Source organism: Aquarana catesbeiana, linkage group LG06, assembly GCF_042186555.1.
Source record: "Aquarana catesbeiana isolate 2022-GZ linkage group LG06, ASM4218655v1, whole genome shotgun sequence".
In the NCBI taxonomy this organism is placed as follows: Eukaryota; Metazoa; Chordata; class Amphibia; order Anura; family Ranidae; genus Aquarana; species Aquarana catesbeiana.
Window position 1 is genome coordinate 232,563,945 of NC_133329.1, and position 72,089 is coordinate 232,636,033.

The window sequence follows — 72,089 nt, forward strand, 5'->3', positions numbered from 1 at the left end:
TAAACGCATTTGCCGCTTATCTGCATTTTTTTTCTCACGCTGTCACAGCATGAGAAGAGGAGCGAGCCAGTAACTGGCCAGTGTGAAAGGGGACATCTACACTGATAATCAGGGCACAGATCATCAGTGTCCTGATGATCAGTGCTGCCCCACAGTGTCATCAGTGCTGCCAATCTGTGCCAATCAGCGTTTCCAATTAGTGCCCATCAGTGATGCCAATCAGTATCCATCAGTGCTGCCAATCAGCGCCTCCTCACCAGTGCTGCATATCAGTGCCCATCAGTGCCGCCTATTAGTGCCATCAGTGCCGCCTATCACTGCCACCTATTAGTGCCCATCAGCGCTGCATATAAGTGCAGCTTCATCAGTGCCTCCTCATCAGTGCCCACCAGTGCCGCTTTATCCTCTGCCCTGCTGACCCCGCCCTATGTCCCACTAACCCCATGCTCTGCCCCATTGACCACATACGTAGCACTTGGACTAATCATTTCTCAGGGTCTGATGAGGAAGCCACAGCTGTTCACTGTGAATGGCTGCAGCTTCCTCAATGGACCCTGAGACAAGAACGGTATACCGTGGCTGGGGTGGGACAAATTTAGATGGGGAGGGGCACACGATTTTAGTCTTGTCTAGGGCAGCACAAAACCAAAATACACCACTGATTACTATTAGGAAATCAAAATGAATAACTGATCATCAATTGATTGAAAACTCTTTTATGTTTATTTCTTATGTAAAGTAGTCTTATTTCTTTCCAACAGTTCCAACATGTTAAGCTATATTACAGTTTTTTGAAAAATGTTATGACGTCCACAATATGGTTCATAAGTGACAGCAAGTAGCAGACATTTCCATAGGCCATTCTATCCTCCATTAGATATCCAATAGATAGCACTTTATTCAAGAAATATATTCAAAATACAATTATATAAAATATAATAATCATACACTCTCACACACTAAGGCCTCTTTCACACGGGGCAGATCAGTCATGATCCGCCCCGTGAACATCCGCTTGCTCAGCGGGGATCGCTCCGCCGATCCCCGCTGAGCAGGAAGATGACAGGTGCATCGCTGCACGCTGTGCAGCGACGGACCTGTCAGAGCGCCGCTCTCCCCTATGGGGGGATCGGATGATGACGGTCCGTAGTGTCCGTCGTCATCCGATCCGATCCGAAAACGGAGGGAAAAGTAGGTTTTTCCTCCGTTACACTTTTCGGATCGGAGCGGGTCGGATGTCAGCGGACATGTCACCGCTGACATCCGACGCTCCATAGGGATGAATGTATGTCCGTTTTTCATCCGAAAACGGAAGGATGAAAAACGGACATACGGATCCCTCGTGTGAAAGAGGCCTAACTGATTTTCTGGGTTTTAGGGTGCTTAAAGGACTTCAACAAAGAAGCACAGTAACATACATATTGGCACTGTCCCACCAAAACATTGTCATGGATTAAACATTTTATCTGCTGCTTTTCCCTTCTTCTGAGTGTTTGGAATCTCTGCTACTAATCTTTCATCTCTGAGGGCACCAAGGCACTGCCACTGTGGTAAGTGAAGTACCAGACACACTTTCTTCATACAAATATGCATTTCTACTATAAATATTGAATATGTAATTTAATTCCAATCTAGGTTAAATACATTGCACAGAAACTCTGAGAAATGCTACATTTTCGACATATACAGTGCCTTGACCAAGTATTCATACCCCTTGACATTTTCCACATTTTGTCAACCAAAAAAATAAATGTATTTTATTGGGATTTTATGTGATAGACCAACACAAAGTGGCACATAATTGTGAAGTGGAAGGAAAATGATAAATGGTTTTTAATTTCTTTTTACAAATAAATATGTGAAAAGTGTGGTGTGCATTTGTATTCAGCCCCCTTTACTCTGATACCCCATAGCTAGAATCTAGTGGAAACAATTACCTTCAGAAGTCACCCAGTTAGTAAATAGAGTCCACCTGTGTGTAATTTAATCACAGTATTAATACAGCTGTTCTGTGCAGCCCTCAGAGGTTTGTTAGAGAACCTTAGTGAACAAACAGCATCATGAAGGTCAAGGAACACACTGGACAGGTTGGGGATAAAGTTGTGGAGAAGTTTAAAGCAGAGCTAGGTTATAATATAATATCCAAAGCTTTGAACATCTCATGGAGCACTATTCAATCCACATCTCAGGTGGAGAATCTGTCCACAGGACAACTATTAATCGTGCACTCCACAAATCAGGCCTTTATGGAAGAGTCACAAGAAAAAAGCTATTGTTGAAAGAAAGTCAAAATGAATTCCCGTTTGCAGTTTGCGAGAAGTGATGTGACACAGCAAACATGTGGAAGAAGGTGCTCTGGTCATTTGAGACCAAAATTAAACCTTTTGGCTTAAAAGCAAAATGCTATGTGTGGCAGGAAACTAACACTGCACATCACCCTGAACACACCATCCCCACTGTGAAACAAGGTGGTGGCAGCATCATTTTGTGGGGATGCTTTTCTTCAACAGGGACAGGGGAGCTGGTCAGAGTTGATGAGAAGATGGATAGAGCTAAATACAGGGCAATCTAAAGAAAACCTGTTATGCCCCGTACACACGATTTGACTTTCTGAAACAAAACCGTGGAATTTTGTTCGAAGGTTGTTGGCTCCAACTTGTCTTGCATACACACGGTCACACAAATGTTGGCCAACAATTATGAATGTGGGAACGTGGTGACGTACAAGTCGTACGACGAGCCGAGAAAAAGGAAGTTTAATAGCCAGCGTGGCTCCTTCTGCTTGATACCGAGCATGCGTGAACTTTTGTGCGTACACGATCGAAAATTCCGACAACAACGTTTTGTTGACGGAAAATTTGAGAACCTGCTAGCCAACATTTGAAATTCCGAACGGAGGTTCACCATACACCAGGACAACTACCCTACACATACAGCAAGAGCTACAATGGAATGGTTTAGATCAAATCATATTCATATGTTAGAATGGCTCAGTCAAAGTCCAAACCTCAATCCAATTGAGAATCTGTGTCAAGACTTAAAAATTGCTGTTCACAGACGCTCTCCATCCAATCTGACATAGCTTGAGCTATTTTGCAAAGAAGAATCGGCCAAAATGTCACTCTTTAGATGTGCAAAGCTGGTAGAGACATCCTCAAAAAAACTTGCAGCTCTAATTGCATCGAAAAGCGATTCTACAAAGTATTGACTGAGGGGGGCTGAATACAAATGCACGCCACACTTTTCACATTATTATTTGTAAAAAAATGTGAAAACCATTTATCATTTTCCTTTCACTTCACAATTATGTGCCACTTTGTGTTGGTCTATCACATAAAATCCCAATAAAATACCTTTACGTTTTTGGTTGTAAGATGGCAAAATGTGGGCAATTTCAAGGAGTATGAATACTTTTTCAAGGCACTGTAGGTGAAGATTTCAAGTCTTTAGTGTTTGCTGTTGTTGTTTGGAAATGGCAGGAATACGTTTGCATGAAGCTTTTAGTGTTCCTAGATTGGAAATTGATTATAAGATCTTAGAACCTAGAAATTGTAAAGTGTATGTGCTTGAGATTTGTCACTTAACATACACCACTCTCTTTCTTCATCTACCTCTCTACAAAGCATGTAAAAAGGCTACTTACTGATGGGTACTGAGGTTTTTATATGTGGCAAGTGCCAGGCATTGCACCCTTGATAAGTAGATTGCACATAAGGTTTTCTGGTTAAAGTGGGGTCGATAAGGATTACAGGAAGGTAAATCAATTTGACAAGAAATATACAGTATCTCACAAAAGTGAGTACACCTGTAACAAGGGGTTAAATTATGTGTTACATTTATTCATAGATTCATTTATATATTTACCCTTTTAGATATGTGGTCAGTAATGCAATGATTAAAACACACAAAACAAAGAATGTAATAAAAGAGATTTACTTAGCTTCGATTAAAGATGTATTACAGATGATACAATACAGGATAAATTCAGCATTCAATCCAGGGAACCCCTCAACTTCTGAATTTTCAGATAGTTCTGGAAGCTGACAGTCTGTTCAAGATCTGGGACCACTAACGTCCCTCCACGAAGTTCACCGGCCTGCTCTATTGTCTGACCTTTTAAAGGCTAGATGGAAGGCACGAAAAAGCTGGTTTTATCTAGTACTAACAAAGCCTATCCCAAGACAATGTGACCATCTGTGAATGATCGTCTGTGAGCTCAGAAACATACATTATACATATATATAAAAAAAATATATATATATATATATATATATATATATATATATATATATATATATATATATATATATATATATGTAATCACCTTAAAACTATTACTAAGTTTCTTGTAATTCAATAACTAAAGTTATATATGAATATATACCCATTCTACATTCCACCCCTTGACTTACAAGATTCTTAGTTTAGTTTATAATACTCAAGATTACTTATAGATATATCAAGATGTTCTACTCGAGGTAGTCCTTTCGCTTGTACTCCAATATAAACATTTCTGACTTCATTAATTTCATCCTTCACATTTCCAGTATTATGAGTATGTATGCGAAACACTCCTCATTATTACATACGGTCCCATATATCTCACCCCTTGGGTATTTTCCACATGTAAATCAATGTATAACAGTTTTACATCCTTCCACACCTCGTCTTATTTATCTAAAGTTCTATCTCTTGACCCACTTTCTCTGTCTGATTTACCTGTCCAGGAAATCTCATTCTGCTATGTTAGGGCTGAAAAATATAAAAAATGTCCAGGCTTATAAAAACAACTATATGTTGGACTAACAGAATAACACCAAACTTCCTTTTGAAAGTACAGGCATGAGCATCAAACTTTCCTTTCCAAGAGTTTAAACGCATAGATACTTGTCAAAGTCCTCCATATCTGGTGATGGACAGCAGAGTCTTAGACATCCGGTTACCAGATCACAGCTGCAGCATAACACTTGCAACACTGTAGAACTGAAAGAACTGTAGAATACAAAGTCCATATCCCTTGGACTATTGCAGCTCACAAGTCATAGATGTGCAGGCACATAACCACATAGTAGCTGGAACTTCTACAGACAGTTCAGGCACATGACCATCAGAGCAGATAAAACAGTTCAAGTACTTCACCATCAGATTCAGGTACTTAACCATGATAGCGGATGGAACAGTTCAGGTACTCGACCCTCAGAACAGGTGGAACTTGCACCAACAGTTCAGCTGCTGATCATTGGTAAAGACTTTATAGACGTTGCTGCTGTCAAAAGTGTTTGTCTTCTTTCTCCAATATGCTTCTAGTTGACATCATGACAGGTGTGTTACCAAATATGTCAGTCCAACATTCCTTAATTAACAACAATGCCCATATAGCCCATTGTAGATTTCTGAACAGACAAATCGATAATCATTAGTGATCTGTCTTAACACTGAAAAGCTCAGCTTTCTACATTAAAGGTGAAATATTATTACAGGTATATTACTCATCCCCCACCTGAACTATACACTACTCTGTCTCAAATTATAGGCCCAACTTTAAACTACTTCATGTGTGTTTCCTCTATGCACTTTGATCTCCTTCCACACTCTAAAGACATTCTGGCAGGTTAACTGGCTCTTGTCTACACTGATCCCAATATGTGCATATAATATGCCCATGCATATGTGTCACTGTATTCTACATGCCAGTCCCACCCCAAGCAATCAAGGAGAATTGAGGAAAACAAAACCTGAGAACCTATTTTATAACTCTTTTTCTTTACCAAGAAAATTTTATGAAAACTCAATCAGGTGTATACAACAGGGTGGTCAAAGAATCACTGAATGTCAGATATAACTGACCATATATATAACACTAGAACACCTCATGTTGAAAGACTTAAAAATTGTGTTCAGTGCAATAATATTAACCTAAATGTACAGTTATAAGTAGACATAAGTACTTTTTTTTTTCCTTGAAAAACAAAATGATTACTTTAAATTTAAACTGTCAATCATGCAGAAAAATGTACTTTATATGTAAAACCCCAGGCACACTCCCACAGTGGTACCAAAATAATTATGGCAGAATATACAGAAGTAGATGCCGCCATAATTTAGCTTACATATACACAGAAAAGAACAATATGTAAATGTTTGGGTATTTTTACACCCTTCAAACCATTACAAGTATTATATCATTCCAGATATCAAAACAATCTTGCTGTCAATATTCAAACATTATTTGTTCTATATCATGTTATATTCAACTCAATCAGAGGAAACCCTTATAAATCTATTATGCAGCATCGAGAGTATTAGCTGCTCTGGTTTACAATCAGTTCCAATGAAGACTTTTAGTACATTTGCATATTGCATAAAAATAACAACAAAAACAACATAAATTATTCAGTTTGACTGTAATCTTCATCTTTAGTTCTTGGACATCAAACCATATCAGACAGGTGGATTGATGCTGTTTAATATTGTCTAGGAACTAAACAAAACAAAAAGATTATTTAGTGTGATGTTATTTACAGTTCCTTCCTAGAAAGTAAAAAATATTTAGCAACAAACACATTTAACCAACACTTTCCACAAACAACAAAACATATGGAAATTATTACTGTTATTCATGAGTGCACTTTTATTACCCTTATTAATTGAGCTCATATTACTTAATTAATTATCACCACATTAAAGGACATCCATTCAAAGTTGTCATTAACCATGGTTGAAATAATTCACAAGAACATTATATGGTGTTCATCACATTTGTGCACAAACATTATACATCACCAAACTCATATTGATGTTTCTATTGCAACCTCTTGTTCAATACCATACAGATCTACGAAACTTCTAGGAATAGATCTGGTTCCTTCTGTATTAACGAAAAAAACAGTGTTGTATCCTAGAACATGACACTATTACATTCACCAATAGAATTATAATAATCATGACTGCTATTCAGGATTTTAAAGGGTGTTAACATCAATCAGCCATTTACTTTCTTTGTTTCAAATAATCCTAGATTTTAACAAAACTAACAATTTCAACTAGGATGTTATTTTTTCAACATGATTAGACATTTCTCAGATGTTCAGCACTATCCTGTTTTTCACAGGCACAAGCTTTTTTAAGGGGGGGGTTAAGGGGGAATCTCCCTCTCTTAAGGGATCGTCTCATTCAAGCAGACTCTCACAAATACAGTCTACAGCTGCAGCTCTTCTTTTCACAAAATGCTGTTTTTTCACATTGTCCGGGGGAGGGGGGGGGATGCTGCAGACTAGCCATTCCTGCTAACTCTTCAGTTACACATACAAAAGACTCACTTTTCTCAAAGCTTTTGCCTTAGTTTCATTACTTGAATATTCTAATGTTAAACATACTTAAACATCAGTAGCCAAATACATTTTTACATATCATCCATACAACAACTTTTCCTCACCAATAGCTAGCTAAACAACCAACAAAAAAGCTCAACATTTAAACTCAACACATATATTACTGCAGTAATCACAACCTAAGCATCAACACAGGTCATATTTTTCCTTTTACTACCTGTTTTCTGCTCATCGTTTATAAACCTTAAAGAACAATTATGTGAGCACCAACGAAAGGGCCACTCGTCCACCTAACGCGGTCATCAGCTCATCTGTTCTATATCTCAAAAAATCTAAAGCTTGCCGGGGGCTCGCTAAGCACACAATGAGTGGAAACATTCGACCATCTACCCCCTTTTTGTCTCAGTGCCTGCAAAAATATTCATCCTAATATAGATGCAGCTTTCTGTTCCGATTTTGAATATCGAAACAAGTCAAGAATCAGGAGACAGTGGCGGGGGTCTTCCACTTTAAATGCATCCTGATACTTGATCAATTCACGAGCCAAAGTAGACCAGCGTCTAGAATCTGCTCACTCTGAGATGGGGCTCTTTCGACTGTCTCCCCCCTTCGCTTTTTTTATCCAGTTAAACATATCTGCCACTAACTGCCACCAAAGCAAAGCTAGCAACAAACCTCCCATCACAGTGCACACTAATAATACAGTTTCCCAATTGTCAAAAAACATTACAATTCACAACAGTATTACTAGGATTAATCACTGCACTTCAAACCAGCACTGAAAGGGTTAAATATCCTGCTCACAGCGCCATTATGTAACAAGGGGTTAAATTCTGTGTTACATTTATTCATAGATTCATTTATATATTTACCCTTTTAGATATGTGGTCAGTAATGCAATGATGATAAGTAATCACCTTAAAACTATTACTAAGTTTCTTGTAATTCAAGGGGTGGAATGTAGTATTGGTATATATTCATATATAACTTTAGTTATTGAATTACAAGAAACTTAGTAATAGTTTTAAGGTGATTACATATATATATATATATATATATATATATATATATATTTCTATATATGTATAATGTATGTTTCTGAGCTCACAGACGGTCATTCACAGATGGTCACATTGTCTTGGGATAGGCTTTGTTAGTACTAGATAAAACCAGCTTTTTCGTGCCTTCCATCTAGCCTTTAAAATGTCAGACAATAGAGCAGGCCGGTGAACTTCGTGGAGGGACGTTAGTGGTCCCAGATCTTGAACAGACTGCCGGCTTCCAGAACTATCTGAAAATTCAGAAGTTGAGGGGTTCCCTGGATTGAATGCTGAATTTATCCTGTATTGTATCATCTGTAATACTTCTTTAATCGAAGCTAAGTAAATCTCTTTTATTACATTCTTTGTTTTATGTGTTTTAATCATTGCATTACTGACCACATATCTAAAAGGGTAAATATATAAATGAATCTATGAATAAATGTAACACATAATTTAACCCCTTGTTTCAACACCCCTCACATTTTTGTAAATATTTTATTATACCTTTTCATGTGACAACACTGAAGAAATGACACTTTGCTACAATGTAAAGTAGTGAGTGTACAGCTTGTATAACAGCGTAAATTTGCTGTCCCCTCAAAATGGCTCAACACCCAGCCATTAATGTCTAAAATGTCCAAATTGCGCCCAAAGTGTCAATATTTTGTGTGGCCACCATTATTTTCCAGCACTGCCTTAACCCTCTTGGGCACGGAGTTCACCAGAGCTTCACAGGTTGTACTGGAGTCCTCTTCCACTCCTCCATGACAACATCACGGAGCTGGTGGATGTTAGAGACCTTGGGCTCTTCTGCCTTCTGTTTGAGGATGTCCCACAGATGCTCAATAGGGTTTAGGTCTGGAGACATACTTGGCCAGTTCATTACCTTTACCCTTAGCTTCTTTAGCAAGGCAGTGGTCATTTTGGAGGTGTGTTTGGGGTCATTATCATGTTGGAATACTGCCCTGTGGCCCAGTCTCCGAAGGGAAGGGGATCATGCTCTGCTTCAGTATGTTACAGTACATGTTGTCATTCAAGGCTCCCTCAATGAACTGTAGCTCCCTAGAGTCGGCAGTCCTCATGCAGCCCCACACCATGACACTCCCACCACCATGCTTGACTGTAGTCAAGACACACTTGTCTTTGTGCTCCTCACCTGGTTGCCACCACACACGCTTGACACCATCTGAACAAAATAAGTTTATCTTGGTCTCATTAGACCACAAGACATGGTTCCAGTAATCCATGTCCTTAGTCTGCTTGTCTTCAGCAAACTGTTTGCAGGCTTTCTTGTGCATCATCTTTAGAAGAGGCTTCCTTCTGGGATGACAGCCATGCAGACCAATTTGATGCAGTGTGCAGCGTATGCTCTAAGCACTGACAGGCTGACCCCCCACCCCTTCAACCTGTGAAGCAATGCTGGCAGCACTCATACATCTATTTTCCAAAGACATCCTCTGGATATGACACTGAGCATGTGCTCTCAACTACTTTGGTCAACCATGGCGAGACCTGTTCTGAGTGGAATCTGTCCTTTTAAACCTTTGTATGGTCGTATGCTGCAGCTCAGTTTCAGGGTCTTGACAATCTTCTTATGAATGAATGAATGAAGGATTTGTAGAGCGCTGCAAATGCGAACTGAATCGCCTCAAGGCACTAGAATGCGTTCTCTGTTGCCAGCTTCTTAGAAAAGGAAGGTCTTTAGTTTTTTCCTGAAGGCCTGATGGTTTTCTTCCATGCGGATGTGGGTTGGAAGAGCATTCCATAGTCGAGGTCCTTGGACTGCGAATCTTCTTTCTCCCTTTGCTTTGTAGCGATATTTGGGAATGATGAGGAGGTTTTGGTTAGCTGATCGAAGGCTGCGTTTGGGTGTGTAGTGTTTTATTTTCTCCTGGAGATATAGCGGAGCGTTTCCTTGTATGCATTTGTGGGTGAGGCAGAGGGTCTTGAATTTGATCCGATTCTTTATGGTTAGCCAGTGTAGGCATTTTAGGGATGGTGAAATAGATTCCCAGGGTTTTTTTCTTGTTAACAGTCTTGCCGCCGTGTTTTGAATGAGTTGTAAGCGCGCAAGCTGATATTGGGGTAGTCCTATGTAGAGCGAATTTGCGTAGTCGAGTCGGGAATTGATGATTGTTCCCACAACTGCCGCTTTGTCTTCTTCTGGGATGAAGGGGATGAGTCTACGTAGGAGGCCGAGGAGATGGTGGGATCCGCTCACCACTGATCCTATTTGTGCATCCATTGTCATTCCTGAGTCAAAGATGACTCCGAGACTCTTGGCTTTGATGCTTGGAACGATGGTCTGTCCGAGGATGGTGGGAGGCGTCCACGGGGTCTTAATTTCGGAATTTTTGTTGGCGTGTAGGAGAAGAAGTTCTGTTTTTGAACCATTAAGTTTGAGGGAGCTGATGGTCATCCAGTCATCAATTAAACTGAGGCATTCCTCTAATTGTTGATGATGGTTTTTTTGTCCGTTGATGCGAAAGTAGAGTTGGGTGTCATTAGCGTATGAGTGGAAACAGAGGTCCGTTTTCCTGATGATGTTGAGAAGTGGGCGGATGTAAATGTTAAATAGCACTGGTGACAGGGGTGAGCCCTAAGGAACTCCACATGAGATTGTCCGGGTTTCCGGGGTGAATGTTCCTAGTTTCACTATCTGAGAGCGATTCTCTAGGAAGGATGCAAGCCATTTTAGAGCTCCTGCCACTTCTGAGAGGCGGACAAGTAAAGTATTGTGGTCCACTGTATCAAATGCTGCGCTGAGGTCCAACAGTACCAGGAGACTGGATTCTCCGTCATCTGCTGCTTCAAGGGCGTCGTCCCTTATTTTGAGGAGTGCTGTTTCTGTGCCATGGCCCAGGCGGAAGCCTGATTGCAGCGGGTCCAGGAGTTGGTGTGTGTTCAGATGGTGTTGTAGCTGCAGTACTACTGCTTTCTCCATAATCTTGGAGATGGTGTTGAGGCTTGTTATCGGTCTGCGGCAGTTAGGGTCCTTAGGGTCGAGATTGGGTTTCTTCAGCAGGGGTTTGACGATGCCTTGCTTGAGGGAGGTTGGTACAGTCCCTTCTTTGAATGATTGATTTATGAGGTGTGTAAGAGTAGGGGCCAGGATGTCGGAACATTCTTTCAGGAGTTTTGTGGGAATGATGTCATTTGGTGATGTGCTGTCTCGAAGGCTTCTGATGATGTTTATAGTCGTGTCAGAGGTGATAGGGGACAAAGAGAAATTCGGTGGTTGTGTGATGTTCGTGTTAATATCCTCTTTTTGCTTTGGTTGAATGAGGTTGGTTGTTCTTTTCTGATGAATTGATTTCCGGATGTTGTCGATTTTATTGATGAAGTAATCTGATAATTCATTGCAGAATTCTTGAGTATTGTTTCCGGGTGGCTCTAAGCAAGTCAGGTTCATTGACTGAGTGACTAATTTGAAAAGTTCCTGCGGACGGTTTAGGGCAGTTGAGATGGTGTCCGAGAAATGTTCTTTTTTGGCTTTGAAGATTGCCTTGTGGTATTTCACAGTAAGTTCTTTGTAGTTGGTACGGTTTTCCTTGGTGGGATTTCTTCTCCATGCTCTTTCAGCTCTTCTACGTTCCTGCTTTAGAAGGGTGAGCGTGGCATTAAACCATCTCGAGTTTTTATTGTGGATAGGTGTTCTGCGTTTTGGCGCCACTGAGTCTGCTGTTTGTAGTAATACCTTGTTTAGGGAGTTGAGTGTTTGTTCCGTTGAGAGGTTTGAGTTTAGCAGAAGTATTTTGTTTAAAAATGTGGTTTTGAAGAGTTCGGAGTGTAGTTTCTTCTGGGATCTATTCCAGTTTGTTGTTGTTGCCCGTTTCTGTTTTTGGGAGGTGGTGTTGATGGTGATTTTAAATTTGATAGAGTGGTGGTCCATCCACGGTAGTGGAGTGTTGTCCAGTATGTTGATGTCCATATTCTGTTTGAAGATGAGGTCTAGAGTGTGTCCTGAACCGTGTGTGGGAGTATTTATCAGCTGTTGAAGGCCTAGTTCTTCCATTTGGTTGACGCAGGCGGTTGCGATACAGTCTTGGGCAGAGTTTGCCCAGAGGTTAAAATCCCCAAGTACCAGCAGGTTTTTGGTTTTCAGGGTGTGTATTGAGAAGAATTCGGTGAGTGGAGTAAGGAGATTGGTCTTTGGTCCTGGTGGTCTGTAGCATAGTAGTATGTGAATGGTGTCTTGAGGTGTTGTTTGAAGATGCAGTGAGAGAGTTTCCATGAAAGGCACTGAGTTCTGTAAAGTTGGTTTGGTAAACCCAAGGTGCGATTTGAAAATCACTGCTAGGCCTCCTCCTTTTTTTCCTATTCTATGCTCAGTTAGGATACTGTAGTTCTCGGGCACCAATTCAGTTAGGATGGTGTTGCAGTCAGGTGTTAGCCAGCTTTCTGTAATGAAGAGGCAGTCAATGTTGTTTTCGACGATAAAGTCGTGAATTTCCAGCCTGTGCTTGACTGCAGATCTGGTGTTGATCATGGCACATGCTAGTTGTTGTGGTTGGATCGATGTCTCCCTGTTTCTGATGGTTGATTGTGGCTTGGTCCTTAGTAATTGTTCTTTTTTCAGTCTTTTTTGAGTGGCGGTTGGCAAAATTGAGGCAGCGTTTCTTAGCCTGTGAAGGGCGTCTGCTGTGTATTTGAAGTTGCACATGATGAGGAGGCAGAGTTGTTGAAGGAAGGTTAATCTAATGATGATGATGATACTGATGTAGCGATAACGAGCTTGCTGGAGGATGTAGGGATCAGATGGTCACCACTGCTTCTGGAGTGGTGTGGGTGACGGGTTAATGTGGTGCGGAGGTCCTGGTGTGCCTACCACCCTCTTGTTGATCCAGAGGAAGGCAAAAAACCTCCAGCTGCGATAGCCAATTGTGCAGCAGAGGAAAAAATTCCTTCCTGACCCCCCGAGGGGCGATCGGGCTCGGCCCCTGGATCAACTGCTAGTGACCTTCGGTGCTTACCTGTAGGATGGTAGGTGGTGGGGTGGCTGCGTCTAGGGCGATCAGCGGTGGATTGGCCTCAGGTGAATAACCAGTGCCCCCTGCGGTGAGGTCCAGTAGCAGGGGGGGTGTTTCCAGGTGTGGAGGGGCACGGGCTCTGTTAGACGAGAGTGGGCGGGGGGGTGTGGCTGCTGGAGCTAGGCCGCAGCCGTGGTCTGTCCCACCAATCTAGTGGCTAGAACGGGGTGGCTAGACCGCGGCTGCAGTGGTGTCCGGGGGGGACAACTAGGGGGGCTGTGGGAGGAGGGTCCAGTCAGGAGGTGATGCGGCCGGAGTGCTTGCGGTCTCAAGAGGGAGGCCCAGAAACTGTACCGTTCAGCCTAGAGGTGTAGCACGACGGCTGCTGGCTAGGCCCGAGCCATGGACTGGCCGGCAATAGGGGTACCAAGATGGCCACCGGCTAGGCCCGAGCCGTGGGCTGTCCTAGCGTAGTTACCCGGGCCCTTCTGCTGTTAGTAGGCGGGTAGATCCAGTGTGGAAAAGGCTGGCAGGAGGGGGGGCGCGGTCCGCCGAATGAGCTACCTGACGGTTGGTGTGATGAGCGGCGGTAATGTGCTGCCGGGCAGTCAGCCGGAGCTAGGCCAGAGCCGCGGAGTGTCCTGAGCGGCCGGCCGGCTAGCTGAATGCAGCGCCCGGATGAAGGTCAGTGAGGGGGGGTCCCGGTGTACCGCTGGAGGGGGGGACGGGCTGAATCCGGATCCGAGGATGGATGGCTGGATGGCCGGAGCTGAGAGGCCGGGTGACCGAGGCTGAAGTGTGGGGTGGCAGTGATGTCCTGCCGAGCTAGCAGCCGGAGCTAGGCCGGGCCGCAGAGGATCCTGAGCGGCCGGCCTGCTGGCTGAGCGCGGCACCCGGAGAAGGTCAGTAGGGGAGGGAGGGGGGATTCCGGAGTGACGCTGCAGAGAGCTAGGCCGGGGCCGCGGAGTGTCCCAAGCGGCCGGCCAGCTGTCTGGATGTGGCCCTCGGATGCAGGTCAGTGAGGAGGGGGTGGGGGTCCCGGTGACTGCTGAAAAGGGATCAGGATGGATCCAAGGGTCCAAGATGGATGGCCGGATGGCCGCAGCTGGGTGGCCGGATGGCCGGGTGGCCGGATGGCCGGAGCTGCTGCAGGGAGCTGCTTACAGAGGTCTGCTCTCCACAGTGTCAGCACACAGAGTGATGAGATTCAGAGAGGTGCCTAGGCCATCTTTATGTAGAGCAACAATACTTTTTTCAGATCCTCATATATAATAAAATATTTACAAAAATGTGAGGGGTGTGCTCACTTTTGTGAGATACTGTATATACACATGATTCAAAAATGTCTCACATTGCAAAACCATGGTTTGCTCAGTACCTGCATACAACACAAGCAATCTAGAAGCTCTGTCTTCTGTGAATTTCCTATCTCCTAAATAAAATATTTTATTTTAGAACCTGTCTCTACACATCAGGAAATCATATGTACATGTGAATAATGCAGAAGGAGGACAGATCAACTAATTTGTTCCTAAGGCTTCTAAAATGTAGCATTATGCTTGTATTATATGTTAATGTAATTATACATATTGTTTTTAGGTATTCACTTCATGATGTAAACATTTTTTATTAAAAAAAAATAACATTTCTGTAATAAGGTAATGAGAATCTCCTTTAAGCTCTGTGATTTTAAAAACTGATCTTTTGACTTCCAAAAATATAGATGGCCATTGAAACAGCATTGAAACTTAAAAGCATATACTGTAAAATGCTGCTCCATACCCTAAACTGATCTTAAAAAGCTCCCATCTATGACGCCCTACACAAGTTGCCCATTATAAAAACAATCTTTCTAGGCCCTTTCTAGTGAAGATCTAAGGGCCAGCAGCTTGGAAATTGACAGAGGAGCTAGAGCCCTTTAATTAGTTACCATAAAGCATTCACTTCATCCGTGTTGGATCAGGGTTGCCATCATCCATTGAATTGTGTAGAAATATTGTAGTAAACCTCATTGTGGGACTTTTACATGGCAACCAATGTATTGAACAAATGTATTAATATAAAATTTAAGTTTTAATAGAAAAAAGGAAAACTCTTAAAAAAGACCTCACATGAGCCCTATGCCCTGTACACACGATCGGACATTGATCGGACATTCCGACAACAAAATCCATCGGATTTTTTCCAACGGATGTTGGCTCAAACTTGTCTTGCATACACATGGTCGCACAAAGTTGTCAGAATTTCCAAACGTCAAGAACACGGTGACGTACACCACGTATGACGGGACTATAAAAGGGCAGTTTAATACCAAGCGCGCCACCCTTTGGGCTCCTTTCGCTAATCTCATGTTAGTAAAAGTTTGGTGAGAGATGATTCGCGCTTTTTCAGACTCGTGGTTATCAGATCGTTTTTCTGATTTTCAGTTTGTGCTTGTGTGTTTGTATCTGGTCTTCGGTGCGTGCAGTGAGTTCCCATTGGTTTATTCAGTGTGTTCTTGTCTGCTCGTTACTAATTTTCAGGTCGCTCTTCACAGGCCTTGCTGTTCTTCAGTGCGTTCTGTTACTTCGTTCTGACCAGCCGACCGTTTTGAAGCCATGTTGCATGTACGTACTTATCGTAGAGTTCGTGCTGTGCGGGGGCTTGGTGTTGGGGTTCTTATATTGACACAAGCCCAATCCATGAACAGGGTGGGGAGGAGTTCATGGACCAAGAATTGGTTACTCCAGCGTGACCAATTCTGTCACATGCCTTTGCTCCGGTAGATCCGTGAGAATAATCCTTATGATTTCAGGAACTTTCTCAGGATGACGGACCCCGTATTTCACCATTTATTGGCTTTGCTGACCCCTTATATCAGCAGGCAGGATACCTACATGAGGCAAGCCATCACTCCGGAGCAGAGGCTAGTCCCCACGTTGTGGTATTTGGCGATGGGGAGAAGCCTGCAGGACCTCAAGTTCTAAACAGGCATCTCCCCCCAGGCTCTGGGGATCATTATCCCGGAGACCTGTTCTGCCATCATTCAGGTCCTGCAGAAAGACTATATTAAGGTAAGATTTATCCTTTAACATCTCATTATATGTATTTAATGTTTGCTAATATATTTAATTTCTTTCATCATTCCCTAATTACCATGATTGTAATATGCTGTGAATGTCCCCTTTGTCCTCATGCATGCTGGAATTTTTTAACGGTTTTTTTGTCCTTCATGCATATTTGCCTTCACTTACCTACCCAGCATGCTCTCCTGGGCCCATATGCACCTCGCCTAGTCACTTAACAATGTATTTTGTCAGCTCCATTGTAGTGATTTACCCTAAACACCCCCCAAAGTGTGTACAAATGTTATTTGTGTCCTTTTTTTTGGGTCCCAAACTCATTTGGAACCCTCCCTCCCCCCAACCACTAAGTCAACTCATAACAATCCTCTATCTGCTGACTTTGCCAAACCCATACACACTATGCCTACCTCTTTTGTGGTCAGATTTCTGTATGAATTCCCCAAAGCATGTAGTGCAAGGGCCTGCCTGAATACTTTCATATGGTACTGTTTAAAGTTTTTAGATCCTATTATTATCTTGATAGGTAATTGCAGAATGTTAAAATTGTGCTCCAATTTGGACAGTGTGTATTTATATTTTTGTATTATGACACTTCTTACCTGTCCAGTGGGCTGCCAATAGTGTAAGTAAGGGGGGGCTGGCCAAAGTAATACACATTATTTAGGCAATCATCTCTCAATGAAGTGGAGAGGGTTACCTGTCCAAAACATCCCCCCCTAAAAAAATTTTTTTACAATGGGCCATCAGAGGGGGTGATGAATCTGATAAGTGGACCTTATATATTTATCTTTAAATACTCCCTAAAATAAATGTTATACTGGTGCTTTCAATGTTTATGTGCAAAATGACTAATTTTTATTTTCTGGTTTGAATCCACAGTTTCCTTCCACGCCACAGGAATGGCAGACTGTGGCCTCCCACTTTGCCCAGCGGTGGGACTTTCCCAACTGTGGAGGGGCAATTGATGGGAAACACATCTACATAGTCCCACCCCCCAACTCGGGGTCATACTATTACAGCTACAAGGGGTTCAATAGTATTATGATGTTGGCGGTGGTGTCGACTACTTACAAGTTCCTGTATGTGGACGTGGGGAAGAATGGCCAGATGTCAGATGGTGGCGTCATCACCCAGACCGAGTTCTACAGGAGTCTTCAGAATGGCAGCTTGGGCTTGCCACCTCCAGAAGACAATGCGGAACGACTCCCATTCGTCTTCACTGCAGATGAAGCGTTTGCACTGGGGGACCATCTTATGTGGCCATTCCCTATGAGGACCCTCACCCCGGACCGGAGGGTTTTTAATTACTGGCTGGGCAGAGCCAGAAGAGTGGTGGAGAACACGTTTGGAATAATGGCCAGCCGTTTCCGCCTATTTCTTACACCGATACACATGGCGGAATATAAACTCAATCACATCATCCTGTCTTTCTGTGTTCTCCACAACTTTTTAAGGAGAAATTCTTTGAACTATGTTGCCTCAGTTGGGCCTGAGGTCAGAATTCATATTAATGAACCAACACTGACGGCGCTTGAAACTGCCCGTCCTGGCTTGCCCCCCCAGTGTGCCCGTGAGGTCCGTATGAAATACATGGAATACTTTGCGGGTAGGGGGGCATCGATATGCCAGAGACATTTTTTAAACAAAAATATATTTGAAACTGAAAAAATATTTGCTTTGATTTACTGCTTGCCTTTCTTTTAGCTGTCTCCTCGGTTATCTTTTATTAATGTTATATTTGTTTGGCCTTTTTCTTCAACAGTGCAAACGAAATTTCGTTTACACGTGAGGTGACGATCTCTTCTTCGGCTAACTATTATTATTATGTTGTGGGTCTGCTACTCACACACCTTGTTTTTTTTGTAAATGTATGTAATGCATTACTGACAAAAATATTAATAATTTTCAACACCATGACCGAAATTTGGGGAGTCATGAAAATGGCGTGATTGTGTAAATTTAAAAAGCACTGTTGGGTGTTATTTACTAAAGGAAACTACACTTTGCACTACAAGTGCACTTGAGACAGCACTGAAACGGCACTTGTAGTGCAACATGGATTTTCCTTTAGTAAATAACCCCCCATTGTCACTGAAAACAACAACTTTACTCCAAAAAATGCTTTTGAGCATTGAAAGAAGAAGCCACACATTGTTGATTATGAATCTTTTTAATCAAAGCACAATCACATGTACGTTTCTAAAAGGGTTTTTGAACAAACCAACATGTTTATTGTATAACATTTTTTAAGTCACATTAATGATAAATGGCCTTTTATGGTAAAACAGGCATGTTTAAACCCATAAAACAATACACAACTCTGGAACTTACAAAGTTCAACTTTTATAAAGTGAAGGAAATATCAGACATGAATATGTACAAACTGTGTTTGATATTGCGTTCAGCAGATGGGGTGATGTCACCCCTGTAAAAGCCAAATTTAGAAGATGCACACAAATTGCCTAATGTCAACATGTGCTAGCTGCCATCATGGGGGATCAATGGACGTGTTTTGTGGGTGCAACCCCTTCCTCTCAGCTACTTTATTATTGAGGAAGGGCAGATAGCTCATGTTGACACACTGTGTGCATCTTCTAAATTTGGCTTTTAACATATGTAAAAAAATTTTAGTCATAAAAAACAAAAAATAAGTAATTTAGGGATTTCTGGGTGTTTTACATTCTCCCTAAAACATCAGTGGTGTTCTTCATTTTGTTTTGAACATTGATGTTTTGCTTTATGTTTCCTAAATCTCGATTACACCCCATTATCTCCCTGATGATGATCTGGGCACTTTCATTGGTGAAATGACATTCCTCTTCCACAACATCCCGATCACCTACAAAAAAAACCAAAAAAACACACCATGTGTTATAAATATGCAGGCATCCATCTCTTACCTGAAGCTATGGTCGCAGACACTCACCTGTTGTGGTGACAATTTCTATAACATCTCCCTCCTCCTCCTCTGGTTGGGTTTGGGGGATTTCCCCTTCTTCCTGAGGTGGGGGGGTCCCTGGTGTCCTCTGATGAGTGGTGTCCTCCGAGTCTTTTCTCCCCTATGTGAACAAAAATACGTATACTTAGCACACAGATATTTGAGGGCAGAAATAGGAATATGAAACATTGCTTGGAAGTGGGGTACAATTGTCTGTTTTGGCAGAGTTCCAAGCTGAAGATTTTTTTTGTCCTTTGTAAAGTTTGAATACTTACCTGTTTTGTGCAAGCTTCACAGATGGAGACACCCCTATAGTATCCACTGGAGCACCTGTGTGGGCCCCCTAATAAAAAGGGTGTTCTTTTGTCCCACACTAGTGCACCAGCATCCAGATGTGTAAACAGCTGTTGAGTATCTTCTCCTTACACAGAATCTAGTTTGCATTTCATTCTAGTTAAAAACCCATCTAGACAACAAACTTTTATTATTGAAGTAGGCCAGAAAAACTGTATTGAACTGCATCTGGCCAAAACGTCGTATTTTCTCCAAAATCTTTTTATTGGTTTTTAAAAAGAGAAACAAAAACAGATAAAGAGAACAAACAGTTAAACATACATTGGTCTAATGTGATGTCTATGTGATCCTTGCAGGAATCACGCTGTCACCTTATTCATGAGAAATATATTATGAAATCAGTCATAGTGGTACAGTTTACTGGGTCATGAGGTGGTGCTATGTGCAGTTGTACATGGTAAAATAGCATATTGTAGATTATTGTGTACACCTGGCACCCGCTTGGGAGCTACTTTGTGATTGGGGTCTACTGAGAGGCCTCTGAAGCGGTGGAGGGATCTGCCAGCCACTTAGACCAGACTTTGCTATATTTGTTGGGGCAGCCTCTGTTGTCATATGTGTCTTTATACAGAGGTAAGCTATTGTTAATTAATTGTTTCCACAGGGAGAGAGGAGGGGGGGTTGGTTTGCGCCAACTAAGGGCTATAGCTTTATGGGCATAGAACAGGAGCAATCCCACCAGTGTGCGTCCCGCCACCGTAGGAATTAGTTGTTCTACCAGGCCTAGTATGCAGATTGACATTGATGGTTGTAGTGGCACAGAGGTGATTTGTGTGATAAAGTCCAATATCTCCCTCCAGTATCCGACAATTGCCGGACAGGTCCAGAAGATGTGGGTGAAGTCCCCAGGAGTCTCACCACATCTCCAACATCTGGGAGGGGAGTCGGGGTTCATTTTGTGTAGTCTGTGAGGGGTAAAATATGCCCGATGGACTATCTTGAATTGGATCAAGCGATCTCTCAGAGAGACCAGGGAGCTAAATGGGAAATCCCATATGTCATCCCAGTCATCGTTGTCAAAATTGGGGATGTCATGGGACCATTTAGATCTTAGCTTTTCCATAGTCGGGAGGGAGGTGACAGTCAGGTGTGAATATAATTGATAAGTGGGTTTTTTCGCACAACAAAACATCGTATTTTAGTGGCCGAAGGAACAATGTTTCCTATGAACGATTAATGTGCCCATGAACATGAAAGTTGCCATTTTAAACTGTACAACAGTAAAGAAAAGCACATGGAGCAGCACGAACATAATAAAAAGAAAGAATAGGAACACAGGACAACTACTTACTTTTTTGCAGCACTCCTTCTATACTGATCGTGCTCCCTTAATTTCGGGTCCGACCACCGTTTCCTCAGTTGATCCTTGGATTGTCATACCCCAAAATTCCGGCACAGACTCTTCACAACTTTAGCCATGATCTTAGCCTTTCTCACATTTGGGTTTGAGTAAGGTCCATACTTCCCGTCATAGTCAGCCCTCTTCAATATGTCCACCATCTCAGCCATCTCAACAAAGGCCATATTTGAGGCCTTAAATCGCCTGCAGGATCCTGACGTTTCTGGCTCTGGGCTTTCCTCCTCCTCCTTGTTGCTGCTACTATCATGCACCTGCTGTCTGCCGCCATGTGCTCTTCCCCACTGCGCTGAAAGAGAAAGGGGCGGGGAATAGACTAGAAAGAATGTCAGGGGCGGGCGGAGTTTCACACATGTACAGTGTATATAAAGCGTAACACGCGTGCGTCGTACCTACAATCTGTAAGCGGAGGAAGGAGTATCGGAAGCGCCGATCATGATAACGAAGGTACAAGTTTAACTTGGGCCTATACTGCTTATAGATTGAGGCCTATGTTGGGACAAGATTAGGAGAGTTAACCTGACATTAGGGTTTGTCTTGTGTTGTGTCTTGCAGAGAAAATGGATGGCTTCAATGATCATAACTTCCTCCCCCTGTTCATAGACAAAATACAGGGAGCTGCCCTGTCTGTGGCAGGTCAAACACCCGCATTATAATCATAAACAAAAGAGGCAGGCAGCACTGGAGAAACTACAGGAATTGGTGAAGCCGGTGGTCCCCTATTTAAAAGCCAAAATTGGTGGCCTGAGGAGCACATATCTTAGGGAGCACAAGAAGGTCCAGGATTCCCAGAGATCAGGAGCTGCAGCAGATGATATTTATGTCCCCAGGCTGTGGTACTATGAGAGACTTTGTATTCTGTCAGATCACACTGAAGTCAGGGAATCCCTCTCAACCCTTCCTTCCACTCTTCCTTCCACCCTACCTTCCACCCCAGCTGAGGCTTCCGATGTCCAACCTGGGACTTCCAGCCAGGAAGAAGTGGAGGAGCCCAGCTTGAGTCAGGTATAGCATTGTTCTACATATTTCTTGGCAAAACATAAATGATGTTTACTAGATGTTATTATTGATCACTAATTGCTGATTTAATAAAGGCGTTTACATATCAATAGACAGTAGTTGGCAAAAATAATTGGGACAATAATGAAAAATGCTGGGCTCAGAATGATAGTCTTTTCTATTTATTAACATTCAATTTGCAACAGTCATGAGATGAAAATTGTGTGTGATTGATGAAGAAAAAACTATGTCCCTTTTTCATACAAAGGAAGACCTCAACCAGGAGGAGGCTGGGGAATGTGGCACACAGGAGGAGGCTGTGGAATGTGGCACACAGGAGGAGGCAGGGGTTAGTGGCAGCCAGGAGGTGGCTGGGGTAAGTGGCAGCCAGGAAGAGGCCGGGCCCAGTAGGAGCCTCACAGAATCACAGGTTCCTCCCCTCCGTCTTCCAAACAAAAGACCCAGGAAGGGGAGTAACGTGGAGGAGTCAGCGCTCAGGCTGATTCAGGAGTCTTCTACGCCCCTCAGAGCCACCCCCACTCGTGAAGAGGCCTTTGCCTCCATGGCTGCCACCAAACTGCAGGACATGCAGGAGGGCCAACGCCTCATGTTTGAGGAAATCATTTATAAAACATTAAATAAGGGGTTGAAGGCCCAAATCACACCCAATACCCACCTGCGTGAGTTGCATCATCCTCCTCCTCCTCCTCCTGCCACAACTCCAACACCACAGACACAGCCTGGAAGGAAGAGTGGAAGGAAGACAAGAAAGTGATGGCCTGGGTTCAGTCTGGTCTGACAAAAGATGCAGGCTCTTGTATGACCACAGCCAGGGGACATGTATGTCATCTGCTGCTGTTCATGATCTCTTGGCCTTCTGGACCTGATTGTACTCCCCTAGATAAGGACTCCTCAGGCCACCAATTTTGCCTGAAAATAGTTGATGTGTGCCCTGGGGGCCAAAGGCTTTGACAATTTCTGCTGTTTCTCCAGTGTTGCCTTCCTCTTTATTTGGTTAGGACCCCTTAATAAAGGTTTTTTTGGGAACTAATACTTGCCTATGTGTGTTTTTCTTCAAAAAGGATAGTTTGTTTGTGAGGAGGCAGGTACATTTCCAAAATACAATGTGAAATTAACAAGGGACATCAACACCAGCCAATCACCTTCAGATTAAAAAAGAAAGGATAATAATGGTGGTAATTTGACACACAAAACACACCCAAAACTATTCTGGAGATCACCAAAAAACAAAAACAAAAAACAGGAGATCTGGATTTTAAAAAAGTACAACAAATAATACCAAAAAAATAAATATAAAAAAAAATAAAATACATTTTTTTTCGGTAGATGTGACAAATAAAAATATTATATTCATGAAATCACGAGAAATAATAAAGAAAGAAGTTTGTGAGAAGTCTGTGTGAATATGAGCAGCAAAACAACTTCATTCTATTAGCATTATAAAGAAGAAGAGAGTGCGCTGCATTAAACAGTTTAAAACGGGGGCGTGTCCGGATTATGGAGGAGTGAGGACGTGTGCCTTCTCAGCTCCGCTCTACCGCAGCACATTACCAGCTCCACAGCGGAGGTAACACCCGCACCCGCAGCAAATTATGTCCCTGAGACACCGGGCATCCTCCCAGCCACAACGGACTGACCGATCGCGGCAATCCCAGCTAGATTCCTTCTACACTGGGCAGACCGGGAGAGGCCGCGAGCCTTCCAAGATGGCGCCGACCGGGAAGACACAGCGTGCTAACAAGGCCGCAAAGACCTCCGCTGGCCAGTCACAGCAACTGGATGACTCTCCCGCTCCATCTCCAGGGTCTGTGAGTGACTCAGTCCCCCTGATCTCCCCAGGCTCCCCCACTTCCCAAGATGGTGACTCCACTGACCTGGACCCCCTGGCAGATGCAGACATCAGGCGCCATATTATGTCCCTACCCACGAAAGCTGATCTTGAACGCTTTGCTGACAGAGTGGAAAAAGCTTTTAAGGAAGATATTGCTCAGCTCAAAGCTGATACAAATCATTTAGGAGGCAGACTTGAAACTCTGGAACAGAAATTTGAGGAAACTCTCCCTGTCATTTCTAAACTACAAGACAAGTGTAACATACAGGGCCAACAGATTGAGGCCCTGCTATGTCAGCTGGACGACACAGAGAACCGCAGCAGACGGGCAAATATCAGGATAAGAGGCCTACCTGAAGCTACTGGGCCCAGGGACATAATCCCCACCCTGGAAGGAGTCTTTAAGGAAATATTAGGACTGCCTGCCACTGCTACGATCGAAATAGACCGTGCACACAGGGCCCTGAAGCCCCTATCCCAGGATGCGAACAATCCAAGAGATATCATCTGTAAATTACATAAATATACGCTTAAAGACCGCATCATGCAAAAAATGAGGGGGAAACCATATTTTGATTTTGATGGTGCACACCTGGCCTTTTATCAGGACATCTCGAGGCGCACTCTTATGCAACGTAGAGCACTTCGCCCTCGACTAACAGCTATCCAAGACGCAGGCCTGGTGTATCGCTGGGGATTCCCCTTCAGCCTTCAAGTCACCAAAGATGGTAGAACCATAACTCTTCACAACAAAGATGACCTCCTTTTTGACTTCCCTGGATCTGGACCCGGTAGACTTTCCCGACTGGAGATGTTCCTCAGAACTGGGAAACGACAAATTACCTACCCACCAACCGTGGCAACCAGCCAGAAACCAGAATCGCAAGAGGAATCGCAGGCGACATCTTTCTGAATCCTCGCTGGGAATGTCCCTACCCGGAAACTAGCAAACATCCCTTTCTGGGGCATACGAACTGCTACTGAAGTTTTTTCTCCCCCCCCCCCCCCTTTTTTTTTTTTTTTTCTTCTTTTTCCGGGTTTTAAATATACCCAAGTGTTTCTTTTTTTATACATATTGCACTTAGATTATCCCCTTAACATTAGCCGAAAGGCTGTTTGATGGTTTGCACATTTTTGAGTTCCCTGAAGCACCATCATTCTCTCCATGTCTAACCGCACCATATCAGACGCGGTGGACGGAGACGGAGGACCTCCTGCCCTCTCTTATAGACGGCCACTAACCCCCTAGTAGGCCGCCCTGCATTTTTTGGGCACTAATCCCCTTTGGGATAAGGGGTCGTGGCCTGGGGTCCCTCCCTTCTCCAGGGGGGGGCTCCTCGACACGACCCTTAGTAGTTGTTTTACGTGCGTGGATGTTAACATCCATACTGTTTTGATGGTTATGACCATGTTTTTATGTTCTTCTTCTCACACATGTTTTGTCTTCTCTCCCTCTCGTCTCTTTCCTACTCCCTCCCCCTTCACTACAGGTTGCTCCACCTTGCTGTCTGTGACGGACCCCTCGCAAATTGCACACATTGAACACCCACGCTCCTTTCCATGGCTTCCCTACGGGTAAGTACATATAATGTACGGGGACTATGTTCCCCACACAAACGTAGTAAGCTTTGGGGGGAGTTAAAACGCCTGAAAACCCAAGTGGTTTTCCTTCAAGAAACCCACTTTACGCCAAAGTCTCTTCCCAAATTGCCTACTCACCTTTTCAACCAATGGTTTATTAGCACATCCCCGACCCCTAAATCTAAAGGGACAGCTATCGCCATACACAAGGCATGCCCTTTTCAGCCGGCAGAGCACGATACAGACCCCTTGGGGAGATATGTTTTTCTAAAGGGCAACATTGCTGGCCAAAAATATACATTCGCCACTATTTACGCCCCGAATGCAGATCAACTTACCTTCATAGACACTACACTAGACCGCTTGGCTGAATTCAGAGAAGGCTTCCTAATCTTAGGAGGCGATTTTAACGTAAGCCCTGACCCAATGCTAGACACCTCCCATGCAAGACCCTCCCACTCCTACGCATTCTTGAAGCACTTCCGCAGGACTATTCAGTCCCACCTGCTCACCGACAGTTGGCGAGCGCTTAGACCACTAGACTGTGACTTCAGCTATTACTCTACAGTACATAACGTATACACAAGAATTGACCACATCTATGTGGATCGAAATATTCTTGAACTTTTACAGTCTGCAGACATTGGTTCCATTTCCATTTCCGACCATGCCCCAGTGACGATGGCCTTTTCTTTGCCATCAGGCACACGGGGAGTTTGGACCTGGAGACTTAATGAGAACTTATTGGACGATGCGGTAGTGATGGCTGAGGTCGCGGATACCCTAGCTCATTATTTTGCAGAGAACCCTGTAGGCGAGCTGAGTGAGGGGACGGTTTGGGAGGCTCACAAGGCTGTGGTTCGGGGGGCTCTGATTTCCCAGGGCAGTAGACTTAAAAAGATACGACAGGCAGACTTTTTAAGAGTACACACCGAACTCCAAAAAGCAGAACTCAGGCACAAAGCCAACGGACGCCCTGAAGACCTGGAAAAGCTGACAGAGTTACGCGAACTGTTCTTACGCCTACTCGATCGTCAAACACGCAAACAATTCCGATTCATGGCACACAGGTACTATGAACACGGAAACAAATGCAGCCGCATGTTGGCCCGGGCCCTCTGGAAACGTCAAGCCCAGACATATATACATAAACTACATAGCGCCTCGGGAACACCGATTCTACACCCATCTAAAATTGCTGCTGAATTTCGAGCTTACTACGCTAAATTGTACAACATAGATTCTGACCCCTCCCCTACGTCACGGGACATTAGACAAAACGCGATCCGAGACTATCTGACTGCAGCCAAACTCCCGACACTTACAGAAGAGCAATCCTCAGACCTAGACGCCCCAATCACCCTAAATGAGCTTCGGGCCACGGTGAATTCCTTGCCCAACGGAAAGAGTCCTGGACCTGACGGGTTCAATAAGACATACTATAAAGCCTTCCTGACTCACCTAGAGACACCCATGTGCAAATATTTTAATTCTATTGCAGAAGGAAGAACCATTCCATCAGAGGCACTTCTGGCACACATCACTGTAATCCCGAAAGAGGGCAAGGATCCCACCGTACCCCCGAGCTATAGGCCAATATCGCTCCTTAACCTAGACATAAAAATTTTTGCGAAAACACTAGCAAACAGACTTAAATACCTTATACCCGACATTATCCACCCAGACCAAACGGGATTCATAACAGGTAGAGAAGTCAGGGACAACTCTATCAGAGCGGTACACCTTACTCACTGGGCCCGTGCCCGCCCCGAGCCACAGCCTTACCTCATACTGTCAACAGACGCTGAAAAAGCGTTCGATCGCGTTGACTGGTCTTACCTGACGGAGGTGCTTCGATCACTGCGAATGGGTCCGAGAATGCTGTCCTCTATTTTAGCACTATACTCGACACCTTGCGCACAAGTCAAGGTAAATGGAACCCTCTCGGCTCGCTTCCCCATCAGAAATGGCACGAGACAGGGGTGCCCCCTATCACCTCTCTTGTTCGCCTTAGTGCTGGAGCCTTTGCTCTGCACAATACGCGCTAACCCCGACATTAAGGGTCTCACAGTTGGTAGCACGGAGCATAAACTCTCGGCATATGCTGATGATGTCCTGTTCCATGTTTCAAACCCCCTGATCTCACTGCCCAACCTGATGAAGGAACTGAAGCTCTTTGGGTTTCTTTCAAATTTTAAAATTAATTTTTCAAAGTCAGAAATACTCCCTATTTGCATGTCACCCCAATTAACAATGAGCCTTAAATCAGCCTTTCCTTTCACCTGGGCCACGTCGGCTATTCGATACCTAGGTATACAACTCACAGATAATTTTAACAGCCTATATACCGCAAATTACCTCCCAGTGATAACTACCATTAAGAAAGACCTATCCCAATGGACACAGACGGCCTTCACATGGCTGGGAAGGGTGAACATAATAAAAATGAATATTTTACCACGCATACTGTTCTTTTTACAGATGCTACCAATTTGATTACCCCGATCTTTTTTTGATAAAATATCTAGCATATTGTCCGAATTCATATGGAATGCGCGCAAACCTAGGATAGCTCTACGAGTCCTACGACGCTCGAAACAAAACGGAGGCCTAGGCCTTCCAGACGTCAGAAGATACTACTGGGCTATAGCGATACAGAGGATGCTCAACTGGCGTTTCCACTCTTGCTCTAAGATATGGGTACCACTAGAGAAATGTTTAGCGGGTAGGAACTTATCATATGCTCCCTGGCTGTCCCGAGAGCATAGAGGACTGTCGGAGACAACGTCCCCCCTGACAACCCAGGTACTGTCAACCTGGGATAAGATTAACCCGCTGCTAAAATTGGCTCCCTCGGTGTCCCCACTGGCCCCATTGGGAGGTTTCCTTTGGTTCCCTCCGGGAGAACAAATAGGTTTTTTTGAATCGTGGTTAGAGGGTGGGGACGCCAGTTGTGGCAAACTCATGAAAGACGGCAAACTCCTGGGCTACGAATCTCTGCCTACAGGCAGACAGGGCACCCCAATGAACTTCTGGAAATACAGACAACTACATCACTTCTTTCAATTACAAGGCCATAAGATTAGAGACCCTTCTTCTCTCACCCACCTTGAAAAACTCTTTATTGCAGAAGAACCTACACCACACTTGGTCTCGGAACTTTATAAACTACTAGGTTCCTCATTCCCTAACACCACACCCGCATTTATCAGACGTTGGGAAAAGGACCTGGGCATCGTATTTGCAAAGACAGACTTAACTCACTTGTATCAGCTTACTCATTCATCCTCAATAGAGTCTAAGACCCAGGAAACGAACTTTAAGCTGCTATCCCGTTGGTACAGAGTACCTGCGGACTTGGCCCGCTTCTACCCTTCCACATCCGAGCTGTGCTGGAGAGGATGTGATCAGAAAGGTACACTGAAACACATATGGTGGGATTGCCCTCAAATTAAATCCTTTTGGGAAGATATACGTAACCAAATCAAAATAGTGACAGAGATAGAAATCCCCTTACTCCCGACCTACTTTCTCCTGCAGGTCCCCCCGATCTCACTACGAAAATACAAGAAAAGTGTGCTGCCGCACTTATTAAATGCGGCTAGGCGCCTGATCCCAATCCATTGGAAAAAACATACGACCCCCACACGTGCTGAGTGGATCGGAAAGGTTAGTGAGATCCGGGAGGCCGAGGATTGGGTGGCGACCAATAAAGGCCACAAAGACCGATTCCATGCAATCTGGATGCCATGGGCTGAATAAACCTCTGACTCCACCACAGTGTCGTCTAGTCTAGATGTTGCACTACTGGAACTGGCAGACCCTACTCTTAGAGTACTTAGGCTAACAAAAACTCAACCCTGTAGGCAAGACCATAAAACCTGACCTATCCGAGGAATAACGAATCCAGCTCCGAGGGGTCCGTCGCAGAGGCAGAGGAAGCCTACCAGTACTTGCAGGTAACCTGACCCATTCCCTCTCCCTTTCCCATCCCCCCCTTCCCTCTCCTATTCCCTCTTCTCACTCTTACTGTACCCCCCCACCTCTCTCTTTTTTATTATTCCCTATTTATTTCTGTGTCTCTCTATTGTTATTTTGGTTTAATATTAGGGAAACTCACGAAACAGCTAAGTATGGGCTGTTCAATATAGAAACGAAATCCGCTGGGGGAGATCTCTGGATTTCCAAGAGCCAGATAAATTTTACATGAATAAACCACTGTTGCGGGGTCGCGGGGGCCCACGTGGGAGCGGGAGGCGGATTGATGGAGGTTTTGAGCCCCCCCCTCCTGCCCCGAGCGTGGGCCACCGGGCTATGTACCCCGCACATTCCAGAGAGTAAACACACCCTCAAGAGCCCTTAGGCGGGCCCCGCTTCATTTGCATACTTCATGAAAACATGGGGCTTCCAGAGCTCCTGATTACTCCCTTGGCGGGTCCCACAGAGTTATCCCTGGAAGAGCACTTTACATTAGATTAATAGTAATGTATGTGTTTGTTCAACCCACATATTGCATATTGTTACTGAAATGACCCTGCGAGGCCATTGTTTACAGGATTTGCACTGTTGGACATGTCATGTAATGTCTTGTTCTAAAAATAAAAACTTATTATACAAAAACAGTTTAAAACTTTGTAGCGTGACGAAAGTGCTATATCCATTACGAACGCTAATTTTACCAGACTGAGCAGTTCCATCTCGGAATTTATTCTGAGCATGCGTGGCATTTTCTGGGTCGGAATTGTCCACATACGGTCGGAATTTACGCAAACGGATTTTGTTGTCGGAAAATTTTACAGCCGGCTCTCAAACTCTGTGTGTTGGAAATTCCAATGGAAAAAGTCCGATGGAGCCCACACATGGTCGGAATTTCTAACAACAAGCTCCGATCGCACATATTCCATCGGAAAGTCCGATCCTGTGTACAAGGCATTAGTGTTTAAAAAGATCAAAGAGGATCAAACAGACAGGAATTTGATGAAAGTTTATATATTAAAGAGGAACTGCAGTCTGCTCGCATAATTTGTAATAAAAACATTTTTGCCATGCTGAAGCTTCCCTCCAATCACTTTGCATATTGTTTCATTTATACTGTGATTCTGTACTTGCCAAATATGCTGCAGAAATCTCCCTCCACTGAGTCTGGCTGCACCCATTTTAACTGTGGGTAGCTGAAGCTGCTGCCTGTTCACTTCCTGGATTTACACAGACACACAGAGGCACACCTCCAGCTCTGCAGCCCTGCAGCTCTCATTGGCCTTCTTATGACTCATCCCCTCTCCCTTCCTGTCAAACTCTCACGAGAGTGAGGGAGAGAGTTGTGCATGATGTCATAAGCCTAGGCTTTTAACCAGACAAGAAACAGGAAGTGGGCTGTATAAGGTATTTACTGGCAGAAAAAAAAATGTTTTACTATCCAAAGTTAAAACAACAAGGGCAGGAGATTTAATAGATGGAAAGATGAAAAAATGACTGAAGGTCTGCTTTAAGTGGGGATACCCAATACCACTTTCCCAAAGTTTAGTAACAGTATTACATGGAAAAAGGGCAATCCAACACCGTTTCGAGTGTCTTCATCAGGTGTATCAATCACCACCCTAAAAATAAAAAATAAAATATACAATAATACATGTTCCACATCTGATATACCATAATACACCAAGATTTGTTTGCAATCTATACTTACATACATATGGAAAGTCTGTCAGTTTCCCTGGAGAGCTCAAAAGCCCTCCACCCAGCGGGGCATATATTGAAAACATCCAACAAGACCACAGATGTGTTTGTGCAATTGTGTAAGATATTGTCAGGATCACTTAAGTGCTCCTGCTTCCCATTCCAGTGTCCGGGCGTTGGCTGTTGCATTCTGTCTGTGTTCACCTGTTGATTGATCTGCTCAGTCACCTGATATAAGCAAACCGAACACTCTATCCCTTGCTTGTGATAGAGATACAGTTACCTGCACTGTTCTTGATCAAGCCTCCCGTTTGTCTGCCTTGCTTTGTTGTTGGATCTCCCTGTGTGTGACCCGGATCGGATATCGGACTATTCCCTGAACTCAGCTTGCCTTATTACCTAGACTGTCATTGGATCTGATATTGGACTATTCCCTGATTTCAGCCTGCCTCATTACCTGGACTGTTTTAGAACCATGCTATCTGTCTGCTAAACTGCAAGTAGTACGTTGTTTGCTCTGCTCGTGTCTGCCCTAGTGTGGTAGCCAGGCACTATAGCAATGTGTATAAGTCCTGGGGGCAACCAAGTACCAGTAGGCCTGCTTGTCTTAAGGGAAAGGGGGCTGCTATAGGTGATGCACACAGGAGCTAGCTATAGTGTCTAAAACAACAACAAGGAGAGGGGCGCCTCTGAGTATAAATCATAAATACATTTTATTAAAACAACAATATCCACTCACATGAAAGTTGGAGAAGTTGCATTAGGGTCAGTTGGCTGGGCTGGAGAGATGCGGTGGAACTACAGGTCACAGCGGTTCCTGCAGGAGATGCCAGGTCCAGAGAGGATTTGTTCTTGCAGCCGGGTGCAGTCTCTTTCAGCAAACAGTCCAACACAAATCCTGCTGAGTTAGGAGCCAGGTTGTATCCCAAATGCACGGATAAGGGTTCCAGGGAAGGGGAGGGAGAGATGTGTAGGACGCCAAAGCATCCGTTCAGCCGTGCTGCTGCTCACTAGTTGGATGGTGTAAAGCCTCTAGCCGCTAGCTTGCTGGACCCTGCTTTTGGCTCCTTTGGTGGCCGCCCTGACTGACCTCTCGTATATACCCCCAGTATATATGCATGAACTTACACATGCATTTTTACAGTTTTTAGTTCCTGGACTAATCAGTTTTACTTTCAAGGTAACTGTGCTTTGCGCCTTTTTACTTGTATTAGCTATAGTGTCTGACCACCTGCATTGAGGTAGATGTGACATGCGTGACATTATCACAAGCCTTTAACAAAATTTTCTGTCAAGATGGACTCTGCACAGGCCCGTTTATTTGCTGAGGAAATGTGCAAACTGACAAGTCAGGTCCAGGAATTGTCTTTGCGTATAAACACACCTCCAGCAGTAATGCAGGAGCCAGAGCTCAAGGTTAACCCACTTGATCGTTTTTCTGGTGACCCCCATGTGTTTTCCAACTTTAAAAATAGTTGTATGCTATATTTTAAGCTTAAGCCACACTGTTCTGGTTCGGAAGCACAGCAGATTAACTTGATTATTACATGGTTGCAGGGGGATCCCCAGTCTTTGGCTTTTAGTCTTTCTGCAGATGACCCAGCCAGAGGTTCAGTTGAGGAATTTTTCAAGGCCCTGTGGGTACTCTATGATGATCCTGAAGGTACCCACTCAGAAGAAGCTAATCTTAGGTCATTACATCAGGGTAAACGCACCGCTGAGCTAGACTGTTCTGATTTCCGCCACTGGGCACTTGACTCAGGGTGGAATGACCCCGCTCTAAGAAGCCAATTCAGATTAGGCTTATCTGACTCTATCAAGGACCCCTTAGTACACTACCCTGAACCAAAGTCGTTGAATGAAGCCATGTAGCCATACGTATAGACAGGCGTTTACGGGAAAGGCGTGCAGAGAGGTCCGTTCGTTGTCCCCCTTGCACTCTGCTGGCCACTTCTCCATCAGCCCTTCCTGGGTCCTCTCATCCTATCCAGGAGAAACCCATGCAGATTAGCGCAACACATTTGTCCTCTGTTGAAAAGGCTAGGAGAAGATCTCAGGGTCTCTGCCTATACTGTGGCAACCACGGCCACTTTGTCGCCTGTTTCCCTAATAAGCCGGGAAACATCAAGAGTCTAGTGCGAGTGGGGTCTGCTTCTTTAGACCATACTGGGTCAGGTTCCCCCCGAGATAAACTATTTGTTTCTGCACAACTTAGCTCTGCTGAGTTTTCTCATCACCTCTCAGCCTTCATAGACTCTGGTGCCACTAGCAATTTCATTGATACGGACCTAGCACACCGTCTAAAGATTACCTTGACTGGGGTGCACAGACCCTTTTCCGTCTTAGCTGTCGATGACTCTCCCTTGTCCATGGGCATGGTCACCTTAAGCATGGAACCCATTACTCTGACCATTGGGGAATTTCATAAGGAGACAATTAGCCTCTACTTAATAACATCTCCTGCTTTTTCCCTTACCCTTGGCTTAGACTCCATAACCCATACATAGATTGTGCTACAGGAGAATATATGTCCTGGTCCCAGACCTGCCCCCAGAATTGCATTAAAGCTACCCAACTGATCAGTCAGAGTTTATGCCTGGCCGTAACACTTCCTTTAATTTAAGGAAGCTATTTATCAATCTCCAGGCCAAGCATGATAATGTAGGCACAAGAGTAATAGTAAAATTAGATACAGCCAAGGCATTTGATTCGGTTGAATGGAGATATCTCTGGAGATGCATAGAGGGATACGGATTTGGGCCCAAATTTATTAGATGGGTGCAACTGTTATACCAGCAACCAACTGCTCGAGTGGTGGCCAATGGATGCCCCTCTCAGGAAATTGGCCTAAGCAGAGGTACGAGGCAGCGATGCCCGCTCTCGCCTTTGCTATATGCTCTGGCATCGGAACCCCTCGCCGTGTCCATCCGTACTAACCAGGAGATAATAGGTTTGACATTCGGATCCCTTACCGAGAAAATTAGCCTTTATGCAGATGACACTCTCCTCTACCTAGCAGACCCTGGCCTCTCTCTACACACAGTTCTTAACGTAATTGAGCAATTTGGGAAATTCTCGGGCTTGAGGATTAATTGGGGAAGTCACAGATATTACTAATTGATAGTTTCCCACCTACAGAATCACAGTCTAATTTACCTCTTCAAGGGGTGGATAAAATAAAATACCTTGGCGTTAAAATATCCAAGAATCCAGTAGACTATATTTCTTTGAATATTGAACCATTATTCTCCCTAATTAAATCTAAGATCCAGGTCTGGTCCCGCCTCCCTTTGGGAATATGGGGCCGGGTTAACCTAATAAAGATGGTACTACTGCCCAAGGTACTGTACGTCTTATGGCATACTCCAGTATACCTAACCCTTAAGTATTTTAAACTATTAGAAGCACTACTTAAACCATTTATATGGGGGAAATCTAGACACAAACTCTCATGGCAAACACTTAAAAATTCAACGGATATGGGTGGAATAGCACTACCTGATTTTAACCATTATTATATTGCGTCACAACTATCCCAACTATTTCACATTGACAAAACTGACAAGGATCCCTTTCTCATTCTACTAAGCCCCCGCTGGGCTCAGCATACTGGGGACCCAATAAATGGGATAGCAGTGGGTGTAGGGAATACACAGTCAAAAGATTATAGACATTCTTTGCTGTATCATTACAGACACATATGGGAATTGGCTTCTTCTAAACTAGAGACACCATCATTTAATGACTATACACCACTTTGGCATAATAACAAGCTGCAGGAACTTAATGGAATCCAGAACTCAGATTTATGGGCAGCCAAGGGCATATACTATTTACACCATCTGCTCACGAATGGAACTTTTAAAACGTTTGAGGCACTTAAGATGGAATTCCAGATTCCGAATCAAATGTTTTTTTGTTATCTCCAGATCCGTCATGCGATTCAAACGCAGTTTGCACAGGGTCTTCCACAGCCCACTCCTAACTCTATTATAGCCATAGTCAAGGATACAGACTCAAAAAACCTCATTTCCTGTTTTTACAATATGTTATCCGCCCCTACCTCTGCAAAATTAGCTTACATGTTAAAACCAAGATAGGAGAGGGAGGTTGGGAGGATGGAGGATGAAGAATGGGAGGAGGCTTTGGAAACACGCAAACTTTCAGACAGACTGAATCTTTCAGACAGACTATACTTCACCGTGCATACCTCACTCCTCTTAGGGTAGCTAGATATAAAAGAAGTCAACCCACCACATGTCCAATGTGTGGAACTGAAACAGGCACATTCTTTCACCTTATATGGTCCTGTCATAAGATACAAGACTACTGGAAACAAATAGTTACCTTCTTACATGACGACATGGGGTCTCCATTAACCCTTGACCCAAAGCAATGCCTCCTGGGGATTTTTCCAGATGTACTAGATAAATTCACATTAATATTCCTACATGAAATTTTATTTTCAGCTAGGAAAATTATTGCCAGACAATGAGACAATGAGATGAGATCTGAACCCCCTCACTTGGTGGACTGGAAAAGAGACATTAACACAACCCTTCCATATAAAAAATTCCTTTATATTAACAGAGGTTGTCCAAATAAATATAACAGAGTATGGGATAGATGGTTACAAGAGTCTACGACATGCACATAAACGGTGCTTATCCTGATACTTACTAAGTATGAGTATGGAAGTGTACGGATTATATCAGAACCTAAAGAACTAACTATATGATAGAAATATATGTGTATCATGCTCTTTGTGTACGGAACACCTTTTGTATGTTGTTAAACATGTGTACCAATGCTTTCTATGTATTATGTACAATCCTGATACTTACTAAGTATGAGTATGGAAGTGTACGGATTATATCAGAACCTAAAGATCTAACTATATTATAGAAATATGTGTATCATGTTCTTTGTGTATGGAACACCTTTTGTATGTTGTTAAACATGTGTACCAATGCTTTCTATGTATTATGTACAATCTTGCAAATAAAAAGTTTGTTATAAAGTAAAAAAAAAAAGCTACCCAACTACTAGCCCATCTCACAGTCCCAGCTCTCCCTACCTGTTAAGCTGATTTTGCAGACATCTTCTCCGAGAAGGCTGCTTCTGTTTTTACTCCCCACCCGTCATACGATTGTCCGATAGACCACCTTCCTAACACTACCCCTCCTAGAGGCCGAATTTTCCCTCTGTCACTACCTGAGACCCAGGCCATGAAAACCTATGTTCAAGAAAATTTGGAGAAGGGGTTCATTCGCCCTTCCACGTCCCCTGCCGGGGCAGGGTTCTTTTTTGTTGAGAAGAAGGATGGATCCTGACGGCCCTGTATTGATTACCATGGTCTGAACAAAATCACTATCCCTAACAAGTATTCCCTACCACTCATTACTGAGCTCTTTAACCATATTCAAGGAGCTCAAATTTTCACCAAATTGGATCTACAGGGAGCTTACAATTTGATTTGCATTCGTGAGGGTGGCGAGTGGAAGACAGCTTTTAATACTCGTGAAGGTCACTATGAATACCTTGTCATGCTGTTTGGGTTGTGTAATGCACCAGCTATCTTCTAGGAATTTGTAAATGACATTTTTCGCAAGTATTTGGGCCAGTTCCTACTTCTGTATTTAGATGACATCTCGATTTACTCTTCCTCTCTCAGTAATCATTACAATCCGTACATTCTTGTCGAAATTCCGGCAACACTCTCTGTATGCAAAACTTTCTAAATGTACTTTTCATGACATTCCTGGGTTACATACTGTCCAACACTGGGATGGCCATGAATCCTGCCAAAGTACAGGCTATTTCCCATTGGGCTCAGCCTAAAGATATAAAAGCAGTGCAACTTTTCCTGGGCTTTGCCATTTTAATAGGAAGTTTATTAGGAATTTCTCCACCATTGTTGCACCAATTACTGCCCTAACCAAGAAAGGAGCCAATGCGGCTGGTTGGTCACCCGAGGCCATTTCTGCCTTTCAAAGACTTAATTTTGCCTTTGTCTCAGCATCTGTATTGACCCATCCTGAACCCACAAGGCCATTTGCTGTGGAATTTGATGCCTCCGATGTCAGTGTAGTAGCCATCCTTTCCCAGCAGTTGTCTTCTTCTAACGAGCTACATCCCTGTGCCTTTTTTTCCTGGAAGTTCTCCAGTGCAGAGCTAAACTATGACATTGGGAACCGGGAACTCTTAGCCATCAAATGGGCCTTTGAGGAATGGCAAAATTGGCTGGAGGGGGCTCATTATCCATTCGTAGTTTATACTGACCATAAGAACCTGGAGTACATTAAGATGGCTAGGCGCCTTAACACTCGTCAGGCCCGCTGGTCCCTCTTCTTTACCCGCTTTGATTTTACTATTACCTACTGTTCTGGTTCTAAGAATGCCAAGGCAGATGCCTTGTCTCGCAATTTTGAGCCTTGTTCGGGAACTTCATCTAAAATTTATAATATCTTACCTCCAGCACAAGTGATAGGGGCCCTTTCGCCTGACCTTTCAGACTCTATTTTAGAGAGTCAGTCTACGGCTCCATCCAATCTACCCCCTGGGACACTGTTTGTCCCTCTCCATCTTATACTTAAAGTGCTTTCTGAAGCACACGATGCCAAAACCAGAAATTGCTAAAACTTTTTCCTTGATTTTGCGTAGGCTTTGGTGGCCCTTTCTCCGTAAGGACTCCTGTTCCTATGTGAAAGCTTGCAAAACCTACGCTCGCCCTAAGTCCTCAAAATTCAAGCCCTCTGGACTACTTCTACCCTTGCCTGTCTCTAAACACCCCTGGACGCACATAGCTATGGACTTTGTTGTAGAACTGCTCTCCTCAAATTGGCTCACTGCCATCTGGGTGGTAGTGAACTGCTTTAGTAAAATGGATAATTTCAGTCCATTTGCCAAACTCCCCTCCTCGAAACTTCTGGCTTCCTTGTTGTCCGAGAAATACTACCTGAGAACATTGTCTCCAACAGTTGTACACATTTTGTTTCCAGGTTCTGGAAGGCCTTCTGTGACTTCTTGGGAACCAGCCTCTTTCATCTGCCTATCATCCTCAAACAAACGGGCAAACTGAGAGGACGAACCAATCCCTGGAGACCTATCTTTGCTGTTTTGTCTCTGATAAGCAAGTGGAATGGTCCTCAGCATTGCCCTGGGCTGAATATGCCTATAATAACTAGCCTCATTCTCCTACTGGAATTTCTCCTTTCTATTGCGTTTATGGTTTCCATCCCAAATCCTGTTCATTCTCAGACATTTCTTCTGACCTTCCCGATGCTAACACCACATTCCACACATTTTCTCAGATTTGGAGTAAAGCCCAGACTAACTTGTCCTCTAGTTCCACTGTCCAAAAACGCTTTACGGATCGTCTCCGCTCTCAGGCTCTTCAGATTAAAGTGGAGGGCCACCCTAAAAAAATGACATCAAAATGTTCCTAAAAATCTGGAGAAAAAAAATTTAAACATTTTTTTTTTAACTTACCAGAAATGGCTGTTGCTAGGCAGATCATCCTAATGTGCCACTTCCTACACCGCGGTGATCTTCAGTCTTCTCCTCCTCACGTTGTCTTCTGGGGAATGGGGCACGCTCTGTTCTGGGAACTGTGTGTGTCCCACAACACAGCGCGCCCCATTCATAAAGTGCTGCATGACTTGCGTATGCGCAGTAGGAAACGGGCAGTGAAGCCGCAAGGCTCCACTGCCTGTTTCCCTTAGTTCGAATGGTGGCACCGGGACCCAAGAGCCGAGGGACGCGTTGGCCTCAAGCGCCCGACATCGCGGGCACCAGGGACAGGTAAGTGTGCTTATTAAAAGTCAGCAGCTACAGTGTTTGTAGCTGCTGACTCTTATTTTTTTTTTTCAGCTGGCCCACCGCTTTAAGGTCAGGGATCGGGTCTGTCTGTCCACGAGAAATCTGTCCCTCAATGTTCCCTCACAGAAACTGGCTCCTAGGTTTATTGGGCCTTACAAAGTTATTCACCAGGTAAACACTGTATCATTTAATTACAACTTCCTGCCTTCATGAGGATCCCTAAAGTTTTCCATGTTTCTCTTCTAAAACCCCTTCAGAGGGATACCATTGTTTCATCTCAGTGACCATTAATGTTCAACGGACAGGAAGAATATGAGGTAGAGCATATTCTGAATTCCAGAAAAGTAAGGAATGCTGTCCAGTATCTGGTGGCCTGGAAGGGCTTTGGTCCTGAAGAAAATTCTTGGGTCCCAGCTGCATCTGTTCACGCTAACAGACTTGTTTGGAACTTCCATCACCAGAATCCTGACAAGCCTGCTCCTAGGGGTCCAGGGGCCCCTCCTCACAGGTGGGTAATGTTAGGATCACTTAAGTGCTCCTGCTTCCCATTCCAGTATCCGGGTGTTGACTATTGCATTCTCCCTGTCTGTGTTCACCTGTTAGGTGATTGATCTGCTCAGTCACCTGATATAAGCAAACTTAACACTCTGTCCCTTGCTTGTGATAGAGACACAGTTACTTGCATTGTTCTTGATCAAGCCTCCTATTTGTCTGACGTGCTTTGTTGTTGGATCTCCCTGTGTATGACCCGGATCGGATATCCGACTATTCCCTGAACTCAGCCTGCCTTATTATCTAGACTGTCATTGGATCGGATATTGGACTATTCCCTGAACTCAGCCTGCCTTATTACATGGACCATCTTAGAACCACGCTATCTGTCTGCTAAACTGCAAGTAGTCTGTTGTTTGCTCTGCTCACGTCTGCCCTAGTGTAGTAGAAAGGCACTATAGTATTATGTATAAGTTCTGTTGGCAACCAAGTACCGGTAGGCCTGCTTGTCTTAAGGGAAAGGGGGCTGCTATAGGTGAAGCACACAGTAGCTAGCTATAGTGTCTGACCACCTGCATTGAGGTAGACGTGACATTCGTGACAGATATAAAATATCACCCCAATAGCTGGATTATACACTGGGGCAAAAAGAAAAAAGGACACTTTCTTCCAACAAAATGCACTGGAGCTGAAAGCAGACATGGCAATCAGAAGGGGAAAAAAGGGAAAAAACATCGTAATCTTAAGTAAAAATGCTTACTATTCACCATAAATGTCTTCAGAAATTGCCAGTGTAAAAAATCTGTATAACTTCCATGCTGGGAGAGCTCTAAAATGTGCTTCTGAGACGCCTATTATATAGGGGGACGTGAGTCCACACCACAAGTATACACAACGTCATGATAGGGCTGCCACCGACACATCCAAGTGCCTGAAAAACGCCCAAAAATGGGCGCAACACATTCCCACATGGCCAGGCCAGAGATTGAGGAACCCCTATATAAACAGAACTTACCCCAAGCTTGCCCAGCCATGGAAAGTCGGACTCAGGCACCACCACGATAAAAAAAGGAGGGGTTTTATCCTACCTCCAAGGAGAATAATGAGACATCAATCAGGGAAAACTGGTTTACAAAAAAAAAAGAAAAATAATACATGAAACAACATACAATAATACATATAGTATCATAGTTGAACAATACCCAAACAAATTAATTAATCTCATCTTGTCATCTTAACAAGAATGAATTTTTTCTATTTCTCTCTCCTGTTCCCACTTTTGGGATTAAAAGGAAGTTTATAAAAAACTCCTTGAATATCATTTTTAGGGTAGACCTCATCCACCATCATAGAATATCAGGAGGATTGGTCACATTGAAACAATAAAAATTAAGGGAGGGAGAAACAGAGCAAGGAATTTCCTTGGGTCCCATATTGGCTACAGTCAGACCTCATCCAACACATCTGAGATATCTCTTCCTCCCTTTAATCCAATTTTCCCTGAACAAAATCCCTCCAAGAAGGATGCCTGGGGGAATTGTCACTTTTAAACGACAAATCCAGCGCATTTCAAGCTGTAACAGGTTCTTATTCCAATCCCTCCTCTTTGCGGAATATGTATTCTATATAATGCTACAAATTTAACTTTTGGCATTTTGTAGTTGTGTACTTTGGCCACATGCCTTCCTACAGATAAGTAAAAATTTCCCACTTGCATACTGTACATGTGTTTGGACATTCTTTTCCTCCAATGTTACTTCGTTTTGCCCACATAAAAGGAGCCACACTCGCATTGCAGTAAGTAAACAACTCCCCTTGCGTTGCAGTTTATAAATTGTTTAGGGTTAAAACTTTCTCCATTTGGCAATGTGAATTCCTTTTGTTTTTTTACATAGGGACAATGGGAACAATTTCCGCAAGGAAAAGTGCTCAGGTCCCAGCATGGATCTTTCCTTTCATCCCCTTTATAGTCACTTTGTGTTAAACGATCTTTGATCGAGGTTGCCCTATTATACGTTTGTAGGGTCATCAGTTAAAATCGACCAATTTTTTGTGATGCTTTTCCGAATATCTTGGTGTTCATCTGAAAATTTTAAGACAAGTCTAGTTATATTGTCTATGTTTGATTCTTCATTCTGTTTAAATATAAGATTTTCTCTAGTTTTTTCATTAGATCGATTATAGGCTTTTCTTAACGCTGTTTTAGAATAATGTTGTTCCAATAGTATAGTCTTTCGTTTAGTTTATCTGCATTGATTTGAAAATCCATCTTAGTTGAACAATTTCTCTTAACACGCAGATATTGACTATATGGTATTGATTTTTTAAGAAAAATTGGATGAAAACTTTTTGGGTGTAAAATAGTATTACTCGCGGTTTCTTTTCTATAATGTTTGGTTCTGAGTTGTCCCTTCTCCTTTATACTTACCGCAACGCCAAGAAAGTTGACCTCTTGTTGGTGATATTTTTTAGTAAAGAATATATTAAAGTTGTTCCTATTCATTAACTCTAAACATTTGAATAACTGAGGTAGGGGTCCCTCCAACACGAAGAATATATCATCAATGTATCTATGCCAGATCATGATCTGGCTAGTGTACATCGACAAATTTTCATCGGACAAAAATTCCTGCTCCCACTCCCCCAGGTACAGGTTAGTGTAGGATGGGGCACAACAAGTCCCCATCGCCACTCCCTGTACCTGGAGGTAGTGGGAGCCCTGGAACTGAAAAACATTGTGGTATAAAATGTACTTCAACATTGCCAAAATAAATTCAATAAATTTCCATTCAGACTTGATAGCAACACATGTTTAATCACTTCTAAGCTTTTTGTATGTGGAATATTGTTATACAAAAATTCCACATCAATTGTGACCAAGCACGCATTTTCCAAAATAGCCAAACTTTTAATAATTTGTAGAAAGTGTAATGTATCTCTAACATATGACGCTAAACTGATTACATTGGGTCTCAGGTGTTTGTCAATAAACTGAATGGCATTTTCAGAAATCGAGCCTTTGTCCAAGATTATCGGCCTCCCTGGTGGATCGGTGGCATTTTTATGGATTTTCGGGAGTGAGTAAAGGGTCTGAATTTTTGGATGTTCGGTCTGAATGTATTCCCATACTTCTATGGAAATTGCACCTTCCCTTACTGCTGTATCACAAAGATTATAAAATTCCTGATTGAATATTTCTACTGTTGTGGTGGAAATTTGAACATAACAGTCTTTGTTTTGTAGTAACTTATTGAACATTGCTTCATAGGAGGAATTGTCCATTAGGACTACAATATCCCTCTTGTCTGAGGGTTTTATGGTAATTTTATCATTTTGTTTGAGATTTGGAAAGGCTTTAAATTCTGGGTTTGGAAAGATTTTGTTCCTTGTTATAACATTTTAATGCTTCAACTTCCTTTGTTTCAAGAAGAGGGCTATAGTTGGATTGTGACTGATGTAGGGGAAAGCTTGTGATTTTTTACATAGTGTGTCGTTTGTCAAATCAACAGACTGATTTTCTTCCAAAAGAAGAGTTAAATCCCTAAGGGCTTTGAAATCAGCTGTCCTTATTTTCTTTTTGCCCCAGTGTATAATCCGGCTATTTTGGCCTTGTTAGATGTTTTCATTATATGCCCCGCTGGGTGGAGGGCTGTTGAGCTCTCCAGGGAAACTGACAGACTTTCCATATGTATGTAAATATAGATTGCAAAAAAATCTTGGTGTATATGGTGGAGAGGCAGGAAGATGATGATGTCATGATCTCCACCTCAACTAATTAGAAGAAGTCTTTTATTTATTTATAGAATTCAAAGCTACCTGTAAATGGCTCATTGGCGATCAGTTCAAGTCAATTTTGTTCCGGGAGTGGGATGGGAAGTTACATACACTTTATACAGCGCACACAGCTGCTGCATCTGTCAGCAAAGTAAATAGTTTATTTGGAGGAGCTTGGTCCAAATTAACTATTTAAAGTTCACTAAAACATGGAGGTCAGCTTTAATTCAAAAAGTACTTTCTATTGCTCTCAGCATCCTCCAAATCTTCAAATGCATTTCTTTTTGCTGGTGTGATAAGTCTTCCTGTTAGAGGGTGGCTTTGTTTTTTCTCCAAGATACCGCTGTATTTAGGACTATAGCCCCCTTTTTTGCTCTCTCCTGAGATGGACTAAGAACTATAATCTATGGAATTTGTAGTGTGCATAGAGCAATGCACATAACCGCAACTAACATGCACTGCTCAGTCAAAATAAATGGAAGTGGGGGTGGGGGGGTCGGGGAAGAGAGGTTTGGGAGCTCAAAGAGGAAATTGCAAGGAGGTAGAAAAACACAGCCAATCAAAGCCGATCCCAGCTTGGTTTGGTTGTCCGGCCAGCCGAGGGATGCGCGGGCTGGTTGCTCGGGTCTCGCTGAACCTGAGAAGACAGCAGGACATCCCCTCCTGCTGCGTGTAATAGCAGCTGAGCGGCTGGTGAGCTTCTCCGGTTGCTATTACAAGAGAGCAGACTGCTGGCTCTAAAAATGGTACCGAGATAACAGCTGCAGGCATCATCTAGGTATAACCACCAAAAGTCCAGCGACGTACCGGTACATCGCTGGATGGAAAGTGGTTTAAAATCAGCTATTCTTCACACAGAATTTGAAATGGTTGATCATTTTTCAACCAATCCAAATTCAAATTGTTCCAAAAATTTGGAAGTAGTTAGAAAATTATAGATGAAATGAAATGAAACTGAATGAAATGAAAACTAAATTAATTCTGAAATAAATCAACAAAACTAAATTAGTAACATAACAAATCTATCTGAAACTAAACAAAGTTCTCCATTCTGCACATGTCTAATGGTGTTACCCCCATGGAATTTGTTAAAGTAACGAGCCACGCTAGTATCATGTTTCTTTATAGTATCATACACATGGTCACAAAGGCGTTCACATAATTGTTTCGTGATTCCCCCTACATACTGTATATTGCATTCGGAACAGGTGATAAGATAAAGGAAAATTGTTGTCAGATACTTAAAGTAATTTTCCTTTCCTTGCCTAGCTTCACATCAGCACACAATAACACCTCCCCTGGAACCCACAGGACCATCTATTTCTAGCTAAATGAAAGACAGCCCCTCCCCAACTGAAGGGTTTGATAACCGAGCGTGGGACATGAGGATAGGCCAGGAAAGGAAAATTATGGCAAGTATCTGATAACAATTTTCCATCCTCCTGGCCCTACCTCACGTCAGCACACAACAGGCTATAACTAGCAGAATACATGGGTGGGAGAGAACACATGAAAAGAAACACTGACAATCAAAGAAAAGCTGCTAAAGACAAAAATAATTTACTATTATTATTATTATTATTATTATACAGGATTTATATATCACCAACAGTTTATGCAGTGCTTTACAATGTAAAAGGGGAGACAATACAGTTACAATACAATAAAATGCAAGAGGGTTAAGATTACAATCTAATTTATGTCTCGTCTCAAACTTTACAGAACTTGCTGACCGCATTCCTAGCTTGTAAAGTCAAATGAAGGGTGCACAAGAACTTATGCTAGCTGTCTCACATATATTTTCCACCGAAATCATGGCATAACTGCCCCAAAGGCTGACACCCCTCTGGTCGAAGGAGCTTGCACCTGTTCCTGAGCAGAAAGGCTTACTTCCTGCTTGCCAATCTAATCACCCTGGTAAACCAATAGAAGCTGACTTTGAGAACCTGATGGCAAAAGATTAAAAGATTGTCCACTTTCCTCATGTCTTTTGACCTTTGCATATACACGGTTAGCAACTTGTCCATGTGTAAGGAACTGAAGTCTCCCTGCTGTGTACTCAGTGACTCTCGTGGGAAGGCTCGGAGGGACTGCCCCCATTTTCCTTGAGACTGGATACCACTTTAGAATTGAGTTTTGGAGATGGATGCAATATTACTATTTCTGGTAAAAAGACACAAAAGGGATCTTTGCAGAAAAGTGCTGCAATCTCCAACACCACTTTGTCTGAAGCAATTGCTGTCAAAGGAACTAGTTTTACCACAGGGAACCTCAATGGAAATGAAACTATTGGAGCACAGGGTGTCTCCAGAACCAATCCTTATGTCCCATGAAGGAAACAAGGATTTCACTGGTAGTCATATATGGATTACTGCCCACATTAAAAATGTGGTCAATGGCTCTTCCGCCCATCTGCAGCCTGAAAAAGAGGATAAAGGCAGAGATCTGTACTTTAATGGATGTTGTATGCCAGACCAACATCTAGCACTTTTGTCCAGGATGATAGCTAGAGCTGGGGACACAGGAGAGAAATCTTTTGCTGAGCAAACAAAACAAACTTCCTTCATATTCTCTCATATTTAGCATTCATGGATGATCTTGTGGCCTTCACCAAGGTCTGAACCACCTTTGATGAGAATCCCTGCACCACTAGTCCGGCTGGTTCAATAGCCAGGCTATTAAAAGCAGTGGATTGGGGTGTGACATTGACTTTGGCATAAAAGCTCTTGTTTGACCAGAAACCGGACTGGTGGTGCTGATGACATCTGGAGTAGCAATGAAAACCAAAGCCTCCTCAGAAGACTCTTCATTATCAATGGCAACTCATCTACTATAATTTCACCTTTGTACCTTGTTGCAAATACCGGAAGTTGCGTGTTCATTGGAGTCTCTATGAGAATAAGAACTACCGCTGGAATGTCTCATAGAGCCAATAATGGTTACATAGTTACATACAGTAGTTACATAGTTGGTAAGGTTGAAAAAAGACACAAGTTCATCAAGTCCAACCTGTGTGTGTATGCGCTTTTATGTCAATATTACATTATATATCCCTGTATGTTGTGGTTTAGGTGCCTATCTAATAGTTTTTTTTAATTATCTATGCTCCCTGCTGAAACCACTGCTTTTGGAAGAGATTTCCACATTCTTACCACTCTTACCTTAAAGAACCCTCTACGCAGTTTCCGGTTAAATCACTTTTTCTCTAATTTTAGTGAATGGCCGCAAGTCTTTTTAAATGCCCTTTTGCAGAAAAGTTTTATCCCTATTGTGGGGTCACCAGTATGGTATTTGTACATTGAAATCATATCCCCTCCAAAGCTTCTCCAGAGAGAATAAGATCAGTGCTTGTAATCTTTCCTCATAACTAAGATCCTCCAGTGCCTTTATTAGCTTTGTTGCCCTTCTCTGTACTCTCTCCATTTCCAGCCTATCCTTTCTGAGGACTGAGGCGCAGAACTGGACGGCATACTCCAGGTGCGGCCAGACCAGAGTCTTGTAGAGTGGGAGAATTATCATTTTATTTCTGGAGCTAATTCCCTTTTTAATGCATGCCAATATTCTATTGGGTTTGCTTGCAGCATTGCATGCCATTGCTGAGCCTGTCATCTACTAGGATCCCCAGGTCCATTTCCATCCTAGATTCCCCCAGAGGTTCTCCCCCTAGTGAATAGATTGCATTCATGTTTTTGCCACCTAAATGCATTATTTTACATTTTTCTACATTAAACCTCATTTGCCATGTAGTTGCCCACCTCATGAATTTGTTCAGATCTTCTTGCAAGGTTTCCACATCCTGCACAGAAGCTATTGCCCTACTTAGCTTAGTATCGTCCACAAATACTGAGATTGAGCTGTTATCCCATCCTGCAGATCATTTATGAATAAATTAAATAGGATTGGTCCAGGACAGAACCCTGAGGGACCCCACTTTCCACATTGGACAATTCCAAATACTCCCCATGTATCACTACCCTCTGAACTCGCCCTTGTAGCAAGTTTTCAATCCAAGTACTCACACTTTGGTCCATGCCGACAGACCTTAGCTTGTACAGTAAACGTTTGTGGAGAACTATATCAAATGCCTTTACAAAATCCAGATACACTACATCTATGGGCCTTTCTTAATCTAGATGGCAGCTCACCTCCTCATAGAAGGTTAATAGATTTGTTTGGCAAGAATGATTTTTCATGAATCCATGCTGATTACTGTTAATGATACCGTTTTCATTACTAAAATCTTGAATACTGTCCATTATAATCCCTTCCAAGAGCTTTCATACTATTGATGTTAGGCTAACTGGTCTGTAGTTCCAAGGGATATATCTTGGTCCTTTTTTAAAGATTGGTGCTACATTGGCTTTTCTCCAATCAGCTGGTACCATACCAGTCAGTAGACTGTTCGTAAAAATGAGGAACAACGGTCTGGCAATTACTTGACTGAGTTCCTTAAGGACCCTCGGTGCAAGCCATCTGGTGACTTATTTATTTGTACTTTTTTTACTCTCCTCCACTATGTGCATTTTGTGTTCTATCTTAGCTGCCATGATTACACCCTTATATTTGTTATTGCATTCTTTGTACAGTTGGAATGCTGATGATGACCCCTCAGCCTTGTATTTTTTGAAGGCTTTCTGGTTTTGTTTTTTAATGAATTTTTACATTCGCGTTAAGCCACCCAGTGCATTTATTAGCTCTTTTAAATTTATTACCCTTTGGGATGCACTGGCTAATACCCTTATTTAATGTGCTCGATAAGCACACCCATTTTTCCTCCTTTTCTTTATTCCTGGGATTTTATCCCATTTAGTATCTTCTAGCAAGGAGCGTCGTTTCTGGAAGTTGGCTCTTTTGAAATTCAGTGTCTTTGTATTCCCCTTATGTTTCCTATTTGTGTGATTAATGATGAAACTAATTGACCTGTGATCGCTGTTTCCTAAGTCGCCCCGTATTTCTACATCCGTGATCAAGTCTGTATTGTTAGTAATCAGTAGGTCTAGTAACACATTGTTTCTTGTTGGTGCATTTACCATCTGACCCATGTAATTCTCCTGTAAGACATTTAGGAAATGGCGAGCCTTAGATGAATGTGCAGTTCCATCCGCCCAGTCTATGTCTGGATAATTAAAATCCCCCATTATAATGATGCTTCCCATACTTGCCGCCATTTCAAACTGTGATGGGAGGTCTGTCTCCCCCTCCTCCCTCAGGTTAGGGGGCCTATAGCATACTCCCAGTATTACTTTCTCCTTGTTTTCCTCCCTTTGTAACTATACTCATAAGGATTCCACCTCTTCCTTTGCTACATTAGAGTTGTCATCCTTCACATTCACCTGTATATCAGGTGATATAGGGAATACTCTTGAATGGTTGCCAGCCAAACTTGAGAGCTATTGAACCAGGTCTCGGAAATTCCCACAAAATCGAATTCCTCCTCATACAGTAGCAACTCTAGTTCTCCCATCTTCTCCTGGCATTAGTGAACATGCCTCGTAGTTTTGTCCGGATGCATACTATCTCCTTATTGAGTGTTCTGAGGTTGCAAATAGGACTTGTTACTATACTTATCATGAGTTTAGGTGTGTTAGTCAACCTACCACTAATGCCCCCAATACTACCCACTGAAATACGTTCCACACTGGCTAGCTCTATGTCTGCCTCCCCCCATCACCTAGTTTAAAAGCCCCTCTAACTTTTTGGCCATTTTCACTCCCAGCAGATCTTCACCCTCCTCATATAGGTGCAGTCTGTCTCTTCTAAAGAGCTGGTAACCTAATGAAAAGTCAGCCCAGTTCTCCAGGAACCCAAACCCCTCTTTTCTACACCAGCTCCTCAGCCACTGGTTTACTAATCTCCTGCTGTCGTATACGTATTGGGATGTTCAAGCTCAAGATCGGCCTCCATGACTCTTTCCCCTCTACCCTTCCTGACTGTCACCCAACTACTCTTCTCTGGTGCCTGCACAACTTTGTCTTCACCTGCCTCTGTGCTGGCCCCTGCCAGCACCTGCCGGGTATGTTCCCAGCTCTCCTTTGGGATGGAGATACTTTTCAGTGTTGACAGTTGCTTTCCTAGATTCAGAACCTGGGCTTCCAGGTAATCAACATTGCACACTGGTGATGTCCAAAAATCCAGTTCCTGCTAATTTGTGCAGACACTAAGACCTTCTGTTCCATAGACAGCCCATACTATTGACATAGGAAGGCAAACTGAAACGCTCCAATGTGCCACCTGGCCCACCACTGGAATGGCCGCTGTAAAAGGTCCTAATGGGGACAATGCAATCCCTCGATGACATAAATGCTGTCTCCATGACTCTTCATACACAGATTTTCAGTTCTGGAATTTAGCAGGTTTAAAAAACCACTTGACTTATTCGGGTATGAAACGCTACTCCAAGATTCTTCAAAGATTGGGAAGGGGTTAACTGCTTTCCCTGTTTGTTCACTAGTTGACTGAACTTGGAAAATGACTTCTAGGGTAAGAAAAACAAACAAGTGAACTGGAAGTGACATCCGGTCACTGCAAATCTCAGTGTTATGCACTGATCGGTACATGGAAGTATACGTCAGCCAGGTCAATTGACACTAACTGGTCTTCTTGCTGAACTCTCCTCATGCCTGTCTGCATGGACTCCATCTTGAAATGACTTCTAGGGCAAGGTTGTGATGCTTTGCCAGCTCCTGGCTTACACATGCAACAATCGAAACTTTGTCGAAGTAGAGGTAGAGCCTAATCCTCAAAGACGAATTACCACCACCAATGCCAACAAAATGTTTAAAATAATTCTTGGTGCTGTGCCGATTCTAAGAAAGACAAACAAGTGAACTGGAAGTGACATCCGGCCACTGCAAATCTTAGTGCTATGCGGTACATGGAAGTATACGTCAGCCAGGTCGATTGACACTAACTGGTCTTCTTGCTGAACTATCCCCATGCCTGTCTGCATGGACTCCATCTTGAACCTTTTGGTGTGTATGTACCCATTTGATTTCTTCAAATCCAGATAGTAGGGAAAGCTCCTGATGCCTTGGGTACAGGAAAGAACGGGAAGAAAGCCCCAGATTCTGTTCTTCTGGTGGCAGCTGCACTATGGATTTGTTGCAGCATAATTCTTATACGTAATATTGCAATAATTCCTTCTTCTTAAGATCTGTTGGTCATAAATTAAATGATTAGTTGGTTGAATTCTCTATTGTACTCCCACCAAACTGACTTCTGGAGCTATTAGTCTTTGATGTTTATCACCCAAACCCTCCAGAAGGAGGCTATTCTGGATCCCACGGGAAGAGACTGGTTGGGCACACCTTCAAAAGACTTTCTAGATGTCTAGAAGCCTGCCCTGCATGTTATTTCATATAAAACGGAACTTTGAGCCCCCTTCACTGTGACCTGGTAAATTTACAGCCTGGCCTATAAGATTTGGCCTCCTGAACCATTCTGAAGTTCGACTGACTTGAGCGAAAAGGCGGCAGTTTACTCTTATTAGACTGTGGCCACAGTCTGGACTTTTCTCCTGTCACTCTCTTGATTCCAGCATTTTGACAAATAGATGAGAGGGGGGAGTTTTGGGACTTTAAATAAGGCACAATGAATGTACCTCCATCCCTGATTCAGGTAAACACGAAAGGAATGTGAGACTTTGAAAGAGGCCATTGACTTGTGGAGGTAGAGTGGTTAGTAAACATTATTTATTTGTGACAATAGTATGAAACAAGTAAAAAAGTAATTTCATTTATATACAGTTGTGCTCATAAGTTTGAATACCCTGGCAGAATTTATGATTTATTGGCCATTTTTCAGAGAATATGAATGATAACACAAAAACATTTCTTTCACTCATGGTTAGTGTTCGGCTGAAGCCATTTATTATCAATCAACTGTGTTTACTCTTTTTAAGTCATAATGACAACAGAAACTACCCAAACGACCCTGATCAAAAGTTTACATACCCCAGTTCTTAATACCGTGTATTTAACACCAATGACAGCTTGAAGTCTTTTGTGGTATTTGTGGATGGGGCTCTTTATCTTCTCAGATGGTAAAGCTGTCCATTCCTCTTGGTAAAAAGCCACCAGTTCCTGTAAATTCATGGGCTGTCTTGCATGAACTGCATGTTTGAGATCTCCCCAGAGTGGCTCGATGACATTGAGGTTAGGAGACTGAGATGGCCACTCCAGAACCTTCACTTTATTCTGCTGTAGCCAATGACAGGTCGACTTGGCCTTGTGTTTTGGATCATTGTTATGTTGGAATTTCCAAGTACGTCCCATGCGCAGCTTCCTGGCTGATGAATGCAAATGTTCCTCCAGTATTTTTTGATAGCATACTGGATTCATCTTGCCATCAATTTTGACCAAAATTTCCTGTATCTTTGTAGCTTACACATCCTCGAAACATCAATGATCCACCTCTGTGTTTCACAGTAGGAATGGTGTACCTTTCATCATAGGTACTCCTCTTCAAATGTAGTGTTTATGGTTGTGGCCAAAAAGCTCAATTTTGGTCTCATCACTCCAAATGACTTTGTGCCAGAAGGTTTGATGCTTGTCTCTGTTCTGTTTGGTGTATTGTAAGTGGGATACTTTGTGGCATTTGCATAGTAATGGCTTTCTTCTGGCGACTCGACCATGCAGCCCAGCTTTCTTCAAGTGTCTCCTTATTGTGCATATTGAAATAGCCACATCACTTTTTGAGAGAGTCCTATATTTCACCTGAAGTTATTTGTTTTCTTTGCACCCCGAACAATTTTCCTGGAAGTTGTGGCTGAAATTTTAGTTGGTCTACCTGACTGTGGTTTGGTTTCAACAGAACCCCTCATTTTCCACTTCTTGATTAGAGTTTGAACACTCAGACTGCTGATTGGCATTCTCAATTCCTTGGATAACTTTTTATATCCCTTTCCTGTTTTATAAAGTTCAACTACCTTTTCCCGCAGATACTTTGACAATTCTTTTGCTTTCCCCATGACTCAGAATCCAGAAACGTCACTGCAGCACTGGATGAAAGATGCAAGGGTCTGTAAGGAGTCCAGAAACTCATTGACCTTTTATACACCCACACTAATTACAAGCAAACAGATCACAGGTGAGGAGGGTTACCTTTAATAGCCATTCAAACCCCTTTGTGTCAACTTGTGTGCATGTTATCGGGCCAAAATCATCAACTTTTGATCAGGGTCATTTTGGGTAATTTCTGTTGTGATTATGATTAAAAACAGTAAACACAGTTGATTGATAATAAATGGCTTCAGCCAAACACTAACCATGAGTGATAGAAATGTTTATGTGTTATCATTCATCATTCATATTCTCTGAAAAATGGCCAAGAAATCACAAATTCTGCCAGGGTATGTAAACCAATGAGCACAACTGTATATAAATGAAATTATTTTTTTACTTGTTTCATACTATTGTCACAAATAAATAATGTTTACTAACCACTCTACCTCCCCTCCACAAGTCAATGGCCTCATTCAAAGTCCATTCAAAGTATATATATATATATATATATATATATATATATATATATATATATACACCCCTCACATTTTTGTAAATATTTTATTAGATCTTTTCATTTGACAACACAGAAGAAATGATACTTTGCTACAATGTAAAGTAGTGAGTGTACAGCTTGTATAATAGTGTAAATTTGCTGTCCCCTCAAAATACCTCAACGCACATTCATTAATGTCTAAACCGCTGGCAACAAAAGTGAGTAAACCCCTAAGTGAAAATGTCCAAATTGGGCACAATTAGCCATTTTCTCTCCCCGGTGTCATGTGACTCGTTAGTGTTACAAGGTCTCAGGTGTGAATGGGGAGCAGGTGTGTTAAATTTGGTGTTCTCGATCTCACTCTCATATACTGGTCACTGGAAGTTCAATATGCCACCTCATGTCAAAGAACTCTCTGAGGATCTGAAAAAAAAGAATTGCTGCTGTACATAAAGATGGCCTAGGCTATAAGAAGATTGCCAAGACCCTGAAACTGAGCTGCAGCACGGTGGCCAAGACCATACAGCCGTTTAACAGGACAAGTTCCACTCAGAACAGGCCACACCATGGTCGACCAAAGAAGTTGAGTGCACGTGTTCAGCGTCATATCCAGAGATTGTCTTTGGGAAATAGATGTACGAGTGCTGCCAGCATTGCTGCAGAGGTTGAAGTAGTGGGGGGTCAGCCTGTCAGGGCTCAGACCACACACCGTACACTGCATCAAATTGGTCTGCATGGCTGTTGTCCCAGAAGGAAGCCTCTTCTAAAGATGATGCACAAGAAAACCCGCAAAAAGTTTGCTGAAGGCAAGCAGACTAAGGACATGGATTACTGGAACCATGTCCTGTGGTCTGATAAGACCAAGATAAACTTATTTGGTTCAGATGGTGTCAAGCGAGTGTGGTGACACTCAGGTGAGAAGTACAAAGACAAGTGTGTCTTGCCTACAGTCAAGCATGGCGGTGGGGGTGTCATGGGCTGGGGCTGCATGAGTGCTGCCTGCACTGGGGAGCTACAGTTCATTGTGGGAACCATGAGTGCCAACATGTACTGTGACATACTGAAGCAGAGCATGTTCCCCTCCCTTCGGAGACTGGGCCGCAGGGCAGTATTCCAACATGATAACGACCCCAAACACATCTCCAAGATGACCACTGCCTTGTTAAAGAAGCTAATGCAGCGTACACACGGTCTGACTTTTCGACCAGACTGGTCCACGGACGCCGACGGACCAAATCCGGCGGACAATCCGATCGTGTGTGGGCTTCACCGGACCTTCAGCGTACATTTCCAGTCGCAAATCTGATGGACTTTAGATTCGGAACATTCTTCAAATCTTTACGTCGTAACTCTGCCGGACCCAGAAATCCGCTCGTCTGTATGCTAGTCCGACGGACAAAAACCGACGCTAGGGCAGCTATTGGCTACTGGCTATCAACTTCCTTATTTTAGTCCGGTGTATGTCATCACGTATGAATCCATCGGACTTTGGTGTGATCGTGTGTAGGCAAGTCCGTTCCTTAAAAAGTCAGTTGGAAGTACGTCAAAAGTCCGTTGAAAATCTGCCGGAAAATCTGTCGGACAAATCCGGTCGAAAAGTCCGCCCGTCTGTATGTGGCATAAGGGTAAAGGTGATAGACTGACCAAGCATGTCTCCAGACCTAAAACCCTATTGAGCATCTGTGGGGCAACTTCAAACGAAAGGTGGAGGAGCGCAAGGTCTCTAATATCCACCAGCTCCGTGATGTCATCATGAGTGGAAGAGGACTCCAGTGGCAACCTTGAAGCTCTGGTTAACTCCATGCCCAAGAAGGTTAAGGCAGTGCTGGAAAATAATGGTAGCCACACAAAATATTGACACTTTGTGCCAAATTTGAACATTTTCACTTAGGGTGTACTCACTTTTGTTGCCAGTGGTTTAGACATTAATGGCTGTGTGTTGAGTTATTTTGAGGGGACAGCAAATTTACACTGTTAAACAAGCTGTACACTCACTACTTTACATTGTAGCAAAGTGTCATTTCTTCAGTGTTGTTACATGAAAAGATATAATAAAATATTTTCAAAAATGTGAGTGGTGTACTGACTTTTGTGAGATTATGTATATACAGTGGGGACGGAAAGTATTCAGACCCCCTTAAATTTTTCACTCTTTGTTATATTGCAGCCGTTTGCTAAAATCATTTAAGTTTATTTTTTTTCCTCATTAATGTACAGACAGCACCCCATATTGACAGAAAAAACACAGAATTGTTGACATTTTTGTAGATTTATTAAAAAGAAAAACTGAAATATCACATGGTCCTAAGTATTCAGACCTTTTGCTGTGACACTCATATATTTAACTCAGGTACTGTCCATTTCTTCTGATCATCCTTGAGATGGTTCTACACCTTCATTTGAGTCCAGCTGTGTTTTATTATACTGATTGGACTTGATTAGGAAAGCCACATACCTGTCTATATAAGACCTTACAGCTCACAGTGCATGTCAGAGCAAATGAGAAACATGAGGTCAAAGGAACTGCCTTAAGAGCTCAGAGACAGAATTGTGGCAAGACACAGATCTGGCCAAAGTTACAAAAAAATTTCTGCTGCACTTAAGGTTCCTAAGAGCACAGTGGCCTCCATAATCCTTAAACGGAAGACGTTTGGGATGACCAGAACCCTTTCTAGAGCTGGCCGTCTGGCCAAACTGAGCTATCGGGGGAGAAGAGCCTTGGTGAGAGAGGTAAAGAAGAACCCAAAGATCACTGTGGCTGCGTTCCAGAGATGCAGTCCGGAGATGGGAGAAAGTTGTAGAAAGTCAACCATCACTGCAGCCCTTCACCAGTCAGGGCTTTCTGGCAGAGTGGCCTGACGGAAGCCTCTCCTCAGTGCAAGACACGTGAAAGCCCGCATGGAGTTTGCTAAAAAAACACCTGAAGGACTCCAAGATGGTGAGAAATAAGATTCTTTGGTCTGATGAGACCAAGATAGAACTTTTCGGCCTTAGTTCTAAGCGGTATGTGTGGAGAAAACCAGGCACTGCTCATCACCTGTCCAATACACATAGGATCTAAAAAACTAGAACAACTAAATGGGACTTTCGGAACTATCACCCAGCGCCTCCATCCCCGGCAATTTGATAAATAAAAAAGAGAGGGGTGGGACTTTAAATGAAGTTTGCATCCCTGGAGGTGACACGATGCAAATGAAAGCAGACAGTACTCAGAATATTAAGGCTATGAACACACAAACCATTGTAGAATCGATATTGAGCAATCACTGATTTATTGTACAGAGTTTACGGTAATAATGGTATTCATACAGTAAAATAGTGACAGAATAGATACACAGTTTAAACCATAAATAAGCCAGGTACATTAAAACATATACAATATATACCAGTGATAATAATAGCATAGTATATTGATATCAAGGTTGGTTCATACTGTACATATGGTAAAAAACAATTCACTTTCATTGAAGCGTGTCTCCTTGGTAGGAAATATAACTGTAGTTATTGATACAGTCCAATTGGTAAAAGGAACAGTTAGTAGTGTTGAAAAGTAGGAATAATAAGGCATCTATTGGCTCTACGCGTTTCGTGGCAACTACCACTCATCAGGAGCAAATATGGGAGAAATGTCTAGGTATAGAAACACATAATTAGTTTGTGTAAAGTAAACAACGAATTGAGTTATGTAGGGAGAGGAGAAAGGAAGGAAGGGGTAAATGTCCCCATTTACCACGAACACTTACAATAGTGCCAATGAGACTGGACACGGGTATGGAGGGCCGAAGTCCGGCTGGGCAACAAACATCAGTCCCGGGAGCTGAGGTGGATAAACCCAACCAAGGATGGATACCAGGGGGAGACAGAATACCTAAGGGGTGGATAACCAGAATATATGAAAAGTGAGGTGCAGGAATGGTAGACATATGTAAAAAAGGAGAGGGGGCGGGGGAGAGAGGTAAAAATAATTATAAAGATTATATAATAACAATTGTATAGTAAACTGGTGGGTAAAATAAAAAGGTGATATGGTGATAAGGTAAATAAATATATGGACCAAAAATAAGAATGGAGTGTAAAGACTATAAATGTAATAGAAGGGTATAGGAAAGGTGGGGTCAGGTGAGATACCTAGAGATGACAAAATGACTTGTTTGATAATAATGGGGTAGTGTAGAGAAAGAGGAGGTCAAACACATAGCCCCAAGGGTGGGCAAAGATCATAGCAACAGAGGGAAATGGGAATAAAGAAAAATTGTACAGGATCGTAGAAAGATAGTGAGGGAGGTTGGTAGGTATACCTAAAAGCTTGGTAAAGCTGGTGAAATGAAAAGGTTCCTCGTAGTGATGGAGTCCAAGCCCTGAGGGAGACTAACTGGCCCCGAGGGAGTATATATACTCCACTTGAATGGTTGGTGTCCACCAACGGCAGGCTAAAACAGCCTCAAGGGGAGGAGGAGTTGGCGCCAGAAAGCAAAAGGGGCGGGACCCGCCCGACCCCATCTAGCGCCAATCACCTCATGAGAGGTGTCAGGTGGAAAGGTGGCGTCAGCACGCCAGCGTCACTGGGAGCGACGCAGCGTGAATGGCGTCACAGGCGTGATGTCGATGCGCAATTGGGCGTCCCCCAGATCCCTAAGCAACCCCCTGAGGAGAGAAGGGAAAGGGGCGGGCCCCAGGAGCGCATCGCAGCTCCCGGAACTGGGCATGTCCCGGCCTGGTGACGGCCCAAGACACAACCATAGCCCAGCAATCATATAGCAGCACAACAAGTGGACATAACAATAGTTGTAATTCTAAAATGTCTAAGCTACTCTGCACCTATAGTAAACATATAACTCAATGTACATAGTAGACACAAAGGTGTTTGAATAGCTAGACATCTGATTCAATGTAACAATGGAAAGTACCATTATAAGAATAATAAATAAAGATAGGGCGCAAGACTTCCATCCCTGTTATGTATACACATAGGATCTAAAAAACTAGAACAACTAAATGGGACTTTAAATGAGGACGCAGGGCAACTATCGCCCAGCGCCTCCATCCCCGGCAATTTGATAAATAAAAAAGAGAGGGGTGGGACTTTAAATGAAGTTTGCATCCCTGGAGGTGACACGATGCAAATGAAAGCGGACAGTACTCAGAATATTAAGGCTATGAACACACAAACCATTGTAGAATAGGTATTGAGCAATCACTGATTTATTGTGCAGAGTTTACGGTAATAATGGTATTCACACAGTAAAATAGTGACAGAATAGATACACCGTTTAAACCATAAATAAGCCAGGTACATTAAAACATATACAATATACACAAGTGATAATAATAGCATAGTATATTGATATCAAGGTTGGTTCATACTGTACATATGGTAAAAAACAATTAACTTTCATTGAAGCGTGTCTCCTTGGTAGGAAATATAACTGTAGTTATTGATACAGTCCAATTGGTAAAAGGAACAGTTAGTAGTGTTGAAAAGTAGGAATAATAAGGCATCTATTGGCTCTACGCGTTTCGTGGCAACTACCACTCATCAGGAGCAAATATGGGAGAAATGTCTAGGTATAGAAACACATAATTAGTTTGTGTAAAGTAAACAACGAATTGAGTTATGTAGGGAGAGGAGAAAGGAAGGGAGGGGTAAATGTCCCCGTTTACCACGAACACTTACAATAGTGCCAATGAGACTGGAGACGGGTATGGAGGGCCGAAGTCCGGCCGGGCAACAAACATCAGTCCCGGGAGCTGAGGTGGATAAACCCAACCAAGGATGGATACCAGGGGGAGACAGAATACCTAAGGGGTGGATAACCAGAATATATGAAAAGTGAGGTGCAGGAATCCCCTTGAGGCTGTTTTAGCGTGCCGTTGGTGGACACCAACCATTCAAGTGTAGTATATATACTCCCTCGGGGCCAGTTAGTCTCCCTCAGGGCTTGGACTCCATCACTACGAGGAACCTTTTCATCTCACCAGCTTTACCAAGCTTTTAGGTATACCTACCAACCTCCCTCACTATCTTTCTACGATCCTATACAATTTTTCTTTATTCCCATTTCCCTCTGGTGCTATGATCTTTGCCCACCCTTGGGGCTATGTGTTTGACCTCCTCTTTCTCTACACTACCCCATTATTATCAAACAAGTCATTTTGTCACCTCTAGGTATCTCACCTGACTCCACCTTTCCTATACCCTTCCATTACATTTATAGTCTTTACACTCCATTCTTATTTTTGGTCCATATATTTATTTACCTTATCACCATATCATCTTTTTATTTTACCCACCAGTTTACTATACAATTGTTATTATATAATCTTTATAATTATTTTTACCTCTCTCCCCCGCCCCCTCTCCTTTCTTACATATGTCTACCATTCCTGCACCTTACTTTTCATATATTCTGGTTATCCACCCCTTAGGTATTCTGTCTCCCCCTGGTATCCATCCTTGGTTGGGTTTATCCACCTCAGCTCCCGGGACTGATGTTTGTTGCCCGGCCGGACTTCGGCCCTCCATACCCGTGTCCAGTCTCATTGGCACTATTGTAAGTGTTCGTGGTAAACGGGGACATTTACCCCTCCCTTCCTTTCTCCTCTCCCTACATAACTCAATTCTTTGTTTACTTTACACAAACTAATTATGTGTTTCTATACCTAGACATTTCTCCCATATTTGCTCCTGATGAGTGGTAATTGCCACGAAACGCGTAGAGCCAATAGATGCCTTATTATTCCTACTTTTCAACACTACTAACTGTTCCTTTTACCAATTGGACTGTATCATTAACTACAGTTATATTTCCTACCAAGGAGACACGCTTCAATGAAAGTTAATTGTTTTTTACCATATGTACAGTATGAACCAACCTTGATATCAATATACTATGCTATTATTATCACTGGTATATATTGTATATGTTTTAATGTACCTGGCTTATTTATGGTTTAAACTGTGTATCTATTCTGTCACTATTTTACTGTGTGAATACCATTATTACCGTAAACTCTGTACAATAAATCAGTGATTGCTCAATACCGATTCTACAATGGTTTGTGAGTTCATAACCTTAATATTCTGAGTACTGTCCGCTTTCTTTTGCATCGTGTCACCTCCAGGGATGCAAACTTCATTTAAAGTCCCACCTCTCTCTTTTTTATTTATCAAATTGCCGGGGATGGAGGCGCTGGGCGATAGTTGCCCTGCGTCCTCATTTAAAGTCCCATTTAGTTGTTCTAGTTTTTTAGATCCTATGTGTATACATAACAGGGATGGAAGTCTTGCGCCCTATCTTTATTTATTATTCTTATAATAGTACTTTCCATTGTTACATTGAATCAGATGTCTAGCTATTGAAACACCTTTGTGTCTACTATGTACATTGAGTTATATGTTTACTATAGGTGCAGAGTAGCTTAGACATTTTAGAATTACCACTATTGTTATGTCCACTTGTTGTGCTGCTATATGATTGCTGGGCTATGGTTGTGTCTTGGGCCGTCACCAGGCCGGGACGAGCCCAGTTCCGGGAGCTGCGATGCGCTCCTGGGGCCCGCCCCTTTCCCTTCTCTCCTCAGGGGGTTGCTTAGGGATCGGGGGGACGCCCAATTGCGCATCGACGTCACACCTGTGACGCCATTCACGCTGCGTCGCTCCCAGGGACGCTGGCGTGCTGACGCCACCTTTCCACCTGACGCCTCTCATGAGGTGATTGGCACTAGACGGGGTCGGGCGGGTCCCGCCCCTTTTGCTTTCTGGCGCCAACTCCTCCTCCCCTTGAGGCTGTTTTAGCATGCCGTTGGTGGACACCAACCATTCAAGTGGAGTATATATACTCCCTCGGGGCCAGTTAGTCTCCCTCAGGGCTTGGACTCCATCACTACGAGGAACCTTTTCATCTCACCAGCTTTACCAAGCTTTTAGGTATACCTACCAACCTCCCTCACTATCTTTCTACGATCCTATACAATTTTTCTTTATTCCCATTTCCCTCTGGTGCTATGATCTTTGCCCACCCTTGGGGCTATGTGTTTGACCTCCTCTTTCTCTACACTACCCCATTATTATCAAACAAGTCATTTTGTCATCTCTAGGTATCTCACCTGACCCCACCTTTCCTATACCCTTCCATTACATTTATAGTCTTTACACTCCATTCTTATTTTTGGTCCATATATTTATTTACTATATCACCATATCACCTTTTTATTTTACCCACCAGTTTACTATACAATTGTTATTATATAATCTTTATAATTATTTTTACCTCTCTCCCCCGCCCCCTCTCCTTTCTTACATATGTCTACCATTCCTGCACCTCACTTTTCATATATTCTGGTTATCCACCCCTTAGGTATTCTGTCTCCCCCTGGTATCCATCCTTGGTTGGGTTTATCCACCTCAGCTCCTGGGACTGATGTTTGTTGCCCGGCCGGACTTCGGCCCTCCATACCCGTCTCCAGTCTCATTGGCACTATTGTAAGTGTTCGTGGTAAACAGGGACATTTACACCTCCCTTCCTTTCTCCTCTCCCTACATAACTCAATTCGTTGTTTACTTTACACAAACTAATTATGTGTTTCAATACCTAGACATTTCTCCCATATTTGCTCCTGATGAGTGGTAGTTGCCACGAAATGCGTAGAGCCAATAGATGCCTTATTATTCCTACTTTTCAACACTACTAACTGTTCCTTTTACCAATTGGACTGTATCAATAACTACAGTTATATTTCCTACCAAGGAGACACGCTTCAATGAAAGTGAATTGTTTTTTACCATATGTACAGTATGAACCAATCTTGATATCAATATACTATGCTATTATTATCACTGGTATATAATGTATATGTTTTAATGTACCTGGCTTATTTATGGTTTAAACTGTGTATCTATTCTGTCACTATTTTACTGTGTGAATACCATTATTACCGTAAACTCTGTACAATAAATCAGTGATTGCTCAATACCGATTCTACAATGGTTTGTGTGTTCATAGCCTTAATATTCTGAGTACTGTCCGCTTTCATTTGCATCGTGTCACCTCCAGGGATGCAAACTTCATTTAAAGTCCCACCCCTCTCTTTTTTACCTGTCCAATACAGTCCCAACAGTGAAGCATGATGGTGGCAGTATCATGCTGTGGGGGTGTTTTTCAGCTGCAGGGACAGGACGACTGGTTGAAATCGAGGGAAAGATGAATGCGGCCAAGTACAGGGATATCCTGGACGAAAACCTTCTCCAGAGTGCTCAGGACCTCAGACTGAAGGTTTACTGAAGTAATCGGTGCAATATTATACATCTAATATATCCTATATAATTATTGCACCCATGTATTAATTTGTCTAATCCCTATAGTTGTTAACCTGTATGAGTCTGATAAGCACAATGATATAACAAACACCTCTGCTTAGTAAACAAGTTACATTTATTTCCCAATAAAATAGGAATGTACTAAAACAGCAGAATTAGGAAAACTAACATAAAGATACTACAAGAAATTGCAATATTACAAGGCCTACAATCATAACACAATACAAGATTGATACTTAGCATATCCTCTTCGGCTGGTCCTCAGGTCTTAAAGAGACTGTTTCTCTGGCAAACATTTCTTTTTAACAAACATACCTCATCCAGACCCTCCCCTGTTGCCTGCCCAACTTTGCCTTTGGACGAATCACAGTGTCTCTGGGGCGTTCCCTCAACAGGCTATCATATGGACCATCTTGCCAAAAAATTCCAAAAACACCTGGGCCCTTGATTTCCTGTATCTCACCTCATCCATCATCCCTGTCAGTTTAGGTGCCTTTGAAGCCTGTGCAGATAGCAGTTAATCAGGAAATTCCCATAGACAGATTGGAGCCAGCATTGCCATGCGCAATGGAAGCTAAACAGGCTATATTCCAACCTGGGTGGCAGCCTCCTGTCCTCCCGGAAGTGTGAAACTTTCAGTCTTTCAAAAACAATGGAGTCTGGCTTCTCTTAGGCATAGTAAGGAAATATATGTACAAACTCCAGAAATATGATATTCATGTTGAATTCCAGCGGTATGTGTGGAGAAAACCAGGTACTGCTCATCACCTGTCCAATACAGTCCCAACAGTGAAGCATGATGGTGGCAGTATCATGCTGTGGGGGTGTTTTTCAGCTGCAGGGACAGGACGACTGGTTGCAATTGAGGGAAAGATGAATGCGGCCAAGTACAGGGATATCCTGGACGAAAACCTTCTCCAGAGTGCTCAGGACCTCAGACTGGGCCGAAGGTTTACCTTCCAACAAGACAATGACCCTAAGCACACAGCTAAAATAATGAAGGAGTGGCTTCACAACAACTCCATGACCGTTCTTGAATGGCCCAGCCAGAGCCCTGACTTAAACCCAATTGAGCATCTCTGGAGAGACCTAAAAATGGCTGTCGACCAACGTTTACCATCCAACCTGACAGAACTGGAGAGGATCTGCAAGGAGGAATGGCAGAGGATCCCCAAATCCAGGTGTGAAAAACTTGTTGCATCTTTCCCAAAAAGACTTATGGCTTATGTAAGCCAGACAATTCTTTATAGTAAGATTGTTACATAATATTGAGTGAATGAGCCTGTCACAGACCTAGCCGGGACAGAGGCTGTTGGAGAGGACTGTATGCAAGCCTGTTGCCTTTTGATTATGGGCCCTGGATTTTCAATGGATTCATTCTGTTGGGACACATCCTGTGAGGAGATGCTGGTGTCATCAACCTGTGTTTATGTTAATTGAATGAGCTAATGACATTGTCCTCTATACAATGTAGGAGACGGGACGACTGCTATTGTGTTAATTAACTGTATGAAGCTCGGTGACCACAAGTCTGGGTGAAAGGTCATGTCTCAGTCACCTAGGCTGTGTAAAGGATTAGATAATTAGCTCATGTTAATTAAGTTACAGTTGTATTGTTAGAGGAGGTTCCAACGGCATATAAAGTCTTGTAACTTTGATTCATAATAAACAGTCCATGTTAGCAGTGAAGCAAGTGTCGCCTTGTTTTCTGCTCAGAGAGGTTGGAATATCTGATATCTGTATACAGACTGGGAGGAAGTGGTATATGATGGAAGCACTCAAGCGGAGTGTGGGACGTTCCGTGACATTGGTGGCAAGCAGCGGGAAAGCTTCCTGCAGTCTGGGAAATCTAAACCTCCACCTGGATCCAAGATCAGGATAGCAGACTTCAGTCACCCCAGCGGAGATATGGACCTGGCATCAGAATTCCCGGGGCTGCTGCGAATCATCCTTTCAACATACACCAGGACTGTGTCTGAGGATGAATACCTGGAGCTCAGGCAGCAAATTCGGGCGGAGCTCTGGATTGCAGCCCTCCGTCTCGCTGGTATAAAACAGGGCAAGTGCTTTCCAACCCAAGAGCAACGGGCCAGTGACCAACGGGCATTGCGGATGGCATTCCTGGGAGAGCAGCCCCAGGAGCAATGGGTGACTGAGTTGGACAGGCTGGTCCAGCAGGAGATAGAGCTGGACAATCGTTATCGGGCTCTGCAATGGCACGCAGAGGAGGGATATTTAGGGGAGACAACAGAATGCTATCCGGAGGGATATGACTTTGGCGGCCCTGGATTGCTGTGGGAGAGCCTTACAGATCTTTTTATGTTTGGCGATGAAGGGGAACCTGACCTTGAGGACCTGAGAGAATATAGAGAGTCTATGCTCGGTCTTGCAGGGGTCTCAGAGCTCAAACCTGATCTGGACCATTTGCTAAGGAAGGAACAGCATCTGGAAAGGGCATACAGGAAACTGCTAGAACAAGTTCAGCAGCATGCCAGAGAATCGGCAGTGGAAAATCTGAAGATTGCCGTCCCCAAACCTGAAGTGCTGACAACAGGGCAGAGCTCTGCTAACCTCTGCCCAGAAATGATAGCATCTTCTGGGTTCCATGGACAGGAGATGGTGAACCTCTATCCCCAGACATCAGTTGCAGAAACATGGGATTTGACAGACTTTTCTGCTGAGGAAGAACAACCTGATGAGCCTCCAGCAGAAGAGCTGCTATCAGGGCCAAAGTTCACTGTGTTCTGCCCAGCACCGGCAACAACTACAGAGTTCCAGGGAGGCGGGGCAGTCGGCCTCCCTCTCCAACAGTTAGCCGGAACAGATGGTGTGGGGTTTCCAGCAGAAGGGCTGGCAACAGGTCGAGGACTGCTGGACTCTGCCCTCAACTAACAGAGGATGGATTTCCTGTGAAGGTGGATGGGACTTCAGTCTCCACCTGTATACCCCAGGGATGCTGGGCAGTGGGCCCCGATCCCCAACAGCATGACAGAGTGAGCCCAGACACCCTGTCTTCTCTCCAGCGGCAGAAAGGATTCCAGGGAGAAGAGCCAGTCCAGGCCTCTCCCCAGCGGCAGATATGTTCTCTGAGAGAGGCAGAGGTTGGCTGGGTGAGTAATACTCTGTTTGGAACAATTTGTTTGGGGTACTGTGTGGGTACAGGCAGTAGAGGACTGGAACTATGGACTAACTTCGGAGTCAACCCGTCTGGGGTCTCCTCCTGTGTTAGTCTCCTGCCGAAAGGGGAGAAATGTCACAGACCTAGCCGGGACAGAGGCTGTTGGAGAGGACTTTATGCAAGCCTGTTGCCTTTTGATTATGGGCCCTGGATTTTCAATGGATTCATTCTGTTGGGACACATCCTGTGAGGAGATGCTGGTGTCATCAACCTGTGTTTATGTTAATTGAATGAGCTAATGACATTGTCCTCTATACAATGTAGGAGACGGGACGACTGCTATTGTGTTAATTAACTGTATGAAGCTCGGTGACCACAACTCTGGGCGAAAGGTCATGTCTCAGTCACCTAGGCTGTATAAAGGATTAGATAATTAGCTCATGTTAATTAAGTTACAGTTGTATTGTTAGAGGAGGTTCCAACGGCATATAAAGTCTTGTAACTTTGATTCATAATAAACAGTCCATGTTAGCAGTGAAGCAAGTGTCGCCTTGTTTTCTGCTCAGAGAGGTTGGAATATCTGATATCTGTATACAGACTGGGAGGAAGTGGTATATGACGGAAGCACTCAAGCGGAGTGTGGGACGTTCCGTGACAGAGCCCCTGTGTGTCAATGCATTTTGCTGATCTGCTTCTTCAGGACACACAAAAGGGGAAAACAAACAGGTTCCACCATGTAAATAAAAAATTACATATAAGTCAACTATGTTCTGTACAAAAAATAAAGCATATATGATCAACACATTAAATGAATACATTGCATCTATGAAAGTAGCACATTCACTTTGCCATGAATGATAAAGCGCACATGCAGTATTCTCCCTGAGTGGGCACCGGAGCAAAAAGGACAGCCGACCAGTCTATACCCCACAGCTGATGTACAGTATCTCACAAAAGTGAGTACACCCCTCACATTTTTGTAAATATTTTATTATATCTTTTCATGTCCATAATGAATGCCACTCACCCAACAAATAAAATTCAAAGTACTAACATTAATTTACGAAGCCATCCATAACTCTGCCCCCAGCTACATCACTAACCTAGTCCCAAAATACCAACCAAGCAGCTCTCTTTGGTCATTACAAGACCTCCTACTCTCTAGCTCCCTTGTCACCTCCTCCAGGATTTCTCCAGAGCTTCTCCCATTCTTTGGAACTCCCTACCCCAATCTGTCTGACTGTCCCTTAATCTATCCATCTTTAGGCAATTCCTGAAAACCCTTCTCTTCAAAGAAGCCTATCCTGCTTCTAAATAACACTGTTTTACTTCCTCCATCAGCTCATCCCCCCACAGCTATTACCTTTTGTATCAATTGACCCTTCCTTTTTAGATTGTAAGCTCTAACGAGCAGGGCCTTCTGATTCCTCTTGTACCAAATTGTAATGTAACTGTAATGTCTGCCCTCATGTTGTAAAGCGCTACACAAACTGTTGGTGCTATATAAAACCTGTATAATAATAATAATAAATAATGTGACAACACTGAAGAAATGACACTTTGCTACAATGTAAAGTAGTGAGTGTACAGCTTGTATAACAGTGTAAATTTGCTGTCCCCTCAAAATAACTCAACACACAGCCATTAATGTCTAAACCGCTGGCAACAAAAGTGAGTACACCCCTAAGTGAAAATGTCCAAATTGGGCCCATAGTGTCAATATTTTGTGTGGCCACCATTATTTTCCAGCACTGCCTGGGCATGGAGTTCACCAGAGCTTCACAGGTTGCCACTGGAGTCCTCTTCCACTCCTCCGTGGCAACATAACAGGGCTCAAAATAAATAAAGTGATTTTGCGCAAATATTAATAATAGTAAGTAAATAGTGTCAAATTCATACGTTTAAGTATTTCAGGAGAGTAATTAGTTGTTGCTGTAATAATTAAAACAAGTGATGCATCCAGTATCTATCTACAATAATAAAATGAAAAAAGTTTTTTTGCGGTATTAGTATCCTTATATAAAATCACAGTGTTCTTCATAAATTAATGACAGTGATGAGTAAATAAATATAACTTAGTGAAAAAATAATATATATAGGTGAAGTATAAATAACCTAATGTGACTGTGCTCAATGCAGGCTCACTTAAAATGGTATAAAACCTAGACAAAATTAGGGAACAATAACAGGAAGTCCAAAGGATAGTTTTGGATGGAGGATTATCAAGTTCTGTGTATATTAGACCAGGTATAGGTAGTTGTTCTCAATATTCCTATTGTAGCTCCTTTAGCTGTCAGGTCTCACAGGACTCTTACCTCAATTCTGGCTATGACATGCAGTACCCGCCGTCACCGTTGGGTGGATCCTTTAGTTTTCTTACATCGTGGTCATACCTCCTCTGATTGTTATATTCCAGCTCTGTTTCCTCGAGGCTGGCTGTAACATGCAGTACCCGCCGTCTCCACTGGGGGGATCCTTTAGTTTCTCTGTATTCTGATCATGCCTCCTCTGGATGATGTAATACAACTCTGTTGTTTTTGCGATGATTGCGATCTGTACTTATGTAGTGTGAGGCGATACCTCAATGGAGAGGGGGGCAGAAAGAAGAAGGGACCTCCGATAGTGCAGTATATTAAGTGATTTAAAAAACGTGTTTATTAAAAAGCATATACTCTTACACAAGGCAAAGTTTAAAATCACAGGGAACAAATTAGGCGTTGTTCCTCGCCTTCTCACGTCACTTCCGGTCGCGGCTCTATCCGGCCAATCCCTACGCATTACGTTGTTTCACACAACTTCATCTCAGTCCCCAGATGAAGTTGTGTGAAACAACATAACGCATAGGGATTGGCCGGATAGAGCCGCGACCGGAAGTGACGTGAGAAGGCGAGGAACAATGCCTAATTTGTTCCCTGTGATTTTAAACTTTGCCTTGTGTAAGAGTATATGCTTGTTAATAAACACGTTTTTTAAATCACTTAATATACTGCACTATCGGAGGTCCCTTCTTCTTTCTGTCCCCTCTCCATTGAGGTATCGCCCCACACTACATAAGTACAGATCTCAATCATCGGAAAAACAACAGAGTTGTATTACATCATCCAGAGGAGGCACGATCAGAATACAGAGAAACTAAAGGATCCCCCCAGTGGAGACGGCGGTACTGCATGTTACAGCCAGCCTCGAGGAAACAGAGCTGGAATATAACAATCAGAGGAGGTATGACCACGATGTAAGAAAACTAAAGGATCCACCCAACGGTGACAGCGGGTACTGCATGTCATAGCCAGAATTGAGGTAAGAGTCCTGTGAGACCTGACAGCTAAAGGAGCTACAATAGGAATATTGAGAACAACTACCTATACCTGGTCTAATATACACAGAACTTGATAATCCTCCATCAAAAACTATCCTTTGGACTTTCTATTATTGTTCCCTAATTTTGTCTAGGTTTTATACCATTTAAAGTGAACCTGCATTGAGCACAGTCACATTAAGTTATTTATACTTCACCTATATATATTATTTTTTCACTAAGTTATATTTATTTACTCATCACTGTCATTAATTTATGAAGAACACTGTGATTTTATATAAGGATACTAATACCGCAAAAAAACTTTTTTCATTTTATTATTGTAGATAGACACTGGATGCATCACTTGCTTTAATTTTTACAGCAACAACTAATTACTCTCATGAAATACTTAAATGTATGAATTTGATACTATTTACTTATTATTATTAATATTTGCGCGAAATCACTTTATTTATTTTGATTTCTATTGATTAGTAATTTGTGGTACACTATAGATTTTGCTGCCTTTATATTCGTATATATTGATTTATATATCACTTATTGCATTAACTTATCCATAGTAGCGCGAAAGCAATTTTTTCACTAACATAACAGGGCTGGTGGATGTTAGAGACCTTGCGCTCCTCCACCTTTCGTTTGAGGATGCCCCACAGATGCTCAATAGGGTTTACGTCTGGAGGCATGCTCGGCCAGTCCATCACCTTTACCCTCAGCTTCTTTAGCAAGGCAGTGGTCATCTTGGAGGTGTGTTTTGAGGTTGTTATGTTGGAATACTGCCCTGCCACCCAGTCTCTGAAGGGAGGGGATCATGCTCTGCTCCAGTATATCACAGTACATGTTGGCATTCATGGTTCCCTGAATGAACTGTAGCTCCCCTGTGCCGGCAGCAATCATGCAGCTCCAGACCATGACACTCCCACCACCATGCTTCACTGTAGGCAGGACACACTTGTCTTTGTCCTCCTCACCTGGTTTCCGCCACACATGCTTGACACCATCTGAACCAAATAAGTTTATCGTGGTCTCATCAGACCACAGGACATAGTTTCAATAATCCATGTCCTTAGTCTGCTTGTCTTTAGCAAACTGTTTGCGGGCTTTCTTGTGCATCATCTTTAGAAGAGGCTTTCTTCTGGGATGACAGCCATGCAGTGTGCGGCGTATGGTCTGAGCACTGACAGGCTGACCTTCCACCCCTTCAACCTTTGCAGCAATGCTGGCAGCATTCATACGTCTATTTCCCAAAGGCAACCTCTGGATATGATGCTGAGCACATGCACTCAACCCCTTTGCTTGACCATAGCGAGGCCTGTTCTGAGTGGAACCTGTCCTGTCAAACCGCTGTATGGTCTTGGTCACAGTGCTGCAGCTCAGTTTCAGGGTCTTGGCAATCTTCTCATAGCCTAGGCCATCTTTATGTAGAATAATGCCCCGTACACACGGTCGGACATTGATCGGACATTCCGACAACAAAATCCATGGATTTCTTCCGACGGATGTTGGCTCAAACTTGTTTTGCATACACACGGTCGCACAAAGTTGTCGGAATTTCCGATTGCCAAGAACGCGGTGACATACACCACGTACGATGAGACTAGAAAAGGGCAGGTCCGAACCAAGCGCGGCACCCTTTGGGCTCCTTTTGCTAATCTCGTGTTAGTAAAAGTTTGGTGAGAGACGATTCGCGCTTTTTCAGACTCGTGGTTTTCAGATCGTTTTCTGCTGTTCAGTTTGTGCTTGTGGGTTTGTATTTGCTCTTCAGTGCATGCAGCGAGTTACGTGTGACTCTGTCATGGTGTTCTTGTTCGTTCGTTACTGTTTTTCAGGTCGCTCTTCACAGGCCTTGCTGTTCTTCAGTGCGTTCTGTTACTTCGTTCTGAGCAGCCGACCGTTTTCTAGCCATGTTGCTTATACGTACTCCTCGTAGAGTTCGTGCTGTGTGGGGGCTTGGTGTTGGGGTCCTTACCTTGACACAAGTCCAGTCCATGAACAGGGTGGAAAGGAGTTCATGGACCAAGAATTGGTTGCTCCAGCGTGACCAGTTCTGTCACATGCCTTTGCTCCGTATGACGGACCCCGTATTTCACCGTTTGTTGGCTTTGCTGACCCCTTATATAAGCAGGCAGGATACCTGCACGAGGCAAGCCATCACTCTGGAGCAGAGGCTAGTCGCCACACTGCGGTACTTGGCGACGGGGAGAAGCCTGCGGGACCTCAAGTTCTCGACAGGCATCTCCCCCCAGGCTCTGGGGATCATTATCCCAGAGACCTGTTTTGCCATCATCCAGGTCCTGCGGAAGGATTATATTAAGGTAAGATTTATCCTTTAATATCACATTTTATTGTATTTAATGTTTGATAATATATTGTATTTCTTTCCTCATTCCCTAATTACCATGATTGTAATATGCTGTGAATGTCCCCTTTGTCCTTATGCATGCTGGATTTTTATCTAATTTTTTTTGTCCTTCATGCATATTGCCTTCACTTACCTCCCCAGTATGCTCTCCTGGCCCTATATTCACCTCATGTAGTCACTTAACAATGTATTTTATCAGCTCCATAATAGTGCTTTACACTAAATACCCCCAAGAATGTTTTAAAATGTGATCCGTGCTTAAACTTCATGCAGAGTGCCAGAGGCTTTTTTTGGGGGTCCCTAAATCATTTGGAACCCTCCCTCCCCCCAACTGCTAAGTCAGCTGATACCAATTCTCTATCTATCCTTAACATCTATCTGCTGACTTTGCCAAACCCATACACACTATACCCATCTCTTTTGCAAGGGCCTGCCTGTATACTTTCAAATGGTACTGTTTCAAGTTTTTGTATCCTATTATTATCTATCAAGACAACACACAACACACATTATTTAGGCATTCATCTCTCAATGAAGTGGAGAGGGTTACCTGTCCAAGAGCTCCCCCCATAATGTTATAAATGGCCCATGAGGGGGGGGAGGGGGAATCTGATAGGTGTCCCTTATACTTTGGTCTTTAAAAACTCCCTCAAAAAAAATTTATCTTGATGTTGGCCAAGAATGTTTGTGTCTAATCTGCTTTCCCTATTTATGTGCAAAATTAATATTTTTCTTGTTTGACTCCACAGTTTCCTTCCAACCCACAGGAATGGCAGACTGTGGCCTCCCACTTTGCCCAGTGGTGGGACTTTCCTAACTGCGGAGGGGCAATTGATGGGAAACACGTCCACATTGTCCCACCACCCAACTCGGGGTCATACTATTTCAACTATAAGGGGTTCAATAGTATTGTGATGTTGGCGGTGGTGTCGGCTACTTACGAGTTCCTGTATGTGGACGTGAAAAAGAATGGCCGGATGTCCGATGGTGGAGTCATCGCCCAGACGGAGTTCTACAGGCGTCTCCAGAATGGCAGCTTGGACTTGCCACCTCCAGAAGACAATGTGGAAGGACTCCCATTCGTCTTCATTGCGGATCTAGCGTTTGCGCTGGGGGACCATCTCATGCGGCCATTCCCGATGAGGACCCTCACCCCGGACCAGAGGGTTTTTAATTACCGGCTGGCCAGAGCCAGAAGAGAGGTGGAGAACACATTTGGAATCATG